This window comes from Impatiens glandulifera, chromosome 4 (assembly GCF_907164915.1).
Source record: "Impatiens glandulifera chromosome 4, dImpGla2.1, whole genome shotgun sequence".
Classification (NCBI taxonomy): domain Eukaryota; kingdom Viridiplantae; phylum Streptophyta; class Magnoliopsida; order Ericales; family Balsaminaceae; genus Impatiens; species Impatiens glandulifera.
The window spans coordinates 59,527,946-59,598,439 of record NC_061865.1 but is presented as its reverse complement, the minus strand read 5'-3'; the positions used below and the strand labels follow the sequence as shown (position 1 = coordinate 59,598,439).

Below are 70,494 nucleotides of genomic sequence, written 5' to 3'. Positions count from 1 at the left end.
GATTAATATTTTTTAGTGATCTAATACTTTATATATATATATTGTTATTTATGATAATAATTTATACTAAATTCAAATCATATTCAGCAACAATGTCATAACAAATATGATAATTATAAAAAGTTGAGTTTATAACATATTGTTATTTTCTTCACACTTTTCTTCGATCCCTTTGATTTAATTTTCTTTATTTAATTAATTCATTAACTTTAATCTTGTTACTAAAATTATTCTTGCAAGAAAAGATAACTTTGGTATTTAACTTGATTATTTATAAAGTGGACAAGTCAAAAATGTGTTAATAAAATTATTATGGTTTAATAAATATAATTATTAAAAATATATATACTTGTTGAATTTGGCCCGGCGTCCGCTCTTAAGTAAATTACTTAAAATTGGGACAAAATTTCAATCATATTTTAATATGACTTCTGGCCGGCCCGGCGGCATCACCGGAAGTCCATTTCACTGCTTTGTTTTCTTGGGACATTTCTTTTTTATCCCCTCATGGATCAAAACTTTCATATATATATATATATATATATATCTTTATAAATCAGAAACATCTTTTAGAACTATTTTTAAATCCATATTATTTTCAAATAACCACATCAAACCACCTCCAAAAACAAATTATTCACATATATATATATAAATACAACTGTATTACCTAAACTATATATATAATTAAATTTACTCAAATTTGTAACCGGTTTATACTATTATTTATTAATATGGGTTGGATATAGATCGAATAATTTAAACTAATATTTTTATTTTATTTTAATACGTATTTGACTCGTTTAACACGTTTTTGACATATTTAATATATTTTTGGTTTAGATTAACTACTTTTTAATCCATACTTTCTATCTTTTTCTTCTTTTTAACTTTATTGACCACATTTCAATCTGAAAAAGAAGTTAATATATAATGCCTTATAGCTTGTTAAAAATGGAATAATTATATTCTAATTTACATCTCTAAAAATAATTTTAATAAAAAGAAAATGCAACTAATTATTTGGGACATAATTGTGACATTCACATTAATATAAATGACTTTAATCATATAAACTTTTTTTTCAAGATGAGTTATGAAAAGTTTAATTAATATATATATAAGTGCTTCCCTAGTTGGGCTGTTGGTGTAGGGGCAGAAAACATTATATTATTTAACCAAATATAAGAAAAAAAATTATTAAAATATAATTTCTTATACGGATCCCCGTGAAACTCAAACACAAGAAAAAAAATGAGAATTTTTTTTATAAGTCATTATTTGGGTTCGAATTTATGCATTTTTTGTCATTTTAATCTTAAATTTTAAATTGTACCATTTTATAAATTAATTTTTAACATTTTTAAACTTTTTTCCAATAAAAATCTGTCCACACTCTTATTTTTTTCACTTGACATATATTTAATTAATTTTAAAAATAAACATAAATCCAATTTTTTACATCATTTGTGATACGAGGAGATTTGTCGTGCACAAATTAAAAGTTGAGTCTTAAATAAAGCGATTTAATATTTTGGGTAATGCGAAAATGGCCCAAATTCAAGTCTAAAATAATAATTCATATTTTTTTTCTTTTCAAAAGTTATTACTCAATAATTTACCCTAAAAAATTAAAGTTGCATGTATTTTGGGTCAAAATGTTTCCATGGTATCATTATAAAAACGATGTATTCCATTAAGGATACAAAATGCAATTCTCATTGGATTGGAATTATTGATAATTTACTACACCAATCAAGTGATCTTCCACCGAATTCATATGATTAAGAAAAAAGTGACCTATGATCAAGTGATCTTTAATCTTGTTTATTTTCTCTAAATTGTTATGTATGTTTTAAATTGTTGTATTAGAAAATACATAGATATAGAAAAGAAAAATAAGAATTCTTATTTTTATATGTTTTGACTTTCGAGATGTCCACATAAAAACAAGTTTTTATTTCTTCTTATATTTACTTATTCTTTTAATTGAAAGCTAAATATAATAAATAAATTAAATAATATTTATAAATAAATTATCAAAATAAACAAATGATAATTTATCAAAATAAAAAAATTATAATTTATAATAGTAATTTATAATGGTAATTTTTTTTTTATCAAATTAAACAAATGATAATTTATAATGGTGAAATAAAATAAACAAATGATAATTTATCAAAATATCAAAATAAATAAATGATAATTATCAAAATAAACAAAATAAATTATCAAAATATCAAAATAAACAAATGATAATTATCAAAATAAACAAAATAAATTATCAAAATAAATTATCAATATATATTATCAAAAAAAATAAACAAATGGTAATTTATCAAAATATCAAAATAAAAATGATAATTATCAAAAATAAACAAAATATATTATCAAAATAAACAAATGATAGTTATCAAAATAAACAAAATAAATTATTAAAATATATTATCAAAATAAACAAATGATATATTTTGAAAATATATTATCAAAATTAACCAAATAAATTATCAAAATAAACAAATGATAATTTATAATGGTAAAAAAAATTTTAAAAAATTTTAAAACGTGTCGGAGTAGATTACAGCGGATATGGATTTAAAAGGTATTAGTAACTTGTTTTTTTCAAATTCAAAATACATTAATTATCAAATGAAAAATAATTAATTTTCAATCCAAAAAATCATTTTTATATTTAAAAAAAATTACTTTTGTATACTAACTTTTCAATAATTTTAATTTCTTAAGTATTTATTAAATATTCATTTTTCTATTAAAAAGAATTATAATAAAATTAACTATAAATCAATAATTTATACACATAAATAAAAATAAATTAAACATCATTAATTAATAAACACATGCAAATTACACTCCACCAAACAAACAAATTACATATAAAAAATATTATTAAAAAAACAAATTAAACATTATTAATTAAAATTGTTTTTATTTTCTCAAAATAAATTGATTATTTTTTTATGTTAATTATTATAATAAATTTATGAAATATAAAAACATTAATAAAATATATATATATATATATATATATATATATTATAAAAAACAAAAATTAAACATATAAATAAAATATATAAAAAATAAATATTACTTAAATTAAAAGTTAAAAACCAAATTATATATTTAAATAAATTATATATAAATATTAAATATCCAAATAAAAATATTAATAAACTTTAAGGTAATTTTTTAAATTAAATTAAATTTTGAATTTGTAAATATGCATTGTTAAGTGTGAGAAAATGATGAATTTTCCATTTTAAGTTTATGTTGACATACTTTATAGTCTTAGATAACATTATGCTTCTTTAATTTATAGCTATTTTTTCTAAGATTTTATATGGGTGATTTTTTCAGAAAGTTAACACCAACCTAGTTGTTTGGAAACTTCCAAACAGAACAAATGATTTTGATATTATATATATATATGAAGCTGAATTAAAAAAAACACTATAATTAAAAATGAAATGAAGCTGTTAATATCTGGGCCGCACTTAGTTTGATCTCTTGTGTGTTCCCAACTTTCAAGCCTTCATTTTTTTTTCAATCTTATTAATGAAATAATAATTTAATTAATAATTTTTTTAAAAAAATATTAATATATATTAAAAATGATAAAAATTATTTAAACCCAACTATAAAACATTACATATAAACAAATTAAATACAATCATGTCACGTTACTCAATATGTTACGAGTGAATAAAAAAATAATAAATAATTTGAAAGTGATTTAATTAATCAATTAACAATTATGAGCCAAAAAAATGATAAATGAATATTATTTTCTTTTTTATTTTTATATTTATATTTAAATTTAAGAAACTAACCCCCATATTCAAATTTATCACCTAAAATTAACTTAAAACATTAATAGCATAAATTGTATTAACTAAATTAAATAATGATTTAATTAATCAATCCACAACAAATGATTAAATAATAAAAAAAATAATAAGTAATAAACCTCACATTCATAATCCCCTATTTACACATTTAAATTATTTCAGTAGATTAAACTAATAAAATTATTTGGCTAGAAATAAAAAAAATAATTGTGCGTATTATGATTGAAATTGGATTGATTTGACTAATTTATTTCAATTATTATCTCAATTATTTTTAATAATTTATTTAAATTTAGAAAAATCGTCGAACTTTTTAATGATCGTAATTTTTCGATACGTATAATTAATAATGTTATTATTATGACGTTTTTTTAGATTGAATTTATAAACTCAGTGAAGTCGGTCGAGAAAATTAATCGTTCTTCTTGATGACATACGAGATCGATAACGTGGTTGTATTTTTTTTAATGTCATGTTTTGTTTTGGGGATTAAACTATTTTTATAATCAATATTTAAAAAATATTATTTATCTAGAATATTTTTTTTTTTTCTAACTCAACTCATTTTTAAAAATTAAGATATCAATTGATATATAAGTCATTTAGTACACTTAATTTGTCATAAAAATATAATAATAATGTCTTAATTTACAACTTAATCAACCTTATCCCAACCCATGAAATAATATAAAAATATAAATCGTATAGTTTTATTCAAAGTGAAAACTATCATCTATAAATTTATATAAATACCGAAATTTACATGCATGATTCAAAATTTTCTTAGACATAATAATTAATTATATTTTTAGTTGATTGAATTTAAATAATTTGTGACAGTTATACTTCATTTGCATTTAAATGTACTATTTCAATAAATTAATTTAAAAATGAATTTCGATTTACTAATGTTGATTTCAATTTATTTGGAAAATGAAACTAAATATATATTTATTATTAATACGTGTGACATAATCCAAAATGGGGACATGAATTAGAAAATATTAGATTAAGTTAATTACGACGTTAAATAAGACAATCGCTCAATCATAAACCTAATACGAGGATGATTTAGTTGGTTAATCTTTGCACGCCTGGGCTTAATGATTAATTATGTTGACTCCTCAATTATTATTTAGTCAAATATGAGTACAACCATATTTATTTGTTAGTTATTTACAAAGATTCTTATATTCAAATATATGTATATAACATATAAAACAAATTATATAAATGAAGTTCAAGTAATATTTATTTGATAAAGTGAATTTTTGGGAGAAATAATTACATATAAAAACAATAAAATATTTGCAACTAATGATAATGATATTTTAATTTCAATATCAACTGGTCTTTTCTTTCAGAAAAACAAATATAATGATAATTAAAATAAACAAATTCTAATAGCATTTTTTTTAAGGATTATTTTTCAATTTTGCGGCTTCGATATCCACTTTAAACGTCTTACAATGATGGTGAGAATTGGGATATCCTAAACGAAAAAAAAATAAATTATTTTATATCAAATTTAAATTATATTCACCATCATTATTGTCATAACAACTATAAAAATTATAAAATAAGTGATGTCATATATTATGAATTTTAAATAATATTATTTGAAATATAAAAAGAAACTTAAATCAATCACGTGACAAGGATTGTTTCTCAAATTTCTTTCCATAACATCATAATTGTTAATTAATCAAGAAGAAATCCATGTTTGAGATTAAATACTTACAAGAAATTGGAGAGAAAAAAAATTAGTTTAAAACATATTGACACTTTCTTCACACTTTTATTCTATTATTCTCCTTAATTATTTTATTTAAGTTAGGTTACGGTAACAAAATTGTTTGATGACTTTATTTTTGTTTTATCAGTCTCATTTGTCCCAAAAATAAATAGTCAAATCCCGAGATCTCGTGACAAAATCTTAAAATCAATCTGGTATGAAAAGATAACTTTAATATTTAATTGGATTATTTATTAGGTTGACAAGTCAAAAATGTGTTAATAAAATTATTATGGTTTAAAAAATATAATTATTAAAAAAACATATACTTGTTGAATTTGGACCGGCCTCTCTTAAGTAAATTATTTAATTGGGACAAAATTTCCAATTAATTAGGCCTGCTTTGTTTTCTTGGGACATTTCTTTTTATCCCCTCCTGGCTTCTAGCTAGTGAACATATTTTTTTTTTTAAATCAACTTTCATATATATCTTTATAAATCATAAACATCTTTTAGAACTATTTTTAAATCCATATTATTTCCAAAAGAAACTCACATCAAACAACCTCCAAAAACAAAATATTTATATGTATAATATATGATAACGGTGGGGATAAAATATTTTTATTTTATTTTAAATTTAACTCGTTTAAACTTTTTTTTTTTTTTTGACATATTTAATATATTTTTGTTTTGATTAAGACATTTTTAATTTGTTTAACAAATATTTGACTCTTATAATCTGTTTAACTTAAATTTAATCAATTTAACACATTTTAACTTATTTAACTAGATAAAAATAGGTGAAGAGAATGGCGAAGAGAATGAGAGGAAGGGGTTAATAAATTTTAGTTAAAATTATTTTATTTAAATCATTTGAGTAACCTAACCCAATCCAACCAAAAAAACATGCATACCCTCAACTATAAGGACTCGAAGACAAACAGAAAACCATTGAAAGTAAAATAAACAATAAATCTTATAAAGGTAATGACAATAGTTTTTTTTTTCAAATATTTCTATAAAATTATTCTTTTTATCACTTAATTAAATTTCAAGTTTAGCAACTTACCCAGAGGGTGATCTATTTTATTGTTGTTGTTCTTGTTATTGCTTGAACTGGAAAATGTTTCTTCCTTAAGAACAGTTAAGGCAGCAATTCTCCTCATTTCTCTTTTTTCTCTTCTCTTTGTTATTCTCATTTCCATCTCTGTTTTCGCCTTCTCTGCTACCTCGGCCCTTATACAAGCCTGCTCTGCTCTGTTCCTCAATTCCCCTATTTTCGTTCTCGCCATTTCCAACTCTTTCCTCATCTCTTCTTGAATCGACTCGTCGATTGTTTTGATTGTTTCATAGTCAGCATTGTTGAGTTTTACTTGTTCTTCGATTTGATTATCTTTCTTGACTTCTTCTATTTCCAATGCTAGCTGTTGGACAGCCATAAAGAGTTCTGATTTCTCAATTTTGGATCTTTCTTCAGCAGCCTCTGCTGCTGCTATTCTTGATCTCCCTTTATGAACCTCGGATTTCAACATGGCTATCTCAAATCCCATTTCAGATTTAAGATTGTTTAATTCAGAAATAGTTTCTGAATATAACGAATCTTTGTTCGCCAATTGTCTCTTCAATTCCTTCATATTTTCGAGTTTAGTTATTGCCTTCTTTAGCTCTTCTTCCTTTTCATAACCTGCTTTCATTGCCAACTCTAGTGCAGCCTTCTTTTCAGATAGAAGATTGCAATTTTCATTCTTGGCCTTCTCAGCGCAGGAGGCTAGATTCGAATAAGCTTCCTTTAGTTCCAAGAACTTCTCCAATTCCCTGTTTGACTTAGTTTTCATCATTTCCATTTCCCTCATAGCCTCAATATTGGTTTCAATATTAACAGCCAATTTGATTTCCATCTCAATTAAGGCATTAGAGAGTTCATCCCGGTTCATTGATGATTTGGATAACTCATCAGCCATCTCCTTCAACTTGGATTGGAGATCTTCAATCCTTCTATGGGCTTCAGTCCATTCGGAGATGTATACATGTTTCTCGAGTTCGGATTTCTTCAGGAGGGAAGAAAGTTCATTGGCTGTTTTCTCTGATTGGTCTAGTTTGTGAATTGCCTGATTGTAGACTAAATCCTTTGCTTCTAACTGAACCTTGAAGTTTGCCAAGTCTTTTAACATGCTTTCATGCACCTTCTCCTTCTCCATATCCTGTTTGCATTATCAAGGCAAATATGTTGAATTTGAGTTATCAATACATTATTTTCAAGACGAATTTGGAAACTTACATCACTGCTAATTGATCCATTTCTCTTGTGTTGTCGTCCTCTTTTCTCCCCAAATAAAGATATTGCAGATTGAACAGATGCAATTGGATTTGTATCAATCTCTCCCATGCTTTTAATCAATTTGTCTTAAACCTACTTACTGCATCTCAAAAAGACATTTACAAAGACTAACAATGAGTTCATATGAAATCCTTATGATGCAATTTGAACAGTATTACACTACAGGATTGTATTCCAGTTAAAAGCTATAGCTATTTGAAACTGCAGATCAGATCAGATCATAAATGGCGTATTCAAGTCGCAATAAGCATATGATCAGTTAAACGATAAGTATTTCTCAAAAAGACATTTACAAAGACTAACAATGAGTTCATATGGAATCCTTATGATGAAAAATGAACAATATTAAACTACAGGATTGTATTCCAGTTAAAAGCTATAGCTATTTGAAAATGAGCCTGCAGATGAGATCAGATCATAAATGGCGTATTCAAGTCGCAATAAGCATATGATATGATCAGTTAAACGAACGGTATTCCGCCTACTACTACTAAACGTCAGTTTTGAAGAAGAAATTAAGTAGTAGAGGAGACGAAAGTAGGTATTCATAACTAAATCGAACAAGAAAGAATATGAACAAACAGACTGGTATGAACTGAATGAATCTATCATGATAGGAATAGAATATAAAAGCTATAGCTATTTGAAACTGCAGATCACAAGTGGCGAATTCAAGTCGCAATAAGCATATGATCAGTTAAACGAACAGTATTCCTCCTACTCCTACTAAACGTCAGTTTCGAAGAAGAAATTAAGCAGTAGAGGAGACAAAATCAGGTATTCATTACTGAATCCAACGAGAAAGAATATGAACAAACAGACTTGTATGAATCTATCATGATAGGAATAGAATATAACAGCTATAGTTATTTGAAACTGCAGATCAGATCAGATCACAAATGGCGAATTCAAGTCCAAATTTAAGCATATGATCAGTTAAACGAACAGTATTCCTCCTACTCCTACTAAACGTCAGTTATGAAGAATAAATTAAGTAGTAGAGGAGACGAAACTAGGTTTTAATAACGGAATCGAACAAGAAAGAATATGAACAAACAGACTTGTATGAACTGAATGAATTTATGATGATAGGAATTAGGAATAGAATATCGTTCGTAGTTATCTTTTACGCAATGTTACAGTAACTTGAAGATGATGAACAAGTGGAAGAAAGAAAGTATACCTGGAAGTTTTCGGAGAGTTTTTCTTCCCGGAAGAAGATCAATGCAGGTAGACGAAGTAGAAAAGGAAGATCGAATGTATGCATTGGAATTGGAAGAGGCGGCTTTGTACATTGGGATTATCATTGAATCACTTTCGTTTGGAATTCTAATAGAATTTCGTCGTATTAACTATCAACGGAGGTAACAATGGCCGATCCGTTGCAGAATAACTGCTCTCTGGTTCTTGTAGTAATCGACTACCCAAGTTTTTTTTTAAGACTTTGTTCATCACAAAAAAAAAATTGAAAGTTGGAATTTCAAAATATTGTTTTAAGACTATTTTTCTCAAATATAATATGAGAAAAATGACAAAAAAAATATTACTTTTATTTTCTATTATAGGAACTTAGCACAAACACAAAGTGGTCATCTTCTAGTATTTAGTTAAGATATCTAAGAAAAAATTAATATTTTAGAGAAAAAATTAATATTTTAGAAAAAAAATTGTGACTTGAACTATATCAATAAATTAAAAAACATAAAATTAAATATATATATATATTTTGTAGAACTTATATCTTTCATTCAAACTCTTATTCCTCAAAGGTAGGAGGGAAACATATCTCGAAATTTGAGAAATGATTATTCCAATTAAATTTTCTCGATGTGTTATTATCATTTGAAATGTTTATGAAATTAACTATGCTGCGAGGAGAGACATGATTAAGTCACTACTATAACCTTGTTGGTGGCATATATTGTTTTAGTGAAATTAAAGTAACGGTTGTTAGTTGAAAACATTTGGTTTTACAGGGGTGTTGAGTGAGATTCTTATAATTTTATGGAAAAAGAAAATTGTATTATGGTAAATCGTTATCGTGTGACATAAAAAGGTAGAATCAACGACCCATTTTTTGCATTTGTCATTGTTGATTAGTATCTTGAATCTTTTTGAGGATCACTAGGTGATGTTTGAATTTTCAGGTAGTTGTAAAATTTGGATTAAGGCGGCTGGTATGACAAGAATACATATTTGGTTATCATTCTGATTATTTTCGGGTGGACTTTATAGGTTGAGAGAAATCGTCGAACTTTTAATGATCTTAGTCATCTAATGTGTATCATTCATAAGTTATTATTATAACGTTTTATAATATTCGTTCTGGAAAGTTATTTGTTCTTCTTGAGAACCTGCGAACTTGATAACTCATTGGGTAACGTGTTTTTGTATTATTATTATTTTTGTGTATGTTTGATGTCTCTTTTTATTCGGTCTCATGTCATACTTTGTCGTTGTAGTTAAATGTTTTTTTTATCATTTTAATATACAAAAATTATTTTATAAAAAAAAAAAAAAATCATACCTCTCATTTAATGTGTTTTAAGTATAAATTAAATTTCAAACATTTAGTATTTAGACAATATTGCTGTAACTTTGAAGTGGATAACTAGTTATAAATATAAAATTACCCAAATTGAAATATTTTATAGTAAGGCAATCTTTAAGGTGTAAGATAGTGTAACATAATCTTCTCCTAAAATTTATTCTGTTAATGTTATGTTATACTTATAAATTATATTAGATTTTATTTATTTTCACATACAGTTATATATGAATTATGACAATGTTAAAAATAGTCAAAAGTTAAATTAAAATTAACCTAAAATCTTTTGTTTAGACCATAATTGTGTAATCAAGACCTCTATTATAGAAATGCAAATGTATGACTTAATAAAATCTAAAAAAATTACACATTTTATAGTAATAAATGTAAACAAAAATCTGTTAAGTTTTATTTTATTAATTTAAAAAAAAAATTACAACAAAATACACTAATATTTACACTAATATCTTATCAATGAGTAATTAGTTTGCTAGAAATCAATTAAAGAACATGATCTCCATAGCTAAAAGTCATTCAAACACTTTTTTTATTAGTAAAATGTAAATGTAACACAATTAACAAACAAAAAATAGAATAATTATGTTTACTAAAAATCTAAAATGTATTTAGTGAATTGAAAAAGAGATTTTCCTCGTTGAGATTTCTCCTTTCTTCTTTCTCTTATCATCATCTTCTTCTTCCTTCTTCTTTTGGTGCTGAGAAATGGAGAGAGTTTTGAAGAAAGCTAAAAAAAAGATCTCAAACATCACCCAAGACTTCAATGTATGTCTTCTATATTTCCCACAAACACATACAAAGAGAATATGCATGCATTTTTATATATAATATATAGATGATGATCCAAATTTGCAGATATTCTCAAATGTTGTTGAAGATAAAGCCAAATTGTTCTTCAACAAACTGAAAGGTAAGTTTTCTTCATGATTTCTATAACATGCCTACCCTTTTATTGAATAGTTATGAGAAACCATGAATTGTGTTTATTTATTTAATAAGCTTGCATAACGGATATTATAGTATAGTTAGGATATTATTAGTGTGAATCGAACTTGTGAGTAATCAATCATCATTTCACGTGAACTAATCAGTTTGGTCTTCAACTCAATTATCATGATTGTGGTTAAAAATATATTACCCATCTCTTTCAAAAGGAGCTTATTTGATCTTTGAGTTTTTATTTTATTTTATCTGAATTTTGTATAAAAAAAAATGTTTGACTTAATTTTCTTTTAAATTAGTTTTTTTTAAAGTTTAATAATTATTTTATCATTTAAAAAAGACTGAGAAAGAATATATTAAATAAAGGATATTTTAATATTTAAATTGATAAAATGATTAATGAGATATATGAAGTGAAAGAAGGAAAAATATTAAATTTTAAATAAAAATCTCAAACAAAAATAATATCAAACATGTGGCTTTTATAGTATATTATGACTATTTGGTCAGCTTTTATTATTCCCATCTTACAAAAGTATTATATTATTGAATGATATTGTCTGAATTTTCATGCACTATATGCTCAACACCATTTGAATTTATCCGATTTATGTCAAACTCGGAAAAAAAATTGGTATCAATTGATTCAATTTGGATTGACACGGTTATTGTTATGGTGTTTTTAAATTGTGCTCGTTGATTTGATATTTGGTTATTTTATATTTATATTGAGCTTTAAAGAAAAAATTATAAATAGTACATTTTTTTATCAAATAATTAATGTACAAATAGATCCCAATAAAAGTGTTTTGTATATTATGATTTTTAATTGTGCTTGTGACTTTATCATTTCTTTCTAAATGACTTTTCTTTTGTATGGAAAGGCTGATTTCTAAAAATAAACATTGATCAATATAAATTAATTTTAGGATGATGAATTATGCAAGAGAATGGCTTGTTTGATATAGGATTATTTGGGCCAAATTAAGTTATTTAACTTTATTTTAAAACGATCTATATATTGAAAATTAATCATTTCTTTAATTAATAATTTGGTCTTATAGGTAAGTCACCAATACCGTTGTCATGTCTACTCCAACAATACAATATATCTCCAGGCATATTTCCTAGAAATATACGATATTATGAATTTGACGAAACAAAGAGCAAGCTTGTGGTGTACTTGACTTCGCCTTGTGAGGTGAAATTTAGTGACTCGTCTATGGTAAGATATGCAACTCGGGTAAAGGCAACCTTGTTGAGAGGCAAACTTAGTAATGTTGAAGGAATGAAGACAAAGATTCTATTTTGGCTCAAAGTAACATGCGTAAATTTCGATTACTATAAATCTAATAAAGTATTATTCACTGTACTTCGGATCAAGATCTCAAGACCCAAAGATGTTTATGACCTGCCTTGGTATGGCATGAGGGTTGATAAATTTTAATATTCATGTTTGCATAAGCAAATCTAAAGTGTATTGATTTTTAATTATCATGTTCTTTAATGGAATATTTTTCCTCATTTACTTTTTAATCCATACTTTCTATCTTTTCTTCTTTTTAACTTTATTTGCCACATTTCAATCTAAAAAAAGAAGAAGTTAATATATAATGCCTTATAATTTGTTAAAAATGGAATAATTATATTCCAATTTACATCTCTAGGAATAATTTTAACAAAAAGAAAATGTAACTAATTATTTGGGGACATAATTGTGACATTCACATGAATATAAATGACTTTAATCATATAATTTTATTTTTTCAGGATGAATTATAAAAAGTTTAATTAATATATATGAGTGCTTCCTAGCTGTCAAAAAACTGACTAATCTTTTAGTGTAGCGAAAACATTATTTAACCAAATGTAAAATAATTTAAAATAAAATTTCTTGTTAATAGTACTGATCCGCGTAAAACTCAAACATAAGAAATAAATAAAATAAAAAAATAGGACTTTTTTATAAGTTATTATTTGGTTCGAATTAGTAAAAGTCATTCTAATTTTAACTTTTATTTTTAGAACGTTGGGTTTTGTACGACTAACTCTCGCGTGTTTAGCACATAACCTGTAAACACACTTGACCATTTAATCAGACGCAAAATTTGTCGCTTTAACGGGTTCGAACCCAAAACCTCAGGGATGCTAATGATATCTACTTCTTGTTATCGCTAGACTAGAAGAGAATATTTTAATCTTCGAATTTTAATTCGTATCATTTTATAAATTAAATTTTAATTATTTTAAACTTTTTTTTCCAATAAAAATCTGTCCACATGCTCCACTATTTTTTCACTTTGCATATATTTGATTAATTTTAAAAATAAACATAAATCCTTTATTTTTTCATCAATTGTGAGCATTTTATTTAAGAAAAAATTGTTTTGTGATTAAAAAAATTAAAAGTTAGTCTCAAATAAAGCGATAAAATGTTTTGAGTCGTGCTATGATGAAATTATATGGCTCAAATTCAAGTTTAAAATAATAATTCATCTTTTTTTTCTTTTCAAAAGTTATTACTCAATAATTACCCTGAAAAATTAAAGCTACATGTATTTATTTATTACTTTATTGATGATAAATTATTATAATGATGAGTGATGGCCATTTGCATCATGCTTAATGTTGTCGGGCAAGAGCTACCAGCAATAATATCCAATAGATCCATGTTTTCATTCATTAATGCTATAATTAAATTACTTATTATTTTGTTTGAAAAAAGTTTTATCCAATCTAATATAAATGATAATTTAAACACAGACAAAATAAATTAATAAAGGACAAAATAAATTAATAAAGGAAAAAAGCTTACGTCTAAACAAAATAAATTAATAAAGGAAAAAAGCTTACGTCTAAACTTAGACGTATGTACTTGTACAACTAGCTCATTTAGACGTATGTACTAATAAAATGTCATTTGAACATATGTACTATCAAAAATTAGCTCATTTAGTCTCTCTTAGTAATCATGGTTAACTTTTATTTTTAAATTTATATATTTATTAATTAAATATTAATATATTTTCTCTCTCTTTCTTTTTCATTAATTAAACTAGATAATTTATTTTATTCTTAATTTTTTTTATTTTAATATTAATTTTTATTTTATATTTCATCTTTTTTTATTAGTTTTTATTTCTCCTATTTCTTAAATTCTCAATTTTTTTAAAAAATTTAACAACTTATTTATAAATTTTATGTTTTACTATAATATTTTTTTTGAAAGGTTTTTTCTTATTTAATTTAATATAATAAAAATGAAAAAGAGTTTTTTTTTTATTTAGTTTAATATAAATAAAAATAAAATTAATAATTTTTATTTTATTTTTATTCACGATTTATATTAGTAGTAAATGAATTGTTTTGTCTAATATTTAATTATTACTCTTTTGGTGTTTGATAAATGAGTTTTTATTATTATTCAATTCTTTTGGTGTTTGATAAATGAGTTTTTATTATTATTCAATTCTTAATTATTAATTAATTTATTGTTGAAAGAATTTTTATTATTATATTTAATTATTGGGATAAACAAATTTAAAATAATTAATAATTAATGTAAATATAAAAAAATATATATATAAAAAAGAAGAAGAAATATAGAGTTAAAATAATTAATGATGAATGCTCGTGTATATATATATATAATAAAATTAAAATAATCAATCATAAATACTCATATAATTTTTTTTTTATAAAAAACACAAAAATAGAGGGTCATTTATTAATAATAAATAAAAAGAGAGGAGAGAGAAAATATATTAATATTTAATTAATAAATATATAAATTTAAAAATAAAAGTTAACCATGGTTACTAAAAAAAGGCTAAATGAGCCAATTTTTGATAGTACATATGCTTAAATGACCTTTTATTAATACATACGTCTAAATGAGCTAGTTGTACAAGTACATACGTCTAAGTGAATTTTTTTCCATTAATAAATCACAAGTGTCTATCTTGACACCAAATACTCTATAAACAGCATAAGATTAACCAATTAAAATAACAATAAATACATTAAAAAAAATAACATATTCACTAACCAACATAACATAATTAATGTTAATATACTTAAAAATTCCCAAAAAGATTAGTGAGTTTACCGACCGAGCCGGTACCGGATAAATCCGACAAACCCAGGGTCAGGGCAACCACTCTCCAGGGCAGCTTATTTAACAAAAACAAATATAATTTTAGTTATATTTATTATATTTTTAACCTAACACTCAGTAGCTTAGTGGTTTAAAATAGAAAAAAAACATTTGATTTGGTTATGGGTTCAAATCTCACGTCCAATTCTCGAGACCGGTACTGATTATAACATATGTAAATATCATTTTGCACATAATTTCGTCATTCCTTTTTTACATCAAAATATAAAACTTATGATGTAGTAAAAATCGAAATGAGGTGAGTTCAAACCCACTCCAAAAATAATTACGTTAAAAATGTGACATAACTCTTCAATTTTTAATTTCTTAAAATTTATTTTCCTAATTCTCAAAAATAAACAAAAACTTACGTTAATTTACTTGTATCATTCATATTTTTTTAAAAATAAATTCAAGCCCTCACAAATCTTTTTGAAACTTACCCAATTTCAATTCATGAATTTGTTCATGTCTGTTAAGCACTGAGTGAAGAGGTAACCGAAATAAATAAAAATACATATCTTTCTCCTATACGTAAATATTGGAGAAATATCAAATTATGGCATAAAGTTTGATAAGATGTATAAATTGAGAAGTATATTTTGAAGTTTAGATTCCAATTTAAATAAATCACAAAACATTAGTCACTTGTTTGATATTTCATCCTACTATATAAATATTATTATTTGTTTTAAAATGGTGATAGGTAGGCTCTACTTTGGTCTTATCTTATGTCACATGGAATGGAATAAAATCAATAAATGACTTCATTTGGAAGTTAGTTGCTCTATTTGAATGTGTGCCCATTATTTATTATTATTTTTAAATCACCAATAATTTGATTCTTACCAAAATCAATATGTTTGTTTTCAATATAGACACAAAGTGTGAACTAAATAAAACAAAATTAAAAGAAAGACAAAGACAATACTTAGTCAACACCAACTCAATACAAATTTTAGGCCATTTAGATTAATAAAATTATTTGTAAATTGTAGTTCATAATATCATTTATGATTACTTTTGATTAAAAACAAAGTATGACCTAAATAAAATAAAATAAAATAAAATAAGAAGGATTTCTTTGTTAACATCAATAGGTCAACACAAACAAATTTAGGTCTTATTTAGTTTTAGATTATTTAGATTAAATAAAATTATTTATCTAGAGTGAATTACCTATATTTATTTTTCAAATGGATCAAATAGTAAATATGAAGAGGATATTTTGTAATCTTAAAATAGTGATTTTGTATCAGAACAATTGTGTTGATGATATACAATAACATTGTTTGTATCATTTTATTTAATCTATAAACTTGAACAAAACTTAAAACTTAAAAGCACATCCTTAAACCCCACTTTAATACTCAAAACTATAAATGTTATATATATATATATATATATATATAAATATAAATGATAATTAATGTAACCATCCAAATCGAATCAATATTCATTGGAACTAACAAAAATAAATATTTAACAAACTTTTTATTTACTAACCGAATTCAATAGTTTGATCGGAGTTTTCAGGGCCTCAAGATGAGGCGCGCGAGGCAACCGCTTAGGCCCAATTCCCCGATCCCTTATAAATGAAATTACTTTATATTAGATTTGAAATATTAAAACATTTAGCAACTTAGACTTATATTGTTTTTTTTATTAATTTAAATATATATTTTCAATATAACATATAATTTAAATAATAAAAAATGTTTGATCTTCCAAATTTCGGACCGCACATAATAGAATCACTCAGTCAAAAATGATAACAAGAATTTTACAAAATTCTATTTATTTGTACATCATAGAAATATATAGCAATTAAATAAAACCAAATGTTTCAAACATTATAAACCCAAAATCCAACACTCATAACACGCACAATTATAATGTTATTTTTTTAAAAACCTCAAATATGTAATTAATTAAAAATACAAAATATGGTTACTCTTTGTCATGTCATCAAACTATCCATGTATTACTGGTTACCCTTTGTCATTGTCCAATATTTTTTTTTCCTTTTTCTTCACTTTTACAGCTATTATAATAATTATTATTTATTATCATTAATTCATTATTATCATAGTAAATATATATATATAAGACAATAAAATAAATAAAATTGTCAAAGTTGTTCAAAGAAAAAGTCAAGTAAGGAAGACTTATCACACTCTTTTCCACATCTCTGAAACAACACACAGACCTGCTTCGATTCAGCGCCACTAGCTTCCATTAACCATTTCTCCGTTGATTCCGCTTTCCCATTACCCCTTTTCTCACCCTTCTCTCTCCTTCCTCTTTCCGCAATCATCGCACCACTGCCGTACTATTAACCGAGAAAGAAAAAAGAGAGAATTTTCTTACCAGTTACTTCAAAAAGGAGAATCATGATGTGGGTTTTGGTATAAAATTCAATCCCACTTCCATTCACGAATCCAAAAACCTTTTCTTGTATTGGGTTTCGTTTAAAATCTCGATATGCTTTTTGGAAATCTCTGAGTTTCTTTATTTTTTGATGGGTTGTGTTACTTCGAAGCAAACGGTGTCAGTGACGCCGGCGATTGATTATTCCGGTGCTATACGGGATAATGGGGAACTGGGTCAGTCTGGGAGGAAGAGTGAAAACGGGAAAAAGAAGAAGAAGAGGACGGATTCGGGTGTGAGTGATTGCGATTTGAGTGAGTTGGGGAAATCTAACTCCATTAACGAGTTTGTGAGCTTCAGGATGGGGAATGTAAGGAGAAACGTGGCTGAAGAACAGCTCGCCGCTGGATGGCCGACGTGGCTTACTGCTGTCGCCGGCGAAGCTATTCAAGGTTGGGTGCCTCTTAATGCTGACTCATTTGAGAAGATGGAGAAGGTTTATGACTTCACCCTTTATCTTCTTATTTCCCTTATTTTCTCCTTGTTTGCTTCAATTGCAAATCTACCATAGAAATGTAATCCAATCATTGGGCTGCTATGTTTGGTTATGGTGGAATCAGAATTGGAAACAAATCTAAAGCTTCAATTACAGTTCTTATAGCATTAGAAATTAGAATTTTACAGATTTGGGAATGAATCACACACATTGATGATTGATTGATGAAGTATCTTATTAAATTTCAATGAAATTGATCACAGGTTGGACAAGGTACATACAGCAGTGTATTCAAAGCACGCCAAACCGAAACTGGCAAGATATTTGCTCTTAAGAAGGTCAGGTTCGAAAATTTTGAGCCTGAAAGTGTTAGGTTTATGGCACGAGAGATAAACATCCTGCGAAAACTCCATGATCATCCCAACATCATTAAATTGGAAGGCCTGATTGCTTCCAAACTGTCATGTAGCTTATACCTCGTGTTTGAGTATATGGAACACGACGTTGCTGGTCTTGTCTCCAATCCCGACCTCAAATTCAGTGAATCTCAGGTTCTTTTTGCACAAACAAACAATATCTTTTATAAAAGGAAACAAATCTAATTGATGGGTTTGATAAATTATTCATCCTCAGGTTAAATGTTACATGAAACAACTTTTGTTGGGTATTGAGCATTGTCACTCTAAGGGTATAATGCATAGAGACATTAAAGGCGCGAATCTATTAGTGAATGATAATGGGACATTGAAGGTGGCTGATTTTGGTTTGGCTAATTCGTTTGGTCAAAAACAACCATTAACTAGTCGGGTTGTGACCTTATGGTATCGACCTCCAGAGCTTTTACTAGGTTCCACGAATTATGGAGCCTCGGTTGATCTTTGGAGCATCGGTTGTGTATTTGCAGAACTTCTTCTTGGTAAACCTATTCTTCAAGGAAGAACCGAGGTAGCTATTGTATGAGAAACTGTAATAAATTTCTGAATCTGTCAATCTGACTAGAATCTTGATTTGATCTTGCAGGTTGAGCAACTGCATAAGATCTTTAAGCTTTGCGGTTCGCCACCAGAAGATTACTGGAAAAAATCCAAACTTCCTCATGCAACGTTGTTTAAATCTCAAAATCCATACGAAAGCTCTTTGTGGGAAACTTGTAAAGATTTGCCAAAAACGGCTGTTGAGCTTATAGAAACTCTGTTATCGGTTGAACCACATAAACGAGGGACAGCCACTTCTGCTCTGGCATCCGAGGTATGTATGTTTGTTTCTAGCAAAATGTTAAATGGAACATGTTTTGTTGAAATGATTATTGTCTGCAGTATTTCTCGACAAAGCCTTATGCATGCGAACCTTCGAGTTTCCCAAAATATCCACCTAGTAAGGAGATTGATGCCAAATATCGCGAAGAACGTGCAGAGTAAGATTTCCTGATGGCTTTTATATGTCTGCGAACTGCGACATTGATTTCTTAATTTATTTTATCAGGAAGAAACCGATTGAAAGAGCCCGAGTATCTGATACAACGAGAAAGCTTACGAGAAGAAGACCAAATGTAATCAACAAGTTAGCTCCTGCAGAGGTCTTTTTCTATTCTCCCAACTAAAATCATGTTTCACTAATGACCAAATTTGAAAATGAATTGAATTAATTCATTTGCAATACCATCATCATATTTCAAGGAAGATCATAAGCTTAATTTTCATGTTTTCATGCGCAGGCTTTGAATAGCACTAGAAAGATAAACGATTTGAAAGAAATAGAAGTCAGCTCTCAAAGGAGGGAAGCTCCGAAAACATCATCATCATCAATAGATGCGACAAAGGAAGAGGGTTCTAGCCATACGAAGAATGCATCATCTCAAGGGGATGTTCCATTTTCTGGTCCACTCCAAATTTCAGGGTCGAGTGGATTTGCATGGGCTAAACGAAGGCTAGACGAATCTTCTGTTAAGTCACATAGTCGGTCAAGTTCAAGAAGCCTTTTTGAACCTATAAGAGGTGAAGACGAAGATGAGAGGATCAGACAGGCTATGCTGAAACAATGGAGTCAGTTTGATCAACCAGACTCCTTTGATGCTTCAGATGAATATCACTCGCAGGAACTGTCGATGACACTTTATAACCGCAATCGAAACAATGTGGTAATGTATCAGAAAATTTGGTTTGTGGGGGTGGGGAGAAAAACTATTCAATTAATGTCCTAATTGTATTTGAATTTGGATATTGATGTTACAGGGTTATCAAGATCGTCGTCAAGGAGATGAGAAAGTAGAATTTTCGGGACCTCTTTTATCTCAATCGCATAAAGTAGATGAGCTTTTGGCAAAGCACGATCGTCAGATTCGCCAAGCAATTCGGAAATCATGGTTCCATAGAGGTAAGAACTAAGAAGAACATTTTGATCATAATACAAGGAATGTTAACTAATCAAAAATATCATCATCTAATTGGTTATCGCAGGTAAGAAGCGATGAATCCTCGAAAGATACATTGGGTAGTTGTTCGAATTGAACATCGAGTTATTGGAATATGAAATAACATAATGGAAACGAAAGAATCGTCAACAGTTTTTCCACTTATATATATTTCTATGATAATTCAATTTAGGTTATGAAATTGTTGAATAGTGTGTGTGAGACATTTTTTTGACAATTTATAAAACTAACTAGAAAAAATAGTCTTATGTACATGTTCTTGCTCTACACTACTATTACAATTTTCATTTAGAAATACTTCATTTTTTGTGCCAAATTATGAACTCCAACTTACACTACAAATTGTTACATAAATCCAATTTAAAATATTATTTTTAACTAAATAATTTATAATATAAACAACTTAATAAATTAGATATTGATTGTAATTCTTATACTTTATTTCAATTTTCTTTCTTCTTGTTTGGAATATCTTATTTCAATCTATAAACTAAATTTATATAAAAATGTTATATTTTTTTAAATGAAATTAATTCTTATTAAATTTAATTGAAAGTTACATATAATAAATAATTAATAAAAAATATAAAATAATATTTACAAAATCAAAACAAAAGAATTGATAATTTTTAATGGTAAAATGAATTTTAAAAACAAAATTTATTATTAGAAACAAAATTTATTATTACAAATATTCAAAAAATTTGTTATTTGTTGATGGTTAATTCAAGGAAAAATTCATTTGACTTTCTAAACTATGAGAGTTGTAATAGAGTAAATCGAAAAATTTAATTAAACGTTGTCGGAAAAAATTCTAACAAATATTTTGAGTGAGATTGAAAATTATTATTAGTTCGATGGTCAATAAGTAATGCTAAAAATGTTATAATAATTGACCATCTATGATCGATCGAAAAAATGATAAATTCAAATAAACAATGAAAGAATATATATAAGTGAGTGGCGTTCTAAGTTGATGGCTAACTCTCAACAAATTTTTAATGCGCTTGAAGTTTAGTCTGATTATCTCCTTATTGGAAAAAAAATATGTATCGATAATAACGTCTTGTTTGCTGTTAAAAAGAGAACGATCGTAAACTCAAAAAATTATCATTTTATTTTGATTAAACATAATATTGAACTGAATAAAATATAACACCGATTCAAATCTGAATAGTTAAAATAAAATCGAAACAACTTTCGAAGTTAAAAAATATATCCAAATTTTGTTTAGAGAGAAAATAATAATATTTAAATAAAATGTTATGTTCAACTCATTATTTACCTAATATAAATTATTTTAATAAATTTAAGAGTGTTTGAATTTTTTTTTAATTATAATTTTTGAGAATTATATTTTTCTTAAGTTAAATTAATATTTAATTATAATATATAACAAGTGTTTCCTAAAAGTAATAAACATTATCAACGACAGCCTTTATTAATACAAAAACAAATTAATACGATTAAAAAAATAAAATAAGAAAAGTAGGCGAATACACGTCGAAATGACGTGGCATAACAGTGACTTTTTCAAATTCAAAACGAACCAACCAGTTCAACGACTTTTTGGATTTTCCCGTTCAGTTCGCGCGCTCAAGCTACTAACGGATAACGGAGATCTTAACGACGTTTCTCTTTAGCTAAAGTGACCCCCAACTTTTTATATGTTTTCAAAATAGGCCTCAAAGACTTGCATGATACAATTGCTCCTTAAACTTTATTAATTTGAATAAGTTTTCAACTCAATTACTCAAATCATAAATCTGGCTCATAAATATAATTAAAGAATTGAGAATATTTCAGCTACATCATAATTATTATTGAAATTACAAGATATAATAATTATTTTTTTTAAATTAAACCAACAATTTTAATATTATAAAATTAATGATAGTAAATTCATTAGTATTAAATAATAACATACGCAATTAGAAGTTTTTACAAATTCATGGGAGAAATTGCACTTGTTTCCTATAAGCATGGTATTGAACATACATTTAATAACATTAATTACTCATGTATTAAATATACATATTTGACAGTTTCATAAAATAATTTCATTAATTATATTCTTAATTGTGATCATTATTTTATTCTACATACTCTTAATTACAACATTTGAAATAGACCGATTAATAATATAATCAAATATTACTTCTTTAATCACATTATTAAAATCTATAATTTTTAAAAAAATAATAAGAAAAGGATGAAATGATAGATTTTAATAAAACATCAAATATGTTTTTTTTTTTCAAATAATCTAAGACCCAACAAGCTCCAAGTTTTAATTTAAATTTATACAGAATTGTCAGATTAAAGTTCCTTGTTAGAACAAATTAGATTTCAAAACTTTTTTTTTTTGTGTACGAATATCAAAATTTCGAACTCTTTAATCTTAAAATTATATCAAACAAAAACGAGGTATTGTTTTAATGATATCAAACGTCGTTAATTTATTATATACATGATATTTATAAGTAAATAAAATATCTATGTCAATAATTAACTATCTAACAATGAATTGAGGTTTTTGACTACTGATTCTCTAAAATTCGGTAGTCAAAACCTTAATTTGTTAAAATTCGGTAGTTAAACTAGTGACATAGATATTTTATTTATTTATAACTGTCACGTAAATAATAAGTTAACGACGTTTAAAATTGTTAAGACCATGTCGATATATTTTTTGTTGTCCTAGGTCTAGTTTAAAAAAATTATTAAAAAAATGATTTTTTGGTGAGCTTTGAACCCATAACTATTTTTTTTTTTAACTTTTATGTTGTAACACTAAGTTACTAACATCTTATATTTAAAATTAAAATAAATTTAATTAAATATCCCACTATCTTTAATAAATGAGTTGCCCTAGCCGAGAGTTTGTTGAGCTTATCTTAAGGTCGGCCCTAGTTAAGACAAAAATTCCTTGGTATAACTTTAACAAAATAAAGAACTCAAAAATAGTGAGATTTGAAAAAAAATCCCGAATCCCGTTAAAAGCCTCAATTTAATATTTTTTATAAATAATTTTTTAATAAAACATCAAATATATATATTTTTTTCCAAATAAGCTAAAACTAAGGCGGTGCAAAAAATAAAAAATCGATAACCCAACTGAAACGATAGTTTATCGGTTTATTGGTTAACCCGTTCTAATGGTTCCGATTAACCAGATTTTTTACCGGTTAAAAGATTTGATTTTCGGTTGAACTATTTTACTAACCGCTAAACCAGTAATAATTTAATTATATATATTTATATTAGTTATTTTGTAAATATTAGATATATTATAAATAATATTTAATAATATATATTAGTTATTTTAAATTATAATTTGTATAGAATTGTTTAAATTTTTTTTTAATTTATATATAAATATTAGTTTAAAAATGGAGATTTTGAAATATATTATATTATTATATTACAATAATATAATATATTATAACATATTTTTAAATATATTTATGAAATATTATTATAATATATTATATAAAATAATATAACATAGATAAATAAATGGAGAATAACATAAAATTACTTAATTTTAAAAAAATTAATAGGTTTAATACTTAATTTAAAAAAATCGAATTATCGGTTAACAGGTTTAACCGACCGGAACCAACCGTAACCAATAGAATCAAAACCGGTAAAACCAATACGAATATTAACCGATTTATAAAATAAGAGATAAAACCGAACTTAACCGGAATCGTTTAATCAATTGAACACCCTAGCCAAAACCAAACAAGCTTAATTAAAATTTAAAATTTTACGATGAAAATATTTAATAAAAGTCAATAATAAATAAAAGAAAGCTAAATAATAAATTTATAAGGATAATTAAACAATAACAAAATCTCCATATTCCGCCGTTACTCTCCGTTACCTGTAACATCCCCTACAATTTTCCGTCTGGACATTGAAATGCAGCTCGTTTCTTCTTCATTGAGATCTCTCTCTCTTTACAAATGAATGATAGCATGCAGCCACGCATGTTACAGAGAAATTTGGGGAAGAGAGAAAGAGAGAAGGAAGAGAGAGGGTATTCAAAGAGGCATTCTCAGTCCACTCTGCCTTCTCTCTCTATATATCTATCTATCCATGTCACATGGTAGAAGAATGACCATCTGCTGATTCAATTCCCTCGTCAAACCCTAACATTTTATCCCCTCTTCTTACCTTATATACGACCGCATATTACGCAATTCTTAATTCTCAAGGTATTGCCATTCATTGGATCGAATTGCTATCAGCCGCGCGCCCTACGAGATTCTCCGGTTGATTGATTTTACTGATTTGCAATATTTGACCTAGCTCTTGCTGCAAATCGACATCTATAGGAACATTTTTGAAAAGAAGAAACAGCGCCAGTAGATGGCGCTGTTCAGAAGGATATTCTACAGGAAACCGCCTGATCGTCTTTTGGAGATCTCCGAGAGGGTTTATGGTGCGTACAATATCCCCTCCTCTCTTCTTCTGTTTTGTTTGATTTATCTCTCTAGGTTTTAGTATGTACTAGCTGCCTTTACTCATATTTTGACATCTCCCGTTATGAAAATTGAGCTAGAAAGGCAAACGTTATAGTTAAGATTCTTCCTATTTCTGTTTAGTTGCAATTTGGAAAACTATTATGTTCTTATTGTGCAGGTTTTGTTCTTCGTTAACTGAATTTTGAGGAGTTTGAATTTGTTCAAGTGTTATGTTGTATCTCTAGTCTAGATTGATTTTTGGTTTCAAACAAGCAGAATGAAGTTGTTTGAATGTGATTTTAAGTTTATGAAGTCTGAGTTTCATTTACCTCTTTCAATGTAGTAAGTTTGGTTTATGTTTACGAAGAATTTTCTCAGTAACTCTATCTTGAACTTGCAGTATTTGATTGTTGCTTCTCCACGGATATTTTTGAAGAAGATGGATATAAAGCATACATCAGTGGTATTGTGGCCCAGTTACAAGATCATTACCCTGATGCTTCATTCATGGTTTTTAACTTCAGAGAAGCAGAAGCAAGGAGCCAAATTTCAGAAATATTGACAGAATATGGCATGACAGTAATGGATTACCCAAGGCAATACGTAGGATGTCCATTGTTACCACTCGAGATGATTCACCATTTTCTACGATCGAGTGAAAATTGGTTATCAATTGTGGGGCAACAAAATGTGTTATTGATACATTGTGAAAGAGGCGGTTGGCCTGTTCTTTCTTTCATGCTTGCAGGTTTCCTTTTATACCGAAAACAGTACGTTGGAGAGCTGAAGACACTTGAAATGTTGTATAAGCAAGCTCCAAGAGGACTTATTCGTCTTTTATCTCCTTTAAATACACAGCCTTCCCAACTTAGATATCTTCAATATATCACCAAATGGAATTTCGGATTAGAATGGCCTCTGACAGATGTACCACTTGTTTTGGATTGCATTATACTTAAAGTTCTTCCAATATTTGGTGAATGTAATGGTTGTCGACCAGTTGTTCGTGTATACGGGCTAGACCCTTCTTCTCCATCAAACAATAGAACCTCCAAGCTCTTACATACAAGTTTAAAGAGGAGAAAGCGTGTTTGCCTGTATAAAGAGGTAATTTCAACTTCATGTATTTGATGGATAGACGATTGACAGGTAAGAAACTATGTTAAAAATGCTATTTCAACTGCAGGAAGATTGTAACCTAGTTACAATAGATATTCATTGTCGCATTCAAGGCGATGTTGTTCTTGAATGTATCCATTTGCGTAATGATTTATCAAGTGAGGAAATGATATTCAAAGTGATGTTCCACTCAACATTTGTAAGATCAAATGTCTTACTGTTGAGCCATGATCAAGTTGACATTCTATGGGATGAAAGAGACCGAGTTCCAAAGGAATTTAAGGCGCAGGTATATTCTTGTTTTGTACAAGTCGTTAACTTAAAATACATAATTTAATTCTTTTCTATTTTTGAATCAGGTGCTTTTTTCAGATGCTGATGGCATTCTGCCTACCATCACCACAGAAGAGGATAGTGATGACTCGGGAAGTGTTTCGCCAGATGAATTTTTTGAGGTTGAGGAGATATTTAGCAATGCACTGGATTCCCATGATGGAAAAGGGGGTATTAGTTCCCAAGCATATCAGGAAAATGGGCCTGATGATGACAACAGAAAAATGGATTGGAAGGAAGCCTTAGAACCTCACGCATTTCTAGATTGTCCGTCAGATGATGCAAACCTTAAACAGGATGTTCAAATGAATCTTCATACTGATGCAGTGGATTTTGTGAAAAGTGTTGAAGACAATTTGTTGGATGATGCACTGGCAACTAGTGATGAGACAAGTGATCTTGGAACTGAGATTCCAGTGCCAGATGTTGGAAATATGCCAGAATTGATGCATGAGTTAGAACACACAGAAGATTTATCAATTGAAAAGATCTTGGAAAGAAAAGACAAAGAAGATTTATCAATTGAAAAGATCTTGGAAAGCAAAGACAAAGAAGATTATTCTACCCAAGAGAACTTGGAAAGAGAAGACAAAGAAGACACAAAATTGATGCATGAGTTAGAACACTCAGAAGATTTATCAATTGAAAAGATTTTGGAAAGAAAAGACAAAGAAGATTTATCAATTGAAAAGATCTTGGAAAGCAAAAACAAAGAAGATTATTCTACCCAAGAGAACTTGGAAAGAGAAGACACAGAAGACACAGAATTGATGCATGAATTAGAACACACAGAAGATTTATCAATTGAAAAGATATTGGAAAGAAAAGATAAAGAAGATTTATCAATTGAAAAGATCTTGGAAAGCAAAGACAATGAAGATTATTCTACCCAAGAGAACTTGGAAAGAGAAGACAGAGAGGATTATTCTACCCAAGAGAACTTGGAAATAGAATACAAAGAAGATTCTTCTGCCCAAGAGAACTTGGCAGGAGAAGATAAAGAAGATTCTTCTACCCAAGAGAATTTGGAAAGACACGACAAAGTAGATTTTGCCGAAGAAAACTTGGAAAGAAAAGACATAGAAGATTCTTCAATTCCTGAGAACTTGGAAATGCCAAATTCAGATACAATGTCAGATATTGATGATGTGAGGAAATATGAGAAGCCCAGTCCACCTCCATCAGAAGAACAACTGATCTCTTATGAAAAACAGACAGTATATTCATCTCCTACAGAAGAAAAGGATCCACAGAAGGAGGCTCAGGGTTTTCTTTCAAGCAAGGAAGCAGAAAATCAGAAAGCATCATCGCCGACCTATCCTGATGAAAGTCTTGAAGAAGATTATATGCATGTTTCACATTCAGATTCGATGCACGACGATGAACAAGCTGCACTGGATATAAAGAATTTTCCCACAGACAATGAGTCAATATCATCTGCAGATGCTTCTTTATTATCTGATATGGTGGCTGTAAATGACGATACTACTGAGCCAACTTGTCAAGAAGTGGAGTCTGTTTTAAGTGCAGATTGCCAACAAAAGAACCATTTCCCCCCATCATTTGTGAGTGCAATGGCCGATGAAGTATCTTGCTTTCCCTCAGATATTCTACCAACATATACAAAGCCGATTGAAGAAGATCCTCTTCATCCATCTTCTCCTCCCCCTCACCCCCCACCTCCACCTCCACCTCCACCTCCACCTCCACCTCCTCCAACACCTCAAACTGTAACTAAATCTTCTTTACCTTTATTCAGACTAAAGAGTTCAAAAGAAGCTATTCAAAGTACCTCCTACATACCTCCACCGCCTCCACCTCCTCCACTCCCTTGGAAGGTTCAGTCTTCTGTGATGACTCCATTGATGACGTCTCATCCTCCAGCTTTAACTCTACTTCCATCACCATCATTGTCTCCTCTATCTCCTCATGGTCTATCACCTCCACCTCCACCTCCACCGCCTATTCATGCCATTTGTGTTCCTTTTCCTACTCACTTTTCTCAGCCTTCCCCACTTTCAATAGATGATGACACTCCTCCTCCCACCATAGATGTCTCTTGTAGTTCTCCAGTACCACTGTTACCCACCATCTTTACCTCATCACTACCCGATTCTGTATTGCTACCTCACTTAGATCATTTAACTCAAACTTTGCATGTTTCACCTCCATCAAGCTTGATTGATGAAGCTTCACAGTTTCCAACATGTGATAATACCTTACAACAACCCCTTGTTGACTCTCATTTTCCTTCTACTGATACTCAAAATGTTCCACCCCAACCTTCATTGCCTCCCTCTTTACTTGTTATTTCACGAGTCCCTTCTCCACCTTCTATCCCCTCTCATTCACATGATACTCAATCATTCCCTCCACCTCCACCTCCACCTCCACCTCCCCCTCCCCCCTCACTTGTAACAAGTACCCATTCAACTTTGTTGTCGTCTCCATGTCCCTCTCCACACTGTAGAAAGCAAGACCCATGCTCACAACCAACTCACCTTGAACCTCCACCACCACCTCCTCTACCAAGCTCAATTCACAAGGTTCCTTTAAATCAGAAGCTAACTACATCTCAAGACCCACCTGAACCTTTAACTACATCTTCACATTACTCTCCTCCTCCTCCTCCTCCACCACCACCACCTCCTTCATATGGTCATCAAATGGTCCCAAATACTCTCCCATCGCCTATACCTTCTAACAGTACTTCAATACATTCTCATCCTCCAACTTCTAGTTCTCTTTTAGAAGGCATTCAACCACATTTATGTTTACTTTCAGATATACCTTCAACTCCAAATCCAGAAAGCCCATCATGTGGAGATATTTCTTGTTCACCCTTGACTACTTCTCAAGGAACTCCACCTACTCTTCTCCCTGCCCCTCATCCTTTAAACAACCCTCATTTTCTAAACAACCCTCATTTTTATCTATCAGCTTCTTTTCCATCTTTTTCACATAATACACATCTAGGTCAACCTTCAGTTACAAATCCAATAGGCCTAGCTTTAGGAGTTCCTTTTCATCCAACTCCACATACTTGTGTAGCTTTAGGTGTTCCCTTTCATCCAACCCTACATAATTCTCAACAAACTCAAAGTTCAACCTCCCCCCCACCTACCTATCTGTCTCATATTCCTTCATTTGGCCCTATGTTTATCTCACATCCTTCTTCATATCAATCAGAAGGTGGCCATTATTTAAATCCAATGTCACCTCTCCCTCCCTCTCCATCACATATGATACAACCTTCAACTTTAAACATACCTTACATGCACAGTGTTTCCCCAAGAACGTTATCATCCTCTAGGGAAGCACCAATTCCACCACCATCTCCTTCAGTGCAAGGAGCACTCACTTCAATGCCTCCCTCAATTGTCACTCTTCCTCCTTCATCACATGGGGCAACAATTCCACCACCTCCACCTCCACCATTTCTTTCAAGCAAAGGGCCACCATCTCCTCCTCTATTAAACGAGGAACCACCTTCAATTGATCTTGCTCCTACTCCTCTTCCATCATATGGAGAACCGCCTCTTCCGAGCGGTGTTGGTCCACCTCCTCCTCTGCCTCCCCCAAGTGGTCCTCCAGACAGTGGTGTGGTCCCTCCTCCTCCAGACAGTGGTGTGAGCCCACCACCTCCTCCGCCTCCTCCAGACAGTGGTGTGAGCCCACCACCTCCTCCGCCTCCTCCAGGCGGTAGTGTGAGCCCACCACCTCCTCCACCTCCTCTAGGCGGTGGTGTGGCACCTCCTCCGCCTCCTCCAGGCGGTGGTGTGGCACCTCCTCCTCTGCCCCCTCCAGGCGGTGGTGTGGCACCTCCTCCTCCGCCCCCTCCAGGCGGTGGTGTGGCACCTCTTCCTCCGCCCCCTCCAGGCGGTGGTGTGGCACCTCTTCCTCCGCCCCCTCCAGGCGGTGGTGGGGCACCTCCTCCTCCGCCCCCTCCAGGCGGTGGTGTGGCACCTCCTCCTCCGCCCCCGCCAGGCGGTGGTGTCGGACCACCTCCTCCGCCCCCTCCAGGCGGTGGTGTCGGACCTCCTCCTCCGCCCCCTCCAGGCGGTGGTGTCGGACCTCCTCCTCCGCCCCCTCCAGGCGGTGGTGTCGGACCTCCTCCTCCGCCCCCTCCAGGCGGAGCAGCTAGAGGTGGTGGACCTCCTCCACCTCCCGGCTCCGGTGGACCTCCCCCACCTCCTGGCTCTGGTGGACCGCCAATAGCAGGTGCACCACCTCCACCTGCTGCTGGAAGAGGCCGTGGGCTTTCACGTACTCCTACTACAGCTGCAAAGAAGTCCACCATGAAGCCACTGCATTGGAGCAAGGTAACAAGGGCATTGAAAGGAAGCTTGTGGGAAGAATTACAAAAAGGGGAGCAACAAATGTAATGCAATATAGCCCTATAACATTTTCTTTTTGCTTATCCTCATATTTATTTGAATTATTTTGTATTAATTATTTAGTTTTCTGGCTAATCCTTATTTCAACACTATCTTTAATACCCATTTTGATTTCTTTTTGTGGTAATCATCACATTTATCAATCTCAAATGCAATGCTTATGCTTCAAATTTTCCATTATTTACGTGGTTTTCCTTTCTTCTGATTCAGTGGTTTGTACCTCACTTTTGTTTTTGACATTTAATCCTAGAGCACCAGAGTTTGATGTCTCAGAACTTGAGACTCTTTTCTCTGCCACGGTGACCAAATCGGATGGAGGAAAAGCTGGAGGACAAAAGAAGGCTGTTGGTTCAAAAGTTGAGAAAATTCATCTGGTAATTTGAAGTTATTTGCTTCATTTTCTAGTATCCAAATTTATGAGATTTTGTCCACATGTTATTGGTTCTTTAGTTATCATTTGGCATTGTTATGTTATGTAGTTCAGTCTTGGTAACAAATCCCATTTGGCCATGTTATGTTATGTCAAATGATCTTCGCATTGACACTTTTTTGGGCTGTTTGATTGGTTATTAATTTTATTCTTTCTTTATTTCTCCATTTTAACTCATTTGTTAATGGGTACATTCTCGTACAGATCCATGCCATTACATGCTTAGGATCTGGATGGAATGCATTCCATAACTCCCATTTCTAGTGTGTGATAGACATAATCCTGCTCAAACTATATTTGGCCTTGAAAAATACTTCAGTATTGACTCTGTGAATTCAGTGCCTATTGAAACCTTCTTTCCTATGCTTTGACTTTCAAATTTAATCACAGTCATCTTCTGATTGAAACATTTTCACCTCTTCTAGGTTGATATGAAGAGGGCCAATAACACTGAAATCATGCTCACACAAGTCAAGATGCCTCTACCTGACATGATGGTAAAGTCACCACTATAGATAGTGAAGTTCATAGATTATTTACTAATAAATGTGAACATGTCTTAATTTTTCATTCTGTTGAAAGTTTAGTTTATTGATATGCCAATTTCTTCTATCAGTGAATTGGGGGAAATAGTGCACCAAGGAGCCTTTGTATTTTAACATTACGTGATATTGACGAGTTTATCTGTTATTAAATGAGCATGAACATTTATTTCTGTTTCATTTATGTGCTAAGGGAACCATTTCATTTTTTTGGCACATACACTCTTATCTACCAATTCTGGAGAAAGTGTAGCTATAAAAATTAAGGCCAGTGTAGAACTATAACTTGGAACTTTCATTTTGTGGAAGAATGATGAGTCTAATAATGTATTTGGATATGGTTCTAATAGGAGATGTATAAAAAGGCCAATCTCAAGACTTGTGGACTTTGGTTCACTTGAAGCTTCAGCAACCTAAATGGGATAATTATGTTTAATTAATAAATAGTTACACATTGTTCAATAGAATAAAACTTATATTTTTTGCCAAAAAAAAGAATAAAGAATATTTTCATTAAAATTGGTTGATTAATCAGAATATTATTTTTTGGAACAGGGATTAAGTCAGAATATAATAGGACTAGAATTTCATTAGGATTATAGTAGCTCTTATTATTTATATATACTATCTGATAATCAACATATTATTATTGATCAACAAAATTACTCTTTTTCTCCTCCCAAATTCTCTCCATTCTTTCATCCCATTTTACCCATATAAATACATGCACATGTTTTAAGCGATTTCTCTGCTTATCACCATTAGCTTGTCAAGCTCATTCTCCTTGGTGCTATGCGTAAATGAACCAGAAAAATACATGTTATAAATAAATTAAAGAACGTATTAGTTGATGAAATTAAAGGCAGATGTTCCCACTGCAGAATTCTGTTCAAGTTACTTCAATCCTATATATTCTAAGAAAAATATTAATCAATTGCAAAGTTAACACTTATTTCTGTAAGTGCCATGTGCAATTGACACACACTTTGACTTGTCTAAAGCGAGACTTCTATTTAAATATCTTGACTTCATGATAAACTTTCAGTGTATTCTTGTTTTCATTTTTCTTTGTGGATTGAAAACCCTTACAAATGAAAACAAATATTAGAGTAGGCTTGTACTGAGTTGCATCTCATCAGATGGTTCCATAACAATCATGACATCAGATATCTGATAATCTAGCATGTTGCTTGTATGCTTAATTTATTTGGTGATAATAGCTAGGAACTTTTTACTAAACCCAACTTTTTTCCACAAGCATTCAACAATAGCCTCTAGATTTTTCCTTCAATCCCAATCTATAGATACCTTTATTTTTTTATTTTTTTTTGAATCTATAGATACCTTGATACAAATTATTTAAATTAATTGGGGATCAATGTACTTGTGGGCTGCTCCATCCAACTTTAGGGAAAGTGACCATCCTTCTATGGCTATTTCTGTTTTCAAATTGAATGATAACTACTATGTTAACTGGATTCTACAGGCTGCAACATTAGCAATGGATGAGACAATTTTAGATGCCGATCAAGTGGGGAACATGATAAAGTTTTGTCCCACAAAAGAAGAAATGGAGCTACTTAAGGTGATGCTTTGATAAAAAAATGTATGCAGTATCATATCTTCTGTTGTTACACCATGGATCAGGTTGCACTTTCTGATGCTTTGATAAATAATTATTATTCATTCAGTATCCCATATAATGTTTTTAATACACCATGGATCAGGTTGCTTTGGCTTATTTGTTTTCAGCTAGTTATGTTCTGCTCTTTCATACAACTCCAAATTAATTATCCTTTTCTTTTCTGTGCAGAATTTCCCAGGGGACAAGGATACCCTCGGGAAGTGTGAACAGGTTTGAAAACAAGCTTACTATTTTGAGGATACTAATGCTAATAGGTTTGAGATAATTATACCTCAATGATGGAAATAGTAATTCCCAAGTAACAAGTTTGAAATTTGGTTTGAGATGAGTTTTATGGAAGTCAATGAGTCTTCTAGATATTTTAATATCCTTAATCATGTTTTTAATTAGTTTTACTAGATACTTGTCTAAGGGATTAAGATAAACTAATGACAGTTAAATTTAATACAATTAAAATCAATTTTACTTATGTTTGTCAAATGTGATGGTTTAGTAGAAATATCTTTCTTTTGAATCACACACACTTTGGCCCCAAGTAGGAGCATGTATTGTAGAATAACTGAATGTACTCTCTCTGCAAGTTTATGCTTAGATTTCGTCTGGTTCGCCTTAAACACCATCCACACCCCTAAGATCATATTTCCTATAAGAGTACATCTATCATTTTGTATCCTTTGATGATTATTGTGGAAGAAGAGAATCATAACATGTAATCCTTGATATGACCAGTCTCATAACAAAGTATTTTAATATATATATTATTACTACCAAAGGTCTCAGATTCGATTCCCACTAAAAAGGTTTTGTTGGAAGTGGGGGGCAATGACTGTATGTGTGAGGTGGGGGGGGGATCGCTCCCTAGTTTTCAAATATATATATGTGTGTGTGTGTGTGTGTGTGTTTGCAAAAATGAGAATTTCATATAAAGAAAATTATTCATAACAAAGTATATTATAAGCATCAAAAGAAATTTCTTTGTCTCTCAAAACACAACCTTTTCCACTCCACAGAAATGTTTCAAAGCTCAATAGTTAGTAGGGTAAGATACATTCATGGACAAAAGAAAAAATAATGATGATATAAGAGTAAGGCTAAACTATCCAGTCATCTGCCAACCTAGAACTGGACATGCATACACCTAAGTTGCTGGGTATGATCCTGGATTATCCCTACTAATAATTATTTGTAAACATTGATGAAGAAAAGGATTAAGACTTTACTTGAGACAATCTTAAACTTTGTGATTCCTTGTACTAGGTCATAAGATCAAAATAGTTGTGGATAGGAGTTAGTACAGTCCTAAACATGACCTTGGTCTAGTGAAATTTGAACCCCGAAAATAGAATTGCAAGGAATTGAATCAGTATAACTTTTTTGTCTTTAAGTCTTTATAAAACATAGTCTAACCTCAACTATTCTTTCTGAATAATCTAGAACCTTTATCATCATTCCAACTTTCCACCATTTTCCTTTCAGTTCATTCTGGAGCTAATGAAGGTTCCGCGTATGGAGTCAAAATTAAGGGTTTTTCTTTTCAAGATTCAGTTTAATTCTCAGGTTTAGTAGCTACCTTTAGATTTGTTTTCATTTTTTCTTGTCTCTACATCCAACCTCAGTTGTCTAACATTATGCCAATGCAGATTTCAGAATTCAAGACGAGCTTACATGCAGTGAACTCTGCATGTGAAGAGGTAAGTCATTAATATAAAGAAGAATTGGATCTATTGTCATCATTTTCTTTTAATGTAACTTTTGGTGATTTCTCTAGGTTCGAAATTCCTTGAAATTTAAAGACATCATGAAGAAAATTCTCTACCTAGGAAATACATTAAATCAAGGAACTGCAAGGGGTATGGATCTTACATTCAACTGGAATCTCTATTGATCTGTTAGGATGTGGTGAAATTTTATAAACTCATTTCCTTTTCCTAATTGTGTCAAATTTATCCACACCTTATTTTCTTAGTGATGCTTTGCATATGTATTAAATCTGTCTCTTTCTGTTTTATTTTAATTTAATGGAGGTGGAGAATTTGAGGGGAATCATGTATTACTGGAAGAAAGTAAATTATTTGAAAAAGTTGTGCTTTGAACTAGTTAAGATTATAAATACCAGGTTCTCCTAATAGGTGTTGGGAGGAGATTATTGAAGACCTTTTTTCTTATATTTTAGCGTTGTATGTAGTAAGGACTTTGTCAGAGTATTCTTTATTAAGTTCATCCATGTTCAAATTTGGAATTTTTGAAGGCAAAATGTCAGTACTCCATAAAAATGAGATGCGTGTTAGAGAATTTTGTTTGGAATGATGAAACCATCTTTTTAGGCTCTGCAGTTGGATTCAAGTTGGACAGTCTTCCTAAACTGGCAGATACACGTGCTTCGAATAACAGGATGACACTCATGAATTATCTATGTAAGGTGGGTACTTAATCTTCTTTTTCCTTACATTGGTTTGGATTCTACTTTGTCACTTGACCTGCCTTTCATGTGGAACTTTTGTTCATTTGTTTCTTTGAGAGGCTTTTTCTGTACTGCAGGTCCTTGCATTAAAATCGCCAGATCTTCTTGATTTACCTAAAGATCTTGCCAATCTGGAAGCGGCTTCAAAGGCAATCCTCATTCTTTCTGTGTAAAAAACATATGAATAAAATGTTTTTATGTATCTTACTTAATTTACTTTATTTCCTTTTAGATACAATTGAAGGTTTTAGCAGACGAAATGCTGTCTATTACCAAAGGTCTTGAAAAGGTGATGCACGAGCTGAAGGCATCTGAGAATGATGGCCCTGTATCTGAAGTTTTTCACAAGGTACATCTATATTGTGAGTCTTTTTCCCCCTGAAACCTATTGTGTATGTCCTTCTGTAATGGATGTCTATTTTATAGGAAATTATTGAAACATTTACTTATCATTTTAATTTACTATTGGGCACTTCATTATGAGAACTTTCATTCTACCTATTGAGATATTTAAATTTTGTCAGACGCTTAAGGAATTTATAGGTGCTGCAGAAGCAAATGTTGCATATGTGACAAATTTGTATTCAGAGGTGGTAAGTAGTAGCCTATGAACGTTTAATTTTGATCTTTTGTGTTCCCCCTATCCAAATGATAAAGGAAATAAATTATTTTGAGTTCACAGCTCAAAAATACTGAAGCATTGACCCTCTATTTTGGCGAGGATCCTGCTCGTTTTCCATTTGAGCAAGGTATGTAAATTTACTGACAAACTTCGCAAGTCAACATTTTTGTGTTTAATAGATATTTCAGTGCTTTTTTTTGTCACTGGTATTATGAATACATGATTTTAGGGCATGGTTGTTGTGAAAATAATACTTTTACCATGAAAAAAAGATATGATTTCAGAGCAGAAACTGTTTTCTTCTTTTTTTAAAAAGGTCAACTTTAATAAAATAGAGGGAAAGAACGAGAACACGAAATGGGTTCACTTTTTAACAGTCAAAGGCATTACAATAAAGCAAAAAATTTAATCTAAAAAATAAAGGTTAGATTCCGATCAACTAAAAAAAGTCTCATCCTGTGCAAATTCCTCATTCTTGAATGAAACAAAAGTCTTTCAGTTATGCTTTTTCCGAAGGCAGAAACTGTTATATGCCTAGACCTATGCCCTGGTGTAGGAATACCACAAAAAAGGCATGTTTAAGCCTGTACAAGTACAATTTTGTTCTCTAAAATCTGAAACTAAATGCATAAGATTCCTTGGAACAGTTGAACCTCATCCGTAAAAACAAAATTTGGTCATAGTTTATTATTTACAGATCTAATTTTCACTTTTGTGCGTAATCATACTACTAAGCATCATACACTCTTTAAAAAACTAAGCATTATGCCCTCAGTCTGTTTATCTTCATTGCGTGTGATGCAAGTCTCAAAAGATGATGAGAATTGCTAAGCTAATCTGTCTTGTCTTTTGAGGTTAATTTGGGAATCTTAAGGATACATTCTCTCTTTGTTCTTAAAGTCACTACAGCACTGTTAAATTTCGTGAATCTATTCTCCAAAGCACATGAAGAAAATGAAAAGCATGCTGAACTGGAGAGGAAGAAAGCGGAAAAAGAAGTTGAAATGGAAAAGGCAAAAGGAATTAATTTGACAAAGAAGAGCAAAAAAAACCCGAGATACTCCAAATTCATAAAGAGTTGCAAGGATTTGAAAAAAAAAATCATCCCAGTTTGCTCTTTCAGCTTCAGCAAGGAGCTCCCGCCTCTGGAACCTATAAAAAAAATCAAAAAGGGAATAAAAGGTGGGAAGAAGCCTAGTCCACAAAAGCAATATACTTTGGCAATGCATGATCGAAGCAAACTAATGAAATACGATATAGGATGAGAGATCGTCAGTGGTTAATGCTGTTGTTCCATTATTCCTCATATCCTCACCCCCATCATGATCTGTAGAGAAAAAGATTTGGGTTCAGCTTGAAGATCAGAAGAATGATGCAGTTACATGTACAGAGCTATTATTTTGTAGCCAGGTTTGGAATTCTCTCTATTCTTTTTACACTGTAATTTAGAAGTAGACTACTTACTTCTCATTCTTGTATTCATCTCCTGCAAGAGATAATACATATAACAAAGACACCATTAGTTAGATTGTATAGAAAGTTAAGATGAGAAGAAATAGGCAAAATGTCTTAATTTTTTTTATTTGCAGTTTGATAGCTCAGTTTGTAACATGTAAGCTACCTAGCTAGTTGTTTAGCTTCAAGTGCTTAGATCACTTATTAAAAATTCACCTTCTCCCTCGCTCTTTACCTTTTCTTTGCGTAGAGAATGAATTCCGTTCCTGTTTTTTTTTTAATACTAGCCATGTTTGAATATTACTTTTCTATTGCCTAGACATACTTTTTGGGTGTATTTTTCTGTAATTTAAGAATGAGGCTGTTCCTTCAATGATGTATACAAAGTGGAGTTTCTTTTTCTTTTTACTCATTTTGATTATATTTGTATTTTCTAGAAATGTGGGTTAGTTGGATCAATAACCCATACTAACATATATACTTAGTTAGTTCTCTGAAAGAGGCTAGTACGACACTTCAGTCCCCATTCAACTTAAGACGTTCTTAGTGAGAATTGAATTTTGAGACATTTAGTCTCTTAGACAAAACTCTTTCTACTTGAACTACCTTGTGGGGTAAATAGATATTTAAGTCATTATACCAAGAAATCTATAGAATGGGTCACTCTTCAAGAAAGAACATAGTCATTATTGGCTGAATCTCGTTAAATCTTATATTCATTCCATTGTTTCTTCTTTTAAAAACGAAGGTTTATTATCTGGAGGAAGCTAGCACAAATATTCACAGTCGTGTGCCCATACTACAATTGGGACGTTTATTTGTTGGTTATCAAACTGAGACATTAGTTCTCTTAAGCAATACTCTTTCCAATTGAGAATCCAAAGTTTTTTTTTTTGGGGAATCAATCTGAGACCTTAGTTCTTTTAAGAAACTCACTTTCCACTTGAGATTTTAGAGTTAGAGAGTCAAATTTTTATCTTTCTCATTTTTTTTCAGAACTGAAATTCAAATGTTTGGAAACACTTTGAATTTTGGATCTTGATCCGATAGGAAAGTGTAGTAATCATTTTGATCTGAATTCACATCTAGATGAGATATATACTAATGACTAGAACCCAGGAAAGGAAGGATTTACAATTTATAGAAACAAACGAAATCTAGAAACATTCAAATCAAGTCTTCCAAACTCTTCCTATTTTCAGAATTCTCACTACAATTTCTTCCATCAATTCTTCTGCAACTCCTAAAGAACACACAGCTAACCACAGTATCAAACACTAGAACAGTCGAATACAAGTAAGCAATAAAGATCCCCTCTAGAACCATAGAAGCCGTGATGGTATTAGAATCTCTATAACCTCTCAATACCCGATAATGAAACAAAGCCTCGACTCCAGCCATAGCCATATTTATAGGCAAAGTCAATGTTAAAGCTGTTGTTGTCTTCCCCTTTATTAGAACACAAGCCTGGATAATTCCAATATACCCACCATATCCTTCCATTCCTGAACAAACCAATGCCAAATTCGATATGATATATGCATTCCCAACAAGTATAGAATAGAGAACAGTTCCAGATGCAGAAACAAAGAGAATAGAATTTGGAGATATAAATCCAAACCCTTCCATGAAACTGAATGCAAACAAGATCAAGAAGAAGCTGGAAGCGTTTGCTGCGAGAATGAAGAAGGAATTCCAGATTTGGGTGAGGAACATGGATATAAATAATGGGTTTTTATTATTATTATTACCATTAGTTAAACTTTGGATTACACATGCCTTTGCCATTAGATAGAATGAGAAGGTAAAAGGTAGAAGAAGAATTGAAAATGTAATTGTTTGAGATAGTTTGAGGCAGATGACTGTGAAGATTTCCGACGAAGGAGGAAAACCTGCGACGGCAAAGAGTGTTTGAAGGCGGTTATGCACAACCGGAAAGATGGCTAAGGAAGGGAGAAAAGCTTGGGAGAGGAGAATGGCTGCCGTGAAAGGTAAACCGGTTAGTGCAGCTGCGGTGGAGAAGTGGTGGTAGTTTTTTAGGTAAGTGACAATTGATCTTCTGAATAATTTTCTTGATTTCTTCATTGGAAATGATGATGGGTATTCTTCTTCTTCTTCTTCCATTGGAGCTTATGAAGTTGCAACTGAAATGGGTTAATTTAGTTTTTTTGAAATTTGTGCCAACAACTGCTGTATAAGTGGTGGAGTTGTTTTCAGATCAATTGAGTTGTGTTTGGACATTTTTGGTGTAAAATATGAAGTAAAGTAAGCAAAATTATAGGCATTTAGGTCACTTTCTCTTAACAACTTTCTAACAAAGACTCAAAGGTGATAATATAGAAATGAAGTTTAGTTGGCCTAATACTTTATATTCTTTAAACCTAACCTTTTGCTTCAAACTTACTCAATCTTTTTAATAAGCAATCTTTTCTTTTCCTTTTTTTGGGCTTGTTGTGTATTCACTTTAATTTCTAAAGAGTTCAGTTAAAGTGAAAATGTATGAATTTTATGACACAATTGTTGTTGAATTGTAAATAACTTTTATTTTTTTATTATTATTTTTTGTATGATTGTTAGTAATTACAATAAAATATTAATTTCTAAAATTATATAATTTTGTTATCATGTTATTATCATATTAAATATCAAATCATTCATTTTACTTTTATTAAATGGCCCTTTATTAAATTTAAATTTTAAATAGAAAATAATATTTTAATAAATAAAGCAATTAACAACTTAAATAATGTATATATATATATATTATATATATATATATATATTATATATATAATATATAATATATTATATATTATATTTTAAAAATGTATATTCTAAATATTTTAAATTATTTTAAATATTATAAAAAAATCTCTTATATGTGATATATTAATTTTTTTTTATTTTTTAAGCCCTAGTAGAAAATTTTCATTTTCGTTTTTAGACAACTTATTCAATTATATTCTCAAACAAAGACGACATATCTGTTAAAATGTCTCATTCATATTTAAATATGGTTTTTGTTTTACTCAAGCAATAAAAGGTTTTAATGTTGAAGTAGAGAAAGAGATGTCGGACATTTTTATCGCGAATGATTCAATCCAGCCACGTGTTCTCCTACGACTACCTTATTACGACTTCACCACAGTCGAAGACCCCATCGTGGTATGCGCCAATAAAACCACCAAAAACTTTTGTGGAACTAGTGGAACACAAAAGTCATGGGTGATCATTGGTCCGATATTTCGGGCGAAATCAATTCTCAGGGTGTGATGGCCGATGTGTACAGGGCCCGGGTACATTTTCACTGCGACATGTTGATCCGCGATTACTAGTGATTCCAACTTTATGTTCCCGAGTTGTAGAGAACAATCCTGACTAAGACAATTTTTTCGGATTCACTCCACTTCTCTTATAATTAAAATATAAATAATATGATATATACGAAATATAAAATATGATATTTGAATCAGTCTAGATGTAGACTTTCACCAAAAGAATGGATATCCAATAAATTATAATCCAAATTTAATAAACAACACCTAGTTAAAATTTTAGGCAATCAATCATTTTAAATTAATTATTAAAATGTTTAAATTTTAATTATAAAATAAAAATGGTTCATATTTTGGTTTAAGTTCTTTATTTTTTATTGCTTAAAAAAGTCTAAGTATTTCAAATATAAAAAATATATAAAGATCTTCAAACAGTATTATTGTACTTGTTACCTCTAACAATTTTTATTTTTTTTGTATTGAATAAGATTTATTTTTTAAATATTAGAAAAATCAATATCAAAACAAGATTTAAATTGAAATGGAATATGACTGTGGGCTAGTGTAAATAAAAGCTGATCTAGTGGTCTTTTATTAATAATTTTGGGCTAAGTATGTTTGAGTTTGGGCTCCATATATTCATTTACTTCTTGGACTTACAATTTGGGTTATATTCACTGGACTTTCCCCTTTTACTCTAGTTTTCAAAAGGTTTGGACTTGTTAAACTACTATATGTATATATTTTTTAACTCCCTCAATTCACTGGTCATAATTTTAATTCAAATGTAATTATTTTTTTAGAACTATAACAGTCAATATAACATTAATTGGTTGACATAAAATAAACTTACAAAACATAAAGAGATGAAATATACTTTGAATTTTGAATTCCAAAATTAAACTCCTTTAATGTAACAAACTATGTATTACGAGAGCTCTCATTTATTAATACAGGTGTAAAGAGGTGGGGAATTGGTTGACACAGAGGTAAGCAAGGCCCATTAATACGATTTTAGTTAAAAAAGTATTAATAATATAACTAAAATCGTATTAATTTAATTTGTGATGAGTTGAAATCTCAACAAAAATCACTTTTTTTAATAATTTATTTAACTAAAATTAAGGCATTAAAATTTATTTTTTCACGTTTTTTTATATGAGATTGGACAGCTCAATTCTCGGGGATCAACGTTGGGTTGACATCACAATATAAGTATGTAATTATTATGATAGTCCCCTTCTTTATTATTATTATTATTATTATTGTAAATACATGATAGTTATTTATTTATTTGAATGATGTTTTTTTTAAAATAATTGAAATTTGGATAGATTTTTTTTTGTTTGTTAAATTTTCTAATATATATATATATATAATTAAAATATATCTATTGTTATTTTGTCTATTTAAAGATTTAAAATTTATAGTTAAGGTGAAGTTAAAAATAAATAAAGAAAAGATTGTGGAGAGAAGAGTAAATGAATGTTGGTTTTGTTTTTGTGAATTATTAGAAAATAATGGAATAATGCCAAGTTTCTATGTATATATATAAAATGAACATTTTGTCAGTCCAACTTTTTTTTTTCTTTTAAATTTTGTGTTTGTAATAATTTTGACAATTTAAATTAATCTTATCTTTGTTTTTGTTTAATTTTATTAAGTGATTTGTTAAATTTAATTTTCGAAGTATAATATCAACTTTTTAGTTTAATCAATTTAAATAATTAATTATTTAGAATTTATGATGTATAGAATTGAGAATTCAAATAGGTTAGATTTCATAGTCATGTTAGTTTGAGTTTGATGTATTTTATAATTTATATTAATTTTTTTTATGTGATATGTATAATTTTTTATCTCAACTAAATTGAAAGATAATATAACTTAAGATGTTGATGTTGATCTAAATTATGACGATGATGAATTAGAAAGTATTAATTTGCATTTGATGAAAAATATACACACATAATTCAAATTGATGAAGATCATACATTTTTAAACTCATGCTTGTAATTGTGTATTACATCAAGATTCGTCACTTTCTAACTCAATTGTCATTATCATAATTTTAATTACCAATCAACACAATTTAATTTGATCTTTTGATCTTATTGAAAAAAGAAATTTCATTTGTCACAAACAAAAATAATTAAATAAATTATAAAAAAACTCAAACTATTTGAATTCTCAATTCTAATAGAATATACAAAAGTTTAAAAATATCATTAATTATTCAAAATTAGATTCACTGCCACTAAAAAAATAAGATTTATAAAAATAAAATTGACTAAAAGTTGGATTGACAAAAACTATATAGAATAAAATAGAATTATTCTAATTTCTATTTAATGTATTTTTTATTTTATATTATAATAATTATTTCAATTATATTGTGTGTTATATTTTAATATTATGTATTTAAAATATATGTATTTTATTTAAATTATTTAATTTAAGTTATAAAAAATAATAGGAGTTTGGTAGATAGATTTTTTTTTGTCAAAGTAGACTATTTTAAATTTAACTTTCCAAATTAGTATTTATTGTTTAATCTTTTTTATATTAGCCTCCTTCACTATACCTCAGTATATATATATATATATATATATTATTAATATATAATAACTTATTATTAAATAATATATATTATATATTTTATTATTTAAATTATTATTTTTTATAACATAATAAATAATATATGTTGCTTCTTTAAAAAAAATTTATTAATTTTTTTATAACATTTCATGTATAAATTATTTAGTTTTTTTTTTTTTTTTTTTTTTTTTTTTGGTCTTTACACTTTTTCACTGTAGAAATAATAATTTTTTTTTTTTATCAATTCACAACTTTTTTAATTGTATATTCAAAACTTTTTATTGGATTGACATTTCATAACTTTTAATTTAATTATCATTCATAACTTTTCATTTAATTTCAATTATTTGATAATTTAAAGATTGAACGGTGTGAAATTACCTATATATATTTGTCATAAAAGAAAAAAATAAACAAGGAATTAAAACAAGTAAGTTCTTATATCGTTGATGGTCCTAGTCAAAGAAATCATAACGATGGAGTGACAAAATTTAATGCACTTCATCAATTTTTTACTTGAAGTTAAAAAAGGATGAAAATTATAGTGATACAATGTAGATAACTCATATTCATTATCTATATATATATATAATGATGCTTAATTTTTAAAGTGTCCGGATTGTCGGGTCAAGAGCTGTGGTTAATTTGGATATATGTGAGAGTAAATGGATATTTGGGTCGTATTGTGGGTTGACTCACCCATAAACTTAAAACGGTTAAAAATAAAATTAAAAATGCTATAGGTATGGTTCGAACTTGCAACATAACAAAACAAATACAACTTTTTAACCAACTAAGCTAATAACACTTTATATTTTAAATTCAACTCAAAATTTGATAAACGCGTGACATTTTAACAATATAAGTTCAATTTTTTAACTAACTAATCTATATATATATAATGATGCTTAATTTTTAAAGTGTCCGGATTGCCGGGTCGAGAGCTGTGGTTAATTTGGATATATGAGAGTAAATGGATACTTGGGTCGGATTGTGGGTTGACCCGCCCATAAACTTAAAACGGTTAAAAATAAAATTAAAAATGCTATAGGTATGGTTCGAACTTGCAACCTAACAAAAACAAGTACAACCTTTTAACCAACTAGGCTAATAACACTTTATATTTTAAATTCAACCCAAAGTTTGATAAACGCGTGACATTTTAACAATATAAGTTCAACTTTTTAACTATCTAATATATATATATATATAATGATACTTAATTTTTAAAGTATCCGGATTGCCGGGTCGAGAGGTTGGTTAATTTGGATATATGTGAGAGTAAATGGATACTTGGGTCGGATTATGGGTTGACCCACCCATAAAAATTTTACCGTAATATTTTTTCACGATTTTTATACTATTACTCGTGCAAATGCACGGGATACATGCTAGTTCATTAAGTAACAATGACGACGAAGAAGAAAATATTTAAATTAATAACTCATCAAATATGGAAGAACATATTCCTACCGCACCATGTCATGGATAATTCAGGCGATTTTCTTAAATCTAACCCTTAGCGATAATCTGTTTTGAAGGTCAATGTTTTGCAGATAAGCAAATTGCAATAGATGTAAAAAAACTCAAACAAAACTTCAGGTCGATATGGTTACTTAAATCACAAAACTTTCTGCTGAGCATACGTCTTTTATATGGTTACTTTCAAATCAATTTTTTTTAATCTTGAAGTTGTAACTAATGTTACAAAACGACATAAGATACATATGCTTAAGTAGGATTTTTTGTGATTTGAAAGTAACAATGTTGAACCGTAGTGCTTCTTTTACAATATGATAATTTATGAATTTTTTTATTTGTTTTTATTTTTTTCTACATCTATTGTCATTTGCTTATCTACAAAACATTGACATCATCGTTAAGCGGGTTAGAATTAGAAAAATCACCTGAATTATTTGTGATATTTGTTGAGCAGCGATATATGTTGTTCTTCCATATTTGTTGAGTCATTAATTTGAATATTTCCTCTTTTACGTCAGAAAATTGTTCATCATCACTGATTGATGAATCTGAGTCATTTGATTTTTTCTAACTCATGATAAAAATTAAAATTTTCAGTTTAGATCTCGTCACTCCATTGTCGATGTTTTCTTCCATCTAAATTTGTTGTGATGGATGAAATTTGAGAAAAAGTCAATCCTTTATCAGTAATTTGATTAGTACTAAGAACTAAATAAAATTTAAAAACTATTAAAAAAACTAAAAGTAGATGGAGGAACTTACTTTATGATTCCTTGTTTTCTTTCTTTATATCTTCTGTGACTGTGACTAATACATATAACTTTTCACAAGGTTCAATTTATTATTTACATTAATAAATGAAAAAATAATTTAATGAAAAAGTTATGAAATTACGACCCAATAAATAGTTTTAAATATACAACTCAATGATTTTTTTTTTTTGTATGAAGAGAAAAAAAACTAAATAATTTATAATAGTGGTAAGAAGAAAAAACTTAATAAATTATAATAATATTCATTATATTAATAACAAAATAAAAATATATATTATGAATAGTGAAAGAGACTCATTTGAAAAAGATTGAATTAGGTAGACTATTGAATATTTAATGATTTAATTTTAAAATAATAAATAAAATGTTAAAATCATAATTTAGTTTAAAACTAAATTTATTTTAAATTTGCAGAATATCTTTTTAAATTATATTTAAAATATATTTGATAAATTAAATTATATCAAAATTTTAAAAAAAATTATTACATTTATTTTAAAATAAAACTAATAAGTTAAAATATTTTAAATATATAAGAAAATTTTAAATTATTACATTCTTATTTTTTTTTTAAATAATTTTCGCTTAGATTTTTCTAAATGCTCTGTTACTTTGTTACTTGTGATTTTATTTATTTATTTATTTATTTATTTTCATTCTTAATGTTTGGGTGATTTGATTGAAATTAATTATGACAATTTTTTGGAGTTTTAAAATCACAAGTCTTTTTTTACTTGGTCTTGTTTGGTTTTCTAAAAAATCAAGAAAAAGAAAATAATGAAAGATGGACGATGATTTTGAAGAAATAATAATTTTTAGTAAAAAGACTTAGGCCTTGTTTTAGAGATTGAAAAAAATAATGATTTGTGATGATTTTGAGGAGATGATGATTATTTTTAGTAAAAAAAATTTAAAGGTATTGATATATATGAATAAAATAAAAAATAATAATTTAAAATTGAGAGTATTTTAGTATTTTGGTTAATGAAACGAGTGATGTGATTGTTGAGAAGTGATTGATTGAAAATTGATTTTGGATGGGTTTTTTAAAAACCCAAAAAGAACCGGACTTTAAAGGTATTTTTGTATTTTAGTTAATAAATTAAGTGATGTAATTGATGAGAGGGGAGTGAAATGATATTTGATTTGTTTGAGTTATATCAAGGCAATACAAAATAATAATAATAAATGATTAAGAAAATTTTGATATATTTTTTTTTAAATTATGATGTTTTTAAAATATAAAAAGTTTGAAATAAATTTATAATATATTTTGTTGTAAATAGAGATTGAAGTATAATAAGAAGTCACTCCAATTGAAGTAAAATATATTTTTGTAAATTTATAATTTTGATTATATTGAAAAAATGTCTAATTTATAATATATTTTTGTAAGGATCTGGATGCTAAACAAATATTTTGAAAACATGATCATGATATTTTTTATAGTTTTTTTTAATACAATTTGTGCTAATCTAATAGAAGATATTTTATACATAAATATTATAAACATAAATAACTATAAAAAAATAAAATGAAAGCAAATAAAAAAATATTTATACTTTAAAATAAGCACAAAATTATCGTACTTATTACTAAACTTTGTAAGTACTAAACTTTGTAGCGAATCGTTTTTTAGTTATACTCCATCTTTTTTTCTAATAAATAAAAAAAATGTCTATTTCAACCTATGCACAAAATATTAATATTAAAAGTCTATATATATTAAGTCTCTAAAGAAGAAGTGAATGTTAATTATTAGTTTTTTTTCAAATAACTTGACATATAATATAAATTTATATTGATAATATTTAATACTTGGATAAGATTGATGCATTATAATATATTTAAGAATTTATTAGGGTGAGATTTGTTAATACTTTTAGTTAGATGGTTGAAAATATAACACCAACATAAAAAAACAGCAATGTTGCATCTATACATTTATTGACTATAAAAATTGGGAAAACATTTCTTCAAATGTAAAATGTATTATACATGAAGAGCGGATTTTTATCTCTAGAACACTTATTAAATCAAGTCTCGTCGACGCCATTTTTCTAAAAGTTAATTTTATAATAATACTACGCAAAGCGGGGAAGTGAAAGATAATGTTTAGTTTTAACATCAAAATTCACTACCTCTAAGTAAATTGAAGACTCACATCTAAAAACAAAAGAAAATATTATTAAAAATAATCACAAAACCTCGTGACGAGCTTAAAGTAAACAAAAAAAATATAAAATAAGAACAATTATCACAATTAAATTCCTACACTAGCAGCATTGGACAATATTGTAGTTCCATCAATTGGGGGAAAAAGAAGAGATATTTGTGTGCTTAGAAGACCAAAAATTTGTCTTCAAAAATACAAAATTAAAGTCATTATCTTTTTTTAGAAAAAACAGAAGTAATAAAACATGATTTAGAGCTTTGGTGTTTTTAGAGCTTATATAAGAAGAAGAAAAATTACATTAACAAATAATGTAAATCAAATAAAAGCAAATACAACTTTCAAGTTATATTAAATAAGAAATTTGATACAAGAGAAGGAAAGAGGAGGGTGAAGAAGAAGTCGCACCAAATTTAGTTAAGCATTTCATGTGAGAATCCTTAACTCCTATTATTTATGTTTTTATTGGTTAATAATGTGGGTTAATAGTAAAATAGGTTGATTCATAATCGATTCATTTATACTAACACAAATATCAAAATCAACCATAATTAGCAACCTGTTGCCCAATAAAAAAAAGTCAACATAAAAGATCAAATGATCACTGGTTCAAAAGTTCATGAAAGTGGGTCATCATTCTAGGGTTTCTCAGAGTGCACTTTCAATGTACATTAATTTTACATTGAAGAGCGCACAATAAGAAACAACAAATTCGAACCTTCATTTTTTACTTTACCATAGACGATTTGTCAATAACCCGATGAGAATCGTCTTCGGTTTTTTACTTTACCATAGATAATTTGTCAATAACCCGATGAGAATCGTCTTCGGTAAATGAATTGAGAGAAGAGAGGGTTAGCGTTTGAAAGTTACGTACGTTAGATGGAAAATATCGTTTTAGAATTTAATTAGGGCGGTACATTGAGTGGCGCAATAGGAAACAATGCACCCTAAGAAACAACAAATTCGAACCTTCATCTTTTTACTACGATTTGCCAATTAACCTGATAAAAATTGTCAAGAGAGGTTAGTGTTTGAAAGTTACGTCCGTTAAATGGAACATGTCGGTTTAGAATTTAATTAGGGCGGTATAACCAATGTTACAATAGGAAACAATCCACCCTAATTCTAGTATTCCATAATTCAACAAAAATATATTTTTAAATATTTATGATATATCTCATCAAACTTAATTAATTATTTCTAATTATAATTAATATTAAATAATTACTAAATGAAAACATTTTGTACAACTAACATTTTTTTAATCTAACATTTTCTACCATTATAATTTTACATTGACCTTTTGTCCAATTTGATTAATTATGAAAATCTATATTAAAATAAATAAAAAGAAGAAGAAAGAATTAATATGACATCTTAATGAAATGACACCTGATTAAGCAAAAAGGCAATATACCAAATTATTCCAAATTTCTCTCTTTCTCTCAAGATCGATTCGAATCAATCCGATCGTCAGCCATTGATTCAGTGTTCTTCCATTGAATGGAACTCTAATTGTTCATCCCAGGTGATTATCAATCACGAAATCCTTCATCTTTTCATCTATTAACCCCTCTTTCCATGTTTGACCTTTCAATTTGATCCCCTTCCTTGTAATTAACGCATGATTATGTAGAGAAAATTCTGTAATTGTCAATGTTTCGATGTTTTCTGATGAGATCTCTTCCGACAATAATTCATTTCGAACAAAGTTATCATCTTTGTGGTGGATCCATCTTTCTTTCTTTCTTATTAGGAGGTTATGGAAGATGGGTACTTCGCGATTTGGCTTTTAGGGTCGTACGTTTTTTAGATCGCGATTTTGAGTGTGGGTGTTAAGAACTGAATAGATTTCGTTTGGGTGATTGTGGTCTATGAGTGTGGGTCGCTGAATCTCTGGATTAGGAAAGGACTTTCACTGGTTCCAAATCGATAAGGAAAGAAGGACCCTTTAGGGAGATGACTTTTCGATTTCACAACATCCCACCTTCGTTTTATTCATTTAAATCAAATGGTTCTTAGCTGTGATCATCTTGTGAATCCTTTCCATTCTTTAGTGATGATATGACCAATTTGGATGATTCCGTTGACTAATAGATTGTTGAATTACCTTCATTGGCAACAGTTTGAGTATATTAATCTGAGTCTACATATTTTATCAGTAAGGTTGATTGGAAACTTCAAAAGGGTTCATAACTATTTTGGTATTGTTGGTGTTCTTTATGCAAGTAACAGCCTACATAACTATGTTGTTTTCACTAATCTTTTCTATAAGTAAATGGATTTTTGTTTCTTTGACATTATCCATTTTCATTAGTTTTTATGTGATTGTTCTGAATGGTTTGAGAGAGTATGCTATTTGGCAGGTATGGATTCATCAGCTGGACGAGGAGGTAGTACTGCAAATACTCCCCTTCGAAACTATAGATTAGGGAAAACTCTTGGCCATGGTTCATTTGGTAAAGTTAAAGTAGCAGAGCATCTTCCTACGGGTCACAGAGTGGCAATCAAGATCCTTAATCGTCGCAAAATGAAGAGCCCTGAAATGGAAGAAAAAGGTAAGATTTTTTTTTTTTTTTTTTTTCTGTTTCATTAATTTGAAATTTGATTAGTACACTCTGTTCCTTGATGCAAATGATAATTGGAAAATGTTCTTCATGTTTGCAGTGAGAAGAGAAATAAAGATATGTAGACTATTTGTGCACCCACATATTATACGACAATATGAAGTGATAGAAACATCAGCAGATATATATGTGGTGATGGAGTATGTGAAGTCAGGTGAACTGTTTGATTACATTGTAGAGAAGGGTAGACTTCAGGAAGAAGAAGCAAGGAAGATTTTCCAACAGGTATAAGCTTTTACGAAGATTCTCCTACTTTTATTTCCATCTATTTTCAACTTTTAATTTGTAAGAAGAAGTTGCTGACTAGATTATGTCTCATTTTCTTTGAAAAGATTATATCTGGAGTGGAATATTGCCACAGAAACATGGTGGTTCATAGGGACCTTAAGCCTGAGAATCTTCTTTTAGATTCAAAAAGAAGCATCAAGGTTGCTGATTTTGGCTTGAGCAATGTTATGCGGGATGGCCATTTCCTTAGAACTAGTTGTGGTAGTCCAAATTATGCTGCTCCTGAGGTCGATTTTAGTTTATTTCTTTCTGAACTGAAAATGGAAGTTGCAATCTCTCTGGTATTGGAACTAATGCATACTAAACTAATGATGAGTGCAGGTTGTTTCTGGAAAGCTCTATGCTGGGCCAGAGATAGATGTTTGGAGTTGTGGTGTTATCTTGTATGCACTTCTTTGTGGTACTCTTCCCTTTGATGATGAAAATATTCCAAACCTCTTCAAGAAAATAAAGGTACTGATTAAGAGCTTGTTTGATGTGATTATTATTTGTTTTTTTTAAATAATCCAATTATTTTGAAAGAAAAAGAACTTGTTTGACGAAAAAGTGGATTATTTGGGTTAAAATGTTATAAATTAAAGTAAAGGTAGTTTAGTTGATGAAGGGGAAAAGGATTCATCAAACAAGGCCCAAGTTATTGTATCTTAGAAGACAATAACATGTTAAAACTAGACATATTTATTCTTTGAAAGAAAAAGACCCAAGTTTTGTTTTTCTTTTGTAAAAACAATTGCAAACGGCTCTAAATGTTCATCAAAATCATCTTGCATGTGTCCAGAAATGCCCAAAATGTAACATGTTTAACCGACATTTCTGTATATTTGATAGACATATATAATCATCAAGCAATTACTAACATGATGAGAATTGGAGTTTGTTTCCTAGAAGTGTTGCCCTCTTTTTCTCTTGTGAAATTCTTCGTTATCATTATTATTTTTTAAAAGTTAATTCTTTAAATTTTGGTCTCCAGAGTGGAATTTATACCCTCCCAAGTCACTTGTCTCATGGAGCAAGGGATTTAATCCCAAGGATGCTTGTTGTTGACCCAACTAAGCGAATAACAATACCAGACATCCGTCAACACTTTTGGTTTAAAACTCATCTTCCTCGCTATTTGGCTGTTGCTCCACCAGATCCGATGCATCATGCAAAAAATGTACGTTTAAAGGATTATTATTTACCTTTCTGCAATTGCTGGTATTAATAGTTAAAGTGCTTGTATTGATAAATATCAATCATAAATTAGGTTCCTTTTTAGACACATGCCTTCCAGCAAGCAAGATTTGCACTTTGTAGAAGCATGTTTTGAATTCGGTTTTACTGCTTTAGCAGATCTCGAACGCTATATTCTAGTTTCCTCAATCTCTGATAAAACCTGCCTGTGCTTCTGTTTACCATTATTTATCATTAAGCAAATATGAACATGACATATCATGTTATTGCAGGTTGATGAAGAAATTGTGCGTGATGTGGTTAAGAGGGGATTTGATGAGAAACAATTGATTGCATCTCTTCAAAGCAGGATTCAAAATGATGTATGCTCTTTTTCTAATACTTGTGTACTTGGGCTAGTGAACTTGTGACAATATATGAATCATATTTGTATAGTAAAGAAAGTTGAGAAATATATTGAAATTAAGAAAAAGGCAGTTCTCGGCTTAACATTTCCATCCTGGCCTTGTTATCAACCTCGGTTGGTCTTTAATCTTATTACCTCTTCCTAATTATTTAACTATGCTTCATTTTTAGGCTACGGTTGCATATTATCTATTGCTTGACAATCGATCACCTGTTTCTAGTGGCTACTTGGGAGACGAGTTCCAGGAATCCATGGTGCGTTCTCCAAAACTTATCAATAACTAGTGTACTGTTCTACCCCATATACAGAAATGTTTGAAAACTAAATTTTGACAGAGACAGATTCAAAACTTCTTTTTGTTACTTTGTGTGGAAATTCCATGTGCAGAAATAAAATAAGTTTTTCCAAATGGGTCCGATGGTTGAGTATGATTTCAATTCTTTCCACAAAAAGAAAGGAAAACCTTGATGCTTTTGGTACAACAGACATTAATGTTGTCGGATGGAAAATGATTGAAAAATATCTGTTCTGTTTATCATGCGAGCATCCTTAACATTCATCAACCAAAAGTTATATGATGAAATTCTCAGTTTTACTGGGCTTGAATGATGTGGGATTATCAAAAAATACCATTCTTTTATGATAAATATTAAATGGTATTATTGTCCTTCTATCTAAACAGTAGATTGTTTTCAAATAATCCATTACAGAACAACCCCACTCTATTGAATGAAACCCATTTGGAAATACTTATCATTTTTGTTTATGTATCCGAATTCATATGAGATACAAGACAACCTTTAAGAATAGTTTCCAAACATATATGTATAAAACAATTATAAACATGTTTTGACAAACATATTTTTATGAAACAGATGGTATTTTTAGTAAATTTTATCCTCTTCATCTCTATTTTTTTGTGAAGGAGTTTGGTTCTGGAGCATTGCCACCAAATGAAGCTGTTTCAAACATGGTTTCTGGTCACCACTTACACCAAGATACTAGTTTGAACAGTCGGTTTCCAAGTGAAAGAAAATGGATTCTTGGATTGCAGGTGCTCATACATAACCATAATCTCCTCTTGCTTATTTAGGCTGATACATACATAAATATTGGAGTAATCTTTAGAACTTGTTTGATGTAGTATTATCCATAAAATATATTTTTTTGAAAAGTGACTTTTTCATACATCCACAGGAAAAACCAAACTAGTCATTAACATACAACAGATCCGTGTCAAACACTGATTACAACATAAAAGGACTCGAAATATTATTTGGTTAAATGCGAAAATATCCTTAGTATTAACGTTTTAAAATGTTACAAAAAATAAAGTGAGGATGTTTTAGTATTTGATTACCCTAAATATAACCGGGTTAGTTGGATGTTTTTGACAGTCTCAAGCCCATCCTCGTGAAATTATGACTCAAGTTCTCATGGCTCTGCAAGAACTTAATGTGCGTTGGAAGAAAATGGGTCACTACAATATGAAGTGCATGTGGTCAAATGGAGGCTCTCGCGAGCCTGAAGGAGGACGAGATAGTAATCATGATTACATCGGTGGTGACGAATTTATCAGCGTCGAGACTAGAAGTCATCCTCAAACCATTTTGAAGTTTGAAGTTCAGGTAAAAAATAAATTTAAGTTTAATAATTTTAGCGAAATCGATTTACAGATCCATAAAAAGCCTAACCACTGTCATGAATCATTTCTTCTTTTCGGTGGCAGCTATACAAAACTCAAGGGGACAATTATCTGCTTGATTTGCAGAAAATTAACGGTCCCTCAATGATCTTCCTAGACTTTTGTGCTTCTTTTCTAGTGCAGCTTGGAGTTATTCACTAAAAAGTAAAAAAAAGCCCAAAACCGAAGAAAAAAGAAAAGAAAGAGAAGAGAAGCTAAGGAATGAAGAATAGCCCATTCTGTTGCGTGTAAAACATATTGTGCATAAGAAGGTATTCCTATTTTACAATAACTTCTTTTTATCGGTTTTAGTTGGAAGCGTCGAAGAACCTAACAGCCCGTCCTTTTGTGAATAATTGAAAGGTGTAACGGGTAGAATGCGAAAATTATGAGTTTAAAACGAGCTCTCTTCCATGTTTCTGAACTGAATGTATATTCTTATGTTGTGGATTTTTAGCTTGTTGGGTTGAATTATCTTATCAATCTTGTTCAATGCCATATTGTAAAAGATCTTCTTTAATTATTAATTTATGAGAATAAAGTGTTATTGATCTTTATTAATTTTTGTTTTTAAAGTTGATGATTAAATTATTTGTACTAAATATTTTCAGTTTTTCAATGTAATTTATTTGTATCTGGTATTTAAATCATAATAAAGTAATTTTGATGTTTATTATGATTGTAACAACAATCTTTTTCTTTAAAAAAATCAATATAATTATCAACTTAATAATAACAAATAATTTGAAAGTTAAACCATTTTTTAAAACCTAATTCATTCTCCAAAACAAGTGAAAGAAAACTAAACAAACCCAAGAAAATATCTATTCAAAAAAAGAAATCTGAATTTGCATTTTGTAATGCATATGATGGATGTTTCATTCATGAACCCTAAAATCTGAACATACAAGAAACAAAAGCATCAACATTATCATATTCCCATTAGGTCAAAAGATCAAATATGTTTCATAATATGTCACAACAAACACTTGGATTTTAGATATCAACTAAATAAATTATAAAAAAACACATTTGATGACAAACAAAGAATTATTATGTTTTTTTGTGTTTTTCTGTATACTAAAAAAATGTAAAAAAAAAAAGACAAATAAACAAACAAAACAAACAATTCTGACTTATGCTTTTGAACTGTTGTTTTAGTTGTCAATCAAAGTGCAGTCTTATCTTAACTGGAGAATAACATTTTTTTCTTACCTAAAGACAATTATAAATAACATCATCACCTCTTCTCCATAAGCCGATGATCTAGTCTGGTTCTTCTTCGTCGTGTCGGTGCCGGTTTCATCCACTCCCTTCTTGAATCGTTCTTCGTCGAATATCAAACCGATCCACATTCTCCAAAGGACTAACAGTCTCATTCCTGATTCTCTTAATCTTAGGACTCAACAAACCTCTATGACCAAAACCATATAAATTAAGAACCTGATTATCAGCAAAATTGAACGCTCTCTCCATACTCTTCATACATCGCTCAACCGGATAATCTCCATAACTTCCACACGGTTTACATCCCACAAAATGAGTAACAAAAGGCCATCTTTCATCACCCAAACCAGGATGATACTTCTCCATCATCTCTTCATACCTATCAACCAATCCAGCCCAATAACCATGTAAATAGTAAGAATTCTCCAAGAACACCCTTTTCATCCAATCGCCGTTATCCTTTCCTGAAATCAACAAATAAATCAAAGCAGATTGATCATCCGCCTCGAAATCAGGTCTACCTTTCAAATTCGCAGTCAAGATCTTCCCCGCCTCTTCTCGAATTGAACCTTTAGGACCCATTGGAGCCCAAGCATCAAGCAAATCAAGAGACCACTGACAGTTCCTAAACAAGAAACTACCTGTATTCACAGCAATCCACGATTTCTGCTCGAATAACAAATCAGGGTAGCCATGAATAACCATGTCATGGTTTTCGTATTTCGAAAGTGGGAGTTCGAAAACCATGTCTGTGAATAAGGCATCACTATCCATCCACCAAACCCATTCAACCTCAGGATGAGACAACATTAGTTTCCTGATAAGAGGTAATTTCGCCCAATAACCAGATAGTTCTTTATCTAAATGAGCCATGTTATATACAATCTCAATACCATGCAATCTACAGTAATCTATCTTGTTTTTCGTTGCTTTCAGTAAGTAATGATCACCAATTGGATTATCACATGGACCAGGAGAAGAACCTGTTACAAGTAAGATTCGAGGTTTACCGTTAACATAATTCGGGAATTCAGGATTCTGATCTAGCCAAGACTTGCGTTCTTCATCCCAATTACTGATTTTTTGACCAAGGGTATAAGTTGTATTCAGATTCAACTCATTGTAAACAGACTCATCAGCATCGTTTGGATCATTATCAGACCGGATCTCAGCTAAGATCCGGTTAGTTTCCTCGATGAGATTTTGATTAATTGCATCCGCGTCTGTGCTTCCGAGATTGACGCCGACATAACCTCGGAGGACGAGGATGGTAACGAACCCACATAGGATTGTAATCTTGATGTTATTGAAGGTCCGTTGGATCTGCTGTCGACCTCTTGGGAGGAAAGATGTTCTAGCGGTGGATCTAACGCCGTTTGCGGCGGCGGCGGTGGTGGGTAGTGATCCGCCTCTCTTTAAAGTTGTTAGATTGTCTTGACCCATTTCCTCCTTTCCTCCAAGGAAGCGGAAACTATGAATTGATTGATGAAATTCCTAGCTGGAGGAAGGATGAACTAGGGATGAGACTGTAGCTGCATCTGGAAATGGGTTCAGATCGTGAAGAAGAAACGGCGAAGGTGTTGATTTCCTTGTTGCTTTCAGTCCGCGTGTATAGTAAATGATTCAAAGAGAGAAAGAGAGAAAGAGAGAGGGCACCGACTGTGGGTAGATATTGAAGACGGAGAAGAAGGAAGGAAGGAAGAAGGATATGGGTTATAATGTGATTGTGATTGTGTATTCTTTGTTTCTCTCTCAATCACTCTGTCATCAAACGGTGAGGGGCCCGGCCGCCGGCTGTATTTCTTGATTTCTTGATTCTTCTTCTTTCTTACGCACTTTCACACTTCTCATCTCACTTCTTTTTACTAGTATGAGAATGTAATATTGATATCAACCCTAAATTTTATTTCAAGGTATAACTATAACCATCCAAACTTTAAAAATTAATAAAAAAAAATATTTTATTCAGTATAATTTATAACGTCATTATTATGAATTTATGACACTATCTGAAATTCGTTCGAAAAAATCTGTGTAGTTAATTTTGTGATCATTGTCCTTTTAAAGACTTTATTACTTGTGACCTACCATTTTTATTTAATTATTTTATTCTTATTATGTTATGTTTTAGTTTGTTGTAGTTAAAAGAATTACATTTATTATTTATGATTACTTTTTTTTTAAAATAAAAATAAATTAACAATCATATTTTATTTCTCTATAGAAGTGAAAAGTGTGTTCTTACTTCTTATTTGCTTTCATATGGTTTTTCTAACATAAAAAAGTGTTTTGATTCTCTTCTTAACTTTGATGTTATCTTTTATTCAGTTCAACATCATGTTTAGATAGGGGCAGATCCAGAATTCAGTAAAAAAAGTTTAGTTAGCTTAAAAACTTAACAAGAAAAATTTGAATAAAATAAATGAATAAATATAAATTTTACTATTTTATTAATAATTAAATAAATAAAATAGTGAATTATATTAAATTTTTTTATAAAAATAGGAGTACTCTCATATTTTTACCTTATATATATTTGTTTATGTTTTGGTGGACCCAACCATATATATAGATATGTTGAATCATATTTTTCATCTTAGACACTCAACCGTTGATGGATGATTTATTATTTATGGTCGGTTAATCGGTTTCGATTAAGTCTGAATATACTTCTTATTTTACCAACCGGTTAATCGACCAGTATTGGTATCGGTTTTATCGATTTTAGTTTTACTGGTTTCGGTCTGTTAACTGATTTAACCGTGCACCGATAACTCAATTTTTTAAATTAAGTATTAAACTTATTAAATAATTTATTTTTTCAAAATTCTTGTTTACATATTTTTCATTCTTTTTTATCTATGTTATAATATATTATATTATTGTTATAATATAATATATTATAATAATATTTTATAAATATATTTATAAATATGTTATAATATATTATATTATAATAACAATATAATATATATTAAAAGTCTTATTTTTTAACTAATAATCATATAAATTATTATTTTTAAATAATTTTACACAAATTATAATTTAAAATTAACTAATTAATATATATATATATTATTAAATATTATTTATGATATATAGTATAAATATATATAATTAAATTATTACCGGTTAAACCGTTAGAAAAATAGTTCAATCGAAAATCGAACCGTTTAACCGGTAAAATAAATCATACATCTGAATGTATTGGTGATCATTTTGTTTTGTTGCACAACCCTATTCATACATCTGATATTGGTGATCATTTCTCGAATTGTAAATGAGGCGAACTAATCAGTTCTTTAATTATTTTTATTTTAAAATCTCCTATAATTATATTCTCATTATTTTTTTATATCAGTTTCTCTTATTTCAATTCGTCCATTATTTTTTTTATATCAGTTTCTCTTATTTCAATTCGTCCAGAATATTTGATAAAAGTTTTTCCGACGTTAGATTGTTGACTTATTTTATTTTAACATACCTTCAATAATGAATATTTTTTATTGGAAATTTTATAAAAATCACAATAAACTAATTCGATTATCTAAAATGGTAATAATTGATGCCTACAAAATAAATATTTAAGTCTTCAACACAAGTGGAGAATGGGGATGTTTATGTTAAAAGAAACTTTGAGACAATAATAAAAATTTGGAAATAGTTTGAAACCTAATTTATAACTTGTAATATAAATATCTTAATGGCATTTATGTCTAATTTGATATATTCACATGTGTAGTAATAATAAATGAATTAGAAACGGAGAACTATGTCTAATTCAACGCGGTACCAAATAAATTAATTTAATTACTGTAATATTATAAGCACCGATTTGTCATTAGAATAAGAAGGTTCCGAACCATTTCCTTTGACATTTTTTTTAAGAAACAATTTTACTTATTTTTTATTATATATTGTAAAATCACATTTTTTAATAATTGACGGTGGTCCCATAATCCCATGACTTTGGTCGTCTGTTTGCATCAAACATACCTTACTCGCCTATTTACAAATAAATATATATATATATATATATATATATATATTAAATAAATTATTCATTTTTCTTTTTATGCAAGACAATTCCATTTTATTTATTAAAAATCAAATCATTCCCAAGACCAAGTTTATAAGCATTCAAATTTATCCCAAATTTATGAATAATAGATATATCAATTTATGACCCCTAGAAAGTCCTCATCTAGCATTCATTTAAAAAGAAAATCTAAATAATTATAAAACCGACCAAAAAATAGATTGCCAGGTAATATACTAATTATAAACTGGCTCAGATTTCTTATTTAAATATACTAATTGTTTCAGTTTTAAAGGGTATTTTAGTAAACACAATAAGCATGCAGATTGCCAAATAATATTCTTGTACTACTAGATCAGATTTCTTGATTTAAATATATTAATAAGTAATTAACTGTTTATATTTTAAGAAAAAACACAATTAAGAAAAATCCAGACCTGTGTTTTTCTTTTTTCAATTCAACCCATGTGCATAAACCAGATCTCATCCTGTTATTGTCCTCTTCTTTGTCTTTCCCTAAAAAAAAACTACACAATTTAATAAACATAAACAAATGGGTTAATTAACCAGATCCAAATCAATAAAATATTGGTTTTGAATTTGAATTTGAATTTGGTTTGACATATAAACCTTAAACAACACATACAGAGTTTGTCTGTCGAAAACTGCAGGTTGAAGATCTATAACCACCCATCTTGAGATATGATCATTCATCAGCAGAAGATGAAGGATCACAGTTAAGATCGACATCAATCTTCCTGACAAACTGTCCCCTTATCCTAGGTCGTCTCTCAGCCAATTGCTTACGGTTTACATATCTGATCTTCTTATCGAAACACCTTTCTTTCCTCTTCTGTCTGAATTTGATCAATGCAGCTTTTCTTCTATCAACTTTAAGTTTTTCTTCTTCTTCATCATTATATGGAATGTTCCAACAGGGGAATGATGAAACTCCTGGGGCATAATGGGGAAAGATATGGTTGATTGGAGTCATCATGAATTGGGTCATAGCTCCTGGAATATAGTAAGGATAGAAATTCCAGTTATTCGGTTTTTGATTATCTAGCAATATAGGGGAATCGGGAAAGCTGCTACTGCTAGGGATGTCGTCTTCTTCTATCTTGTCATGATCATTGAGTTCCTTTTCCATGTGATCTGATGGAGCATTCATGTCAATTGATAAAGGGGCTGCTTGTATATGATTAGTTAGGGGCGGGTTTTGGTTTGATTTTAAGTATGTGAAGAAGGCGGAAGACTCATCGCCTATCCTCAGCTCGGTTTCCTTTAGATATGAAGATAATTGTCCTGAAAATTAATCACAAAAATAGGAGAATCAAGCAAAGATAAGTGCATGATTAAATAAGTGTCTGAAAAATAAATGATAAATAAACCAAATATCTGAATTTGAAGTACTGTATATTGAATGTACAAGTTGGTAATGTTACTTAAAAAAGTATTTTACCTATCTTTTGTATGCTCATACTATATTATGGAGTTAATTTGAGCTGAATCTAAGCAATGAAAATAGTTTTAAGAAACACTTATCAAATGGACTTACTTCAAATAAACACTTAATTGTTCAGATTAAGTGAGAAGTTTGTTATCAAACACCACTTCTTGAATAAGAAGAGTCAAGAAGATTACAAAATTGGAAGATTAGAATGATATGTGAATCATGTGATGATATTACTTCTCGATTCTTAAGTGGTGGTGAATTATCATTATCATTTATTTATGGGTGTCGATGCATTGTGGATCTGCTTAATGAAATTAGGGCTAAATAAAACTCTTACTTCTGGTTGATTCCTGTTCTATCCAGTTAGTTTCGAATTTCTGTTTCCATAGCTCATGGCAGTTACCCCGGTTGTGGGAGCCAGCCAAGAGCATATTCCATGTAAAGGGTTTTTGCATCTCCATTATTTTCATTCATCTTTTACATTCTTTGTTGTTCATCACATTTGTCATATTTCTTCTTTATGAAATGAACTTTGTTAAAAAAAAATCGATCATGGGCAGTACTCACCTCTTCGTCGATCACTGATTCCTGGTATATCAGGTTGACAATCCATCAACTTGACTGGAAAAGGCTCTATTATATCAGCTGTACCTGCAAGATTAAGCTGACAAAAATAACAAAAACGAAAAAAACACATCAAATCAGACAAGATGATCGAAAAAGATTTTCAGGGATCAGCAATGGAAGCTTGCTTTCATGTCATTGATTGAAAACCAGAATGAACAAGGTCATGTTCCATAATTGAATTATAAATCACCTCATATTCATGTTGAGTGTCATCTGAAAACAGAGCTGTGCTATTTGTGTTAGCATCGCTAGGATCTGATGCCACATGATCAAACTCACAATTCAAGATGTTCTTCTCTGAAAGTCCTAGCTGCAAACCATCATAAACAGTCAAAACAATGACCGTAAGTAAACTGTGTATTGCTCCTAGATAGCTAACTATAAAATAAACAGGGCCTTTTTTTCATCGTGAATCCATCAAATCATCAATTAAAATACTAAAATACCTTTATTTTCTTTTTCAAAATATCAAATTTCAAGCTTATTTCAAAGAGTCTCATCAAACAAGATTATTTTCAAATAATCTGATCACATCAAATAGGCCCTATATGTTCCACAATACTATTCAACAAGAATGGGCAATGATAATTGAAGTGAATTGCAAATCAACTTAAGTAATTCATTACCATTTGACGCCTTCTCCACATATGAGTCCACAAATTCAACAGTTCATTAGTGCGTAAAGGCTTGACCAAATAGTCAGCTGCTCCCAGCCTCAAACATTTAACAACCACAGATTCTTCATCCTGCGCCGACATCACTGAGGAACAAATTAGCTATATTAGAACTCGAACTTGATCAAGCTACCATCAAAACATCACGAGAAACAGACAAACTTACTGATGACAGGAATACGCCGCCAATCTTTCTCCCTAATGATGTATTTCAACATCTTCAATCCATTATTCATAGGAAGGTCAACCTCAGATAGAATAATATCGATTTCAGAACCCTCAGCATTCAATACATCAATCACCTCCCTAGCTGATTTCACAATAGTCACTGCAAAAACCGAGTTTCTAATGAATGAAATCTAACTTGTTTTCTACAAAGAAGCAATCAAAACTAGCAGTTGACAGTCCATATTCTAAGTCAAATCTTACTAGAAATTATTCTCTACCTAAAAATCAAGGAACAATAAGTGATTAACATTACCATAACTCGTTATTCTAATGAATGAAATCTATCAAGAATTATACATGAACTTGCTTTCTACACAGGAGCAATCAAAACTAGCAGTTGACAGTCCATATTCTAAGTCAAATCTTACGAGATAAGTGATTAACATTACCATAACTCGTATACCTTGGTAAGAACATTTGCACAAAAGCGTGTTTATTTCACAGTAGTCACGGCAAAAATCGAGTTTCTAATGAATGAAATCTACAAAGAATTATACATGAACTTGCTTTCTACACAGAAGCAATCAAAACTAGCAGTTGACAGTCTATATTCTAAGCCAAATCTTAAGTGATTAAGATTAAGATAACTCGTTCTTCTAATGAATGAAATCTACACAGAATTATACAATCAAAACTAGCAGTCAAATCTTACGAGAGATAAGTGATTAACATTACGATAACTCGTATACCTTGGTAAGAACATTTACACAAAAGCGTAAACACCTCTTCAGTACTGTTTGCATCATTATCGCAAAGTAAAATCCTTACTCTGCTACGGTCGATGAATCCATCGCCGCCATCGCCATCGCAGTCTCTATCTTCATCTCCTTTCTCCATCGAATAAACTTCAACTAACGATTAAGATTCAAAAACTCCATGAATTTAACTCAGTTTCAGAATGAATCAAACAGTAATTGATGAAGATAGAGAGATTTACTTACACAATTCACAATTCACAATTAAAACTGCCGTGATCCACCGCTGAACTCCGATCAAACGCGAAAATGGTGAATTGTAAGCATTCTGTGAAATAAGTATTGGATAACCGACTGAGTGACGAAACCTTGGGCGCACAATAGCAAAGGGGATGACGTGGTAGGATAGAGGATGACGTGGAGAAAAAGTGCAGAAAGGAATAGTTGCTGGCGATATATAAAGCTGCCACGTCATATAAATATATGGGGATTGGAAGATAAATTCAATGGTTAAGATTAAAAGTTGAAAATGGTCCTAAGAAAAATTAATTAGATTTGGATTCAAGAAATGGATTTTGATTGGATCAACTAGAATCCATCCCAATCTTTCTTTCATTCCATTTCAAACGGATCCCTAATGTAATACAATTGTTTTAAGTTTTTATTCAAAATATATTGATATATTAAAGATATTTCAACTTGATCTTTCTTTATTTTCTTTAATAAGATTTCTTTTTGAAATTATTATTATGTCATTGTATTTGTAGTTAACTTTTATTTAATTTATAAATATGTTTTTCAGGTAAAAATGATGAAGATCAGAATTAGGGACGACAATACAACAGATAGGATAGGGAGACCTTGAGACTACCCTACTCTAACCTAGTAGTATATTTTTACTACTATTTTTGTCACGTTTGATTTCGATAAACTTTCGTAAAATTAAATAAATCTTTAAAAACAATATATAAAAATATTTGATAAAATTATATCAACAAATTTCACATAATCGAAAATGGGACACAAATTCCAACCGTGCTAGCTTATTATATTGAAAAAAATATAATTTAATATTCATAAAATATATTACCAAAATATATTACCGATTTTATTAAAGTATAATTGAAGTAGTAAAACTAAAATATAATTGATTAGTACTCATTTGATTTTGAGTAATAAATCACAATTATGCGCTAAACAAAAAAAAAATGCAATAAATAATTAGGAAAATAAAAGACAAAAATTAAATATGTATTTTAAAATGACATTATTTTGTTTTTAAAACATTAGGGCGTAATCAACACTAATTAACTTAACCAACTAACACATTTGTTTAAGATAAGAAAGCTATCACTAGATCAAAGTCATAGCCCATTTCTTAATTTATACAAATATAAAGCTCTAAAAATGAATTTATGGTTGAAACCGGAGGCAAAATGGATACGATTATGGTTAAGAATCGGCATCAGATTCTTGGTTTTGCTCGTTTTTTCTTCTTCGTAAGCTTCTTTTCTCGGCTCTCATATCTGTTTTGATTTCTTCCTGCCATATATTTATAGTCCTTAGCCAAATAGAAAGATAATAACACTAGCAAAAAGAGGGATTGTCTCAAACATTTTATCTTAATGTTTGGTGTTTTAGGGCTTGTGTCATTTACTTTGTTACCATTTGACTGTATTATTAAGAAAATTCTCAGAAAATAGCTTACCTTTTCTGCAGTTGGGGTTTCATCATTTGACTGGCTAAGAGGAACTGATTGGTTCCTCTGCAGCCAGATCTTACCGAAAGACAACAATGCAACCAAAAGCAAGATAGGGGCAATTCTAGGATCACCCAGAAACGTATTGGCGATTCCTCGGATCTTCGATTTCATTGAAGTGCTTGCAGAAATAACATTTTTCGCACCTTTTGACCACATAGGATCAGCATCTTCTGGAACAAGCTCTGGAGTTCTCGACCTCTGACAAAGCAAAGTTTCTTTCAATGGACAAAATGTATAATATAGGAAAGTTTTTGTTTTTTGTTAAACATTGACACACTTTTTCATTGAACTATCTAGGGCAAGCCTCAGAAAAACCATTACAAAGCAAATCATGATGAGTTTTGATAAGTTCAGCAAAATAAAACTTACTTAAAACAAAAGCATCATCAAAAGATTCAAGACACGAAGAAAGCGAAAGAAAAAGAGACGTAAGAGCTGAAATCAATGTTAATCCTAGGAATGTTTTATTTTAAGAAAAAAAAAGGGATTCACTTACGAAGAAAGGTAAGCTTTTGGTGTCACCATCCTCAATTATTCCAGATACCCATTTGATGATCTGCAATTTACATGCAATATTTGTTAAGAAATGGGATAATAAAATAAAAGAAAATAAAAGGAGCAAACCTCTGGAATCTCGTATGAGCCATTGTACAACGCAACAAGTTGGGATGCTCGATGGATATCATCGTCATTTTGAAGAGCTTCCAATATGTTTTTTGGCGTTTTCTTCTTCTCGAGGTCCAATGTTTCTTCGAATGTAATATTTCTTTCGAAACGTGCAATGACTAGCCTCGGCTCATCGATTATATCCATCCTACGCCCACATGTTTCGTAACTCTTTTCCGTCTGGACATAGAAAAAACATCTCCGCTGGACATGATCGTGCAGCTTATCTCAGTAAAAAATCATAAGTAATTAAATATATCTTCTTCTTTTTTCTAAACAATCAAACAAAATACTCACGTTTTGTGCTTCTCCATCGAGCCAAGTAAATGTCAACCGTTTGTCTCTCAGCGAAATAGCTGCTTTAGACGAATGAAACTCATCTTTATCTCCCTCGTTGTATTCTTCGCCTTCATTCAGCAAGATATCACGCATTCTGCGTAAAGTCTTTAACCGACATGTAAAATTAACTAATTTATTTGATTTTACGAAGTAAAAATGGAAATAACTTACTGCACGCATTTCGCTGAGCTCCGGACTAAGCCTCCCAGCTAGAATGAGGCAATACCATATTGTAATATCTTGTCCAGCTCGAGAATCTCCACGAGCATCACAACCCAACTCCATGGATGTCAGGCTCCGCAATTGAGGGAGCTCTAAAAGATCATAACAATCAAACAATTCAATGTCGAAGATTTGAACTTTTTTGACAAAGTGTTAATCCAAATAACCCCCTTATACCATCATCAACTAAAATAATCTTACATTATTATTTTTTATAGTATTTTAAAATATTAAATATAAATGATATTTTAGTCATTTAACCCATACAATCCACTTTTTTTCATCAAACAATTTATTTACTTATTCAAATGATCTGATTACCTTGATGCTTGTTAGCTTCCATGATCGTCTGAAACCACGAATTATTGGCAGGTCCTAAAATTGAAAATATATAAAAACTCATATGGAGGAGACTCAATGATATGCACATTTATGAACCTAGACGTAATAATTCTTTCGCACCGTAATATATAATGGGTTTTACACCAGGGTCTTTCAAAATAACAGTTGCGGGTGCTGATTCAACCCCAAACCTGCAGTTAAGAACTGTAAAGAAAAAAACAACTGTGGTAATTTAAATAAGTGAAGATATATTTACTTACATGTTAAACCAGAAGGATAATTGTTCTTCTTGCCACAAGACAAAAGCAAAAGAGGCGTAATTGTGATAGTCTCTAGCAGCTTGACGCGTAAATGGAGTAGCACGTTCCCCGGTATTTGAGAAGAAAATAACTTTTACCTGAAAGGTGGTAAAATTCCAAAACTTAAGAATCTTTCTTGAAATTTTCTAACAATTTCAAATCAAAGACGGTTTGTTATACCTTATGAGGACTAGCCTTTGCCAGAAAACGTTGTGTCTGAAACATTTTTACACAACCTTACATTAAAAATACCCATTTCTATCTCACAAATTGAATGAAAGATACCAGACATTTGTAAAAAAAATTACCAGTGTATCTTTAGAATAGTATAGGATGCGAGGAAAACCAAGAACAGTGCTTGCAACCCAATCAGTGACGGCATCAACAGAAAGATCTCCTTCATACCTGACTTATACCAATTTATTTAATTAAAATTAAGAAGAAAAAAATGACAGATTCTGATGAGGGACACCAAAAACTCACCTTGAAAGGCAATTTACAGTTTGGCATCCTGGTGGAAATGCAACAATTGCTGGCAAGCCTGGAAGTATAGAACTTATTTTTAAGAAAACACAGTAATTTTGTAACACAGAATTAGAATTTTAATAAACCAAAACACTGACCATCTGGAAAGGTAGATTGCCCTGCAAATGAACTCACAGCAAGATTCTTGGCGAGTTGAAGTTCTCCAAGCTCAACCATTCCAACATTTGCTACTCCGTCCAATAAAGCAGCTGAACAAAGAAATGATAAAATGATTAACATCAACATGGCTTGAAGGAGTTAATTGTCTTGCCTTATGATGTGTTTTGTATTCAAATGAATGTTTGTTTGAATTTGTCTATGTTTCTGATTATGTTAGTAATGTGGGGTCAAAACAAAAAACACTCTTGTTTTGTTATGCTTCATTGGGTTTTAATAAAATGGCTTTTGCCGTGTTCCCAAAAAATAAATAATAAAAGAATAATACTCTCAATGCAACATGATTACTTCACTCCAATATATTGGCGCTTCATTTGTAAACACTCTTTCAGCCAAATTTCTCACTAGGGTGTGGATTCGAATGGGATCAAGTTTGAAAACTTGATTTATCTGAACTTAGCCTATCCCAGGTCCAGATACACCTAAAAAGGTAATTGTTATTCTGGAGGAAGTCATTGTCCGATTGGACTGATTAAGGGCTAAGAGATATGGTCTTAAGGAGATCTACAAGCTATTCAAAATTCATGGTAATCAGACAATTGGATCATTAACCAAAGACATTCGAATATGACATGATTTTGGATCTATCCAACCAGCCACATCTTTTATACCAAACTTATCTGGATTTGTAATTCATAAATTCATTAGTGGTTGTTAATCCACATCCAGATACAAAAGTGTTTTCAAATAAGTTCCTTTATGAGAAACCATTATACAAAGCAACCGATTGAATTAATAGTGTAATCTCCAATATGAAATGCATACCAACTCTTCTCCAACTATTGGCGAAATTTGCACATCGACTGCTACCAAATGAAAATACCTGGATGACATCTCAAAGAAAACAGTTAGAAATGATAGAAGACATGGAAAATAATATTAAAATTTCATAAGTGATTTCATATTTTCTTTTAGGGTTCTCCATCTTCAACTAAAATTAAAAGAGACAGTTACAGTCATTTCATTAGCAACATTTTTATGACGTATAGCTCCATTCAGTTGCTTATATTTGTGAACTACAGGTCTTCTGCCTTTTCAATCTAAGACTGTTTTAGAAAAAGAATTTAGAACCACGAGACTACCTGAATTACCAATGCCTTTGTGTCATCAAACATGGACATAAAGTTCTCAGTTGTAATAACATTAAACGTATGTTCTGGACCTGGTCAAATATACAATAATCAAAGCATTTCAATATTTTTGTATCGACAATGACACAAGCTGAAAATAAAGCATATTTTAATGACATTCTTAGCCAACCAAATATAACTGCCTCAATCAGTGGATGTTCTACTAGCTTAGATATGTTGGCCCCAACATATTCCTCCTTGAGATTTCCAACAACATGCTGCATATGAAAAGTAATTCATCAAGTCAAAAAAACATCAATAAACAACATAAATGTCCTGTAATGTTTATATCCGAAACAAAACAAAAACAAACTCACACTTTGTTCATCAATGCCGAAGTTATCATAGTCCCTCTTCCACAATGGACTCGAAAGCAATTCGAAAGCATATCTGATCTAAAAATATTACAGAGAAAAACAAATTTCAAACCCTTATCAGCTGTCATGAAACAGAATACAACTATGCAAACAATCAATCAAAAGGGCATTAGATTAAAATAAAACAATACCCACCTTCAAAACCTCAGTCACATGAACAATTTCACTGTCTGTACTCCTGAAACAAAATTTCCCAACAAAAAATCATCGATTTTTAATCAAAGCATGTAATCAAACAGTTTTGGCAGGTGGGGTAAAAGTACCAGTTAGCAGAGAGTTTCTTGTATGCATTTGTTACTTCTTCAATGGAGCTGTCCCTTGGAATTCTCAAAACTGTAAGCATAAAAATGAGAAATTGAGAATCATTGGTAACTGAAAAGAATGAGAAAGAAATACATGGGTGAGTGATGTCTCACCGTCGTAGTGGGAAGGAGGAAACCATCTAGGAGTGACGAATAGCTGACAGATGATAAAAACAGCAAAAAGAATCAAAGGGAGAGCGTAAGCTTTGAGAGTAGATCCAATTGTTGAATTCGCCATTGATAGTGTGAAAACTAGAAAGAGATTCCAGAAGAAGAAGAAGATACTTGACGCGGTTTTCTAATCATTCTTGGATTTGTCAAAATAAGGTTTTTATTATGGTATGGGTTTTTGATATTAACTTCTTCTGTTTATTTTTTCTGATTGTTCTTATCAAATTATCACATAATATAAAAAATGTCAAAAATGATAATAAAAAAATTTAATATCATCATTCTATAAAAAGAAAATAAAATAAAAAACTAAATTTACAAGGTTCTATTTATTTATCTTTTATCTATCTATTTTAGTTAAATTATTATATTTCT

General features: G+C 30.0%; 9 protein-coding genes across 11 annotated transcripts; 4 read left to right on the top strand and 5 right to left on the bottom strand.

The window, feature by feature from the left end:
* Nucleotides 1-6,644: 6,644 nt before the first annotated feature.
* LOC124935579 (putative leucine-rich repeat-containing protein DDB_G0290503) lies at nt 6,645-8,018 on the bottom strand. The gene is made up of 2 exons (XM_047476005.1): nt 7,883-8,018; nt 6,645-7,805 (listed from the first exon to the last, which is right to left on the bottom strand). Exons 1-2 carry the CDS (start codon nt 7,988-7,990, stop codon nt 6,645-6,647), a joined length of 1,269 nt encoding a protein of 422 aa, XP_047331961.1. The 5' UTR covers nt 7,991-8,018.
* A 3,195-nt stretch (nt 8,019-11,213) lies between these two features.
* Nucleotides 11,214-12,897, top strand: LOC124935578 (uncharacterized protein At5g01610-like). The gene is made up of 3 exons (XM_047476004.1): nt 11,214-11,273; nt 11,364-11,418; nt 12,515-12,897. The coding sequence occupies exons 1-3, from the start codon at nt 11,214-11,216 to the stop codon at nt 12,895-12,897; spliced, it is 498 nt and encodes a 165-aa protein (XP_047331960.1).
* A 4,856-nt stretch (nt 12,898-17,753) lies between these two features.
* LOC124936928 (protein IMPAIRED IN BABA-INDUCED STERILITY 1-like) lies at nt 17,754-21,179 on the top strand. The gene is made up of 9 exons (XM_047477458.1): nt 17,754-18,472; nt 18,736-19,023; nt 19,106-19,417; nt 19,493-19,720; nt 19,789-19,886; nt 19,955-20,048; nt 20,187-20,609; nt 20,704-20,845; nt 20,929-21,179. The coding sequence occupies exons 1-9, from the start codon at nt 18,128-18,130 to the stop codon at nt 20,940-20,942; spliced, it is 1,944 nt and encodes a 647-aa protein (XP_047333414.1). The 5' UTR covers nt 17,754-18,127; the 3' UTR covers nt 20,943-21,179.
* A 3,710-nt stretch (nt 21,180-24,889) lies between these two features.
* On the top strand, nt 24,890-38,585 carry LOC124936930 (formin-like protein 20). Its single transcript, XM_047477459.1, has 17 exons — nt 24,890-25,353; nt 25,776-26,482; nt 26,562-26,783; nt 26,854-31,208; nt 31,475-31,598; nt 32,080-32,151; nt 33,683-33,781; nt 34,010-34,051; nt 35,318-35,398; nt 35,482-35,532; nt 35,610-35,691; nt 36,166-36,260; nt 36,380-36,451; nt 36,535-36,651; nt 36,827-36,895; nt 36,985-37,051; nt 37,825-38,585. The coding sequence occupies exons 1-17, from the start codon at nt 25,281-25,283 to the stop codon at nt 38,187-38,189; spliced, it is 6,693 nt and encodes a 2,230-aa protein (XP_047333415.1). The 5' UTR covers nt 24,890-25,280; the 3' UTR covers nt 38,190-38,585.
* Nucleotides 38,586-39,485: 900 nt separating this feature from the next.
* LOC124936689 lies at nt 39,486-40,763 on the bottom strand. The gene is made up of 2 exons (XM_047477209.1): nt 40,131-40,763; nt 39,486-39,884 (listed from the first exon to the last, which is right to left on the bottom strand). Exons 1-2 carry the CDS (start codon nt 40,501-40,503, stop codon nt 39,547-39,549), a joined length of 711 nt encoding a protein of 236 aa, XP_047333165.1. The 5' UTR covers nt 40,504-40,763; the 3' UTR covers nt 39,486-39,546.
* A 9,302-nt stretch (nt 40,764-50,065) lies between these two features.
* On the top strand, nt 50,066-55,415 carry LOC124935854 (SNF1-related protein kinase catalytic subunit alpha KIN10-like). Of its 2 annotated transcripts, XR_007099078.1 has the most exons (12): nt 50,066-50,211; nt 51,050-51,241; nt 51,351-51,535; nt 51,643-51,825; nt 51,920-52,051; nt 52,569-52,754; nt 53,044-53,133; nt 53,348-53,431; nt 54,103-54,231; nt 54,575-54,805; nt 54,907-55,133; nt 55,225-55,415. XR_007099078.1 is itself a non-coding variant. In XM_047476286.1 (11 exons), exons 2-11 carry the CDS (start codon nt 51,052-51,054, stop codon nt 55,021-55,023), a joined length of 1,527 nt encoding a protein of 508 aa, XP_047332242.1. In that variant the 5' UTR covers nt 50,066-50,211; nt 51,050-51,051; the 3' UTR covers nt 55,024-55,415. The 2 variants fall into 2 exon arrangements, 1 of the variants encoding a protein (XP_047332242.1); XM_047476286.1 differs by having other exon boundaries at nt 54,907-55,415.
* Nucleotides 55,416-55,976: 561 nt separating this feature from the next.
* LOC124934089 (probable xyloglucan 6-xylosyltransferase 3) lies at nt 55,977-57,794 on the bottom strand. Its single transcript, XM_047474561.1, has one exon. It carries the CDS (start codon nt 57,529-57,531, stop codon nt 56,164-56,166), a length of 1,368 nt encoding a protein of 455 aa, XP_047330517.1. The 5' UTR covers nt 57,532-57,794; the 3' UTR covers nt 55,977-56,163.
* A 2,676-nt stretch (nt 57,795-60,470) lies between these two features.
* LOC124936436 (two-component response regulator-like APRR1) lies at nt 60,471-64,098 on the bottom strand. Of its 2 annotated transcripts, XR_007099126.1 has the most exons (8): nt 64,054-64,098; nt 63,802-63,963; nt 63,051-63,212; nt 62,837-62,970; nt 62,401-62,520; nt 62,151-62,247; nt 60,774-61,432; nt 60,578-60,643 (listed from the first exon to the last, which is right to left on the bottom strand). XR_007099126.1 is itself a non-coding variant. In XM_047476934.1 (7 exons), exons 2-7 carry the CDS (start codon nt 63,947-63,949, stop codon nt 60,834-60,836), a joined length of 1,260 nt encoding a protein of 419 aa, XP_047332890.1. In that variant the 5' UTR covers nt 63,950-63,963; nt 64,054-64,098; the 3' UTR covers nt 60,471-60,833. The 2 variants fall into 2 exon arrangements, 1 of the variants encoding a protein (XP_047332890.1); XM_047476934.1 differs by having other exon boundaries at nt 60,471-61,432.
* Nucleotides 64,099-65,028: 930 nt separating this feature from the next.
* Nucleotides 65,029-70,256, bottom strand: LOC124934169. Its single transcript, XM_047474651.1, has 20 exons — nt 70,063-70,256; nt 69,910-69,979; nt 69,782-69,824; nt 69,587-69,664; nt 69,400-69,487; nt 69,222-69,301; nt 68,905-68,962; nt 68,061-68,171; nt 67,921-67,978; nt 67,746-67,842; nt 67,618-67,653; nt 67,399-67,535; nt 67,259-67,329; nt 67,118-67,171; nt 66,746-66,888; nt 66,533-66,679; nt 66,194-66,439; nt 66,066-66,125; nt 65,516-65,767; nt 65,029-65,349 (listed from the first exon to the last, which is right to left on the bottom strand). The coding sequence occupies exons 1-20, from the start codon at nt 70,184-70,186 to the stop codon at nt 65,260-65,262; spliced, it is 2,043 nt and encodes a 680-aa protein (XP_047330607.1). The 5' UTR covers nt 70,187-70,256; the 3' UTR covers nt 65,029-65,259.
* Nucleotides 70,257-70,494: the final 238 nt, after the last annotated feature.

Bases quoted from the DNA above. Each gene is read 5' to 3' on its own strand.
- LOC124936436 (XM_047476934.1), bottom strand. From the start codon at position 63,949: ATGGAGAAAGGAGATGAAGATAGAGACTGCGATGGCGATGGCGGCGAT. The intron at 62,521-62,836 runs GTAATGAATTAC...GATGGTTTGCAG, and splicing joins TGTGGAGAAGGCGTCAAATG to CTAGGACTTTCAGAGAAGAA. The intron at 62,248-62,400 runs GTGATTTATAAT...TATTTTTGTCAG, and splicing joins ACACTCAACATGAATATGAG to CTTAATCTTGCAGGTACAGC.
- LOC124936689 (XM_047477209.1), bottom strand. From the start codon at position 40,503: ATGGAAGAAGAAGAAGAAGAATACCCATCATCATTTCCAATGAAGAAA. The intron at 39,885-40,130 runs GTAATAATAATA...TGGTTTGTTCAG, and splicing joins AATCCAAAGTTTAACTAATG to GAATGGAAGGATATGGTGGG.
- LOC124935854 (XM_047476286.1), top strand. From the start codon at position 51,052: ATGGATTCATCAGCTGGACGAGGAGGTAGTACTGCAAATACTCCCCTT. The intron at 51,242-51,350 runs GTAAGATTTTTT...TCATGTTTGCAG, and splicing joins CCCTGAAATGGAAGAAAAAG to TGAGAAGAGAAATAAAGATA. The intron at 53,134-53,347 runs GTATGCTCTTTT...CTTCATTTTTAG, and splicing joins AAAGCAGGATTCAAAATGAT to GCTACGGTTGCATATTATCT.
- LOC124936928 (XM_047477458.1), top strand. From the start codon at position 18,128: ATGGGTTGTGTTACTTCGAAGCAAACGGTGTCAGTGACGCCGGCGATT. The intron at 19,024-19,105 runs GTTCTTTTTGCA...ATTCATCCTCAG, and splicing joins TCAAATTCAGTGAATCTCAG to GTTAAATGTTACATGAAACA. The intron at 19,418-19,492 runs GTAGCTATTGTA...TTGATCTTGCAG, and splicing joins TTCTTCAAGGAAGAACCGAG to GTTGAGCAACTGCATAAGAT.
- LOC124934089 (XM_047474561.1), bottom strand. From the start codon at position 57,531: ATGGGTCAAGACAATCTAACAACTTTAAAGAGAGGCGGATCACTACCC.
- LOC124935578 (XM_047476004.1), top strand. From the start codon at position 11,214: ATGGAGAGAGTTTTGAAGAAAGCTAAAAAAAAGATCTCAAACATCACC. The intron at 11,274-11,363 runs GTATGTCTTCTA...CCAAATTTGCAG, and splicing joins ACATCACCCAAGACTTCAAT to ATATTCTCAAATGTTGTTGA. The intron at 11,419-12,514 runs GTAAGTTTTCTT...TTGGTCTTATAG, and splicing joins GTTCTTCAACAAACTGAAAG to GTAAGTCACCAATACCGTTG.
- LOC124936930 (XM_047477459.1), top strand. From the start codon at position 25,281: ATGGCGCTGTTCAGAAGGATATTCTACAGGAAACCGCCTGATCGTCTT. The intron at 32,152-33,682 runs GTAAAGTCACCA...TGGATTCTACAG, and splicing joins TGCCTCTACCTGACATGATG to GCTGCAACATTAGCAATGGA. The intron at 35,692-36,165 runs GTATGGATCTTA...CCATCTTTTTAG, and splicing joins AAATCAAGGAACTGCAAGGG to GCTCTGCAGTTGGATTCAAG.
- LOC124935579 (XM_047476005.1), bottom strand. From the start codon at position 7,990: ATGGGAGAGATTGATACAAATCCAATTGCATCTGTTCAATCTGCAATA. The intron at 7,806-7,882 runs GTAAGTTTCCAA...TAATGCAAACAG, and splicing joins ATGGATCAATTAGCAGTGAT to GATATGGAGAAGGAGAAGGT.
- LOC124934169 (XM_047474651.1), bottom strand. From the start codon at position 70,186: ATGGCGAATTCAACAATTGGATCTACTCTCAAAGCTTACGCTCTCCCT. The intron at 68,963-69,221 runs GTAGTCTCGTGG...GATGTCATCCAG, and splicing joins CAAAGGCATTGGTAATTCAG to GTATTTTCATTTGGTAGCAG. The intron at 66,126-66,193 runs GTTTGCTCCTTT...TGTAAATTGCAG, and splicing joins GCTCATACGAGATTCCAGAG to ATCATCAAATGGGTATCTGG.